This window comes from Schistocerca americana, chromosome 2 (assembly GCF_021461395.2).
Source record: "Schistocerca americana isolate TAMUIC-IGC-003095 chromosome 2, iqSchAmer2.1, whole genome shotgun sequence".
Taxonomy (NCBI): domain Eukaryota; kingdom Metazoa; phylum Arthropoda; class Insecta; order Orthoptera; family Acrididae; genus Schistocerca; species Schistocerca americana.
Window position 1 is genome coordinate 317,280,674 of NC_060120.1, and position 72,089 is coordinate 317,352,762.

Consider the following 72,089-nt stretch of genomic DNA (forward strand, 5'->3'; position numbering starts at 1 on the left):
GGAATGTTACATCAGCTCTAAAAGACATCCTGGAAAAGGGATTCCAGAATACCTTCCAGGCATGGAAACACCACCTCCAGAAGTGTATCGCCACAAGAGGGTGCTATTTTGAAAATTTTTCATTATTTATACGAATATATTTTAATAAATGATTTTTTTATGAATTTGGTCGCATTACTTATGGAACGCACCTTGTATAGTGAATACTTTTTTTTTAATTTCAATTATTTGTACCATTATATTGAGAACGAGATATAGAAACATTCTGGTGAGTGCCCAGAATTAAACCCACCCATCATCAGTAAAGGCAGCCTTTTGATTAGTTGGAGTGAAGTGGTGTTGCAGTGCCTCGGAGGCTACATTGTCGTAGGCCATAACGTGTGCCACGCAACTGAAATGAATACCATCGTTCACTCTCGGCAGCAGTTGGAACGAGGCAGGTACAAACTAAACGCAATATTTATATGGCCATAACAGCCCCTAGAAGAAAGGACAGGTGGACACTGAGATGTTTTTCTACTGGTTAGCAGAGCACACACTGCAGTCAAAATTGTGTGCGGCACCAGGACTCGATTCGAGGAGTGCTTTACTGATGACACTCTATTCTCCCGTACGAATCTAGGTAGCCGTCGTTCACCTTGCCATCTATGACTCGTGGTACACCAGTTTCTTCGGAAATACTTTCATCCTTGGCCCGAAAGCCAATGATCACGGCCTTTTGGGCGTCAGATAAATCGCTCCGTTTCCGCATTGCGACAACGGCTGCACTGTTTACCGCGTCATCCACGCCCCCCCCCCCCCTCAATTCCCATACAGCGCCCTGCTAGTACTGCCAACTGCCGTCTGTGAGTGGTTATTGCACGTTGACATCGAACGTAGGCGGTAGTCACATTAATGTGACTGGACAGTGTATATCCTCTTTCAGAGCAGCAGTCAGTAAATCCGAATTTTCTGGTGCGTTACTTTGGAGTCTTCTTTATTGAAGCAGCTCTGCTCTTTATTACCTCTTTTAGAACTCACATTTTTTTCCTATGTCAGATAAATAATGATGATGAAGTCCCATAGTCCTTGACACAGCGTAGGGGAACGATGCGGGAGACTCGCACCGCCGTACTAGGCAAGGTCCTAGTGGAGGTGGTTTGCCATTGCTGTGATGATGATGACGACGACACACCACCACCCAGCCATCACGAGGTAGGTGAAAATCCCTGACCCCGCCGGGAATCGAACCCGGGACCCCGTGCGCGGGAAGCGAGAACGCTACAGCGAGACCACGAGCTGCGGACTGTCAGATATTCCTGTGAAAAGCCTATTCTTAAACACTCTCATCTCACGAGATTTTAGCACGAGTGCGAAGGACTCACAGTTGTGCGCCCGAACTCCAACATCTTTACTGTCTTTATTGAAAAGAACTGGTATTAAAACTCTCAAAGTGGCTTTTCATCTATACTCGGATCAGTTTATGATAATTAATCGCTATAATTCCTTAGATACTGTGTCTAAAATCATACAATATCACCATTTTCATTATCGTCTGGGAGGGTTATCAATTATGTAATATCAAATGTTTTTTTATTCCAGTCTTTGATCACAATATGGATTCTTTAGACGATGACCGGTTTCAGTCCGTAATGACCATCCTCAGATCTTTTTTACACCATGTCCTAAAGTGATAAGGCCATAATGGCATCGTCAAAACATAAATATAATTATGTAATACTTGATACTTGTTTTTGGAGCACACAAGTAGATGCACGCATACGCTCTGGTACACGAGATGCGATCGTGAAAAATGAGCCACGGCGCCCAGATTTCATACATGTTCCAAAGTCATAAAGGTTTGGCAGTTAGACGTGCCGACGCACGTGGCCTCCACTTGCGGCTCATGTTCGCCCGACTGCGCAGCAAAGAGCAGCAAGTGGCGAGGCGCTTCGGTTCTCTTAGCGCCAGCCTTGGCCTGCTCGCACCTCCTAGGGTTACCTGACAGTAGAAAGTGGACGCCTTGGCGCCACGCCAGAATACCACTTCGCTTCTGAGAAACACATTTCTCTCCTAGCACTCTTTAAAAGAAATGAAGGAAGCTTAGGTTTACATTCCGTGTTATTAAGCGTTTCTAAAGTGTTCGAGACGGCTGCCGTTATTGACTGAGGCGACGGAGTCGACGATTTCGTGATGGGCACAGGCGAATGCGTTGTCTTCGAAACGGGTCTTGTTCAAAAACGCGAATAAAATAGGGTGTGTCACAAGGAAGCGTAATAGGCCCATTTAAATACACGGTCTAACTTGTTGGATAGACTGAACGCTGTTCACAGATCGTTAATTACAAATATCTCCACAGTCCCCCGATGTTAATCCCATCAAGAATTTGTGGGAATGCCAGAAAAAGCACCAGACAACTATTTTCAAATGATAGAACTACTCTTAGAACACAAAGATCATTTGTCCATGTACGTTAATGTCTTAGGTATTCTGTTCCAAAAAAATCAAGCGAAATTACGCTCAGAAAAGACACTCACACCAAGAATCAGTTGGCGTTTTTTGAAATTTGTGTGGATTGTAGAGATTTTTTTCTCTTGTTAAATTCCATTTAGCAGTGTCTTCTGATGATATAGATGGCTGTTCTGAAATCTCTAATGGTTTTGGACATTAAAATAAGTGAGAATGTCAAAAGGGAATTTATAAATAAATTAAATATTTGTATTGACTATTTTTCAAGATAATCACAATGAGAGTTGAGCTATTTACCGTAATGTTGTATCATATAGTTATTATTATTATCATTATTCGGCTGCTGTTTTACGGATGACCTGCAACGTAGAAGGCAATGCAGACCGTGTTTCATAGTTATTACTAAGATCCACAATTAATTAATATGCTTTCGTTCTGAAAGTGCTCTACAAAATGAAGAAAGAGGGGGAGGGGGAAGAAGTGAATAAGAATGAGGTTGAGATATGCGATAGAGAGAAAGGCATAGGGCTATCTAACAAACATAATAAAGAAGGGGCAAAAAGTTGTGATAATGCTTGGCGTTGTTGCTCAAAATTCCGTTATGGTTTTGTTTGCACCCCATGACGGACAGTTCACCAGTCGCATTTCGTTATTCGTATTCAGATCGCTGCAACATTCTCAGCACCCTCCTCCTTTATTCTGTCAGATGTTCACAGTAGTCTTGAGGCTTTTTCACTTCCTCTGCTAGTGGCGAACTACACGTAATGTCTCATCTTGGGATGCACATCAATATTGAATCGGTGATACTCTCTCGCAACTCGGGACTGGAGACTTCTGGTACATCCTGAGAAAATCAAGCGCTCTGTGCTAAATGCTGACGTCTTCATAATTTTTCTCCTTCGATGCTGGGTATACAGCGATGCAATGCAAGTTGACATAATCAAGATTCGTGTTCTGTTTCTCTCTGAAGATTCGCATATTTTTGTAACTCATTCTTGGAATATGTGTTTGATACTCTGTTTAGACGGCACATACTCGTTTGTCAGGTGTTATGTCATAGAAAGTTAAACCACTTGGACTGTGTCTACGATTAATCTGTGAGATTCGATCGAGGCTTTTTGTCGCTACAGATTCAGGTGTTCCAGTTTCTTCACAAATTCATTGGTTGTTACTGCATAGATAATTAGGGTCGATTCGTGCCCTGTAAACAGTTAGATTATCCCCTTCGAAAAAGGTAAGTGAATCATTTTTGCATGATCCATGTCTGCTACGATACCACATGATCTTCTTCCTGTACTGGTAATCTCCCACATGCGTTGCCATTCATCTACTATAATCCATATTTTTAGCCCTTTTCTGCCTGTGATTAATGTACCACTAATTTCTCTTAATTTTTCAAACTTGACTTTTCTGAGCCAATACTCTACACCCCTTCTCATTTTAAGTCGATCGGATACATTCCTCGTACCACTAAGATCCTATGGAGATTGTGTGGTAGGCATCAGAGATATCCTGATAAGGGCACCTCGCTGCATCCTATAGAGGATTTGAACAGCTCTCACGTGCTGAATTTCGGACGTTCACACATTGACTATAAATGTATGTATGACATTGTGATAAAGTTTAATGAGATTCAGTGGTAACTTGACACTTTTTGTTACAGTTTTGTTCATGAGCTGCGAGATTTTCTCAAAGAGTTTAGGGATATAGGTGTCGTACGTCCTTCCCTCGTTCAGATATCAACTTACCACTTTATTACTTATCGGAAATACATCCACTCTAGAAACAAGATTCCAAGCTTTTGATAGCTCTCCCACCAACTGCTTGCTAATAGTGTTGTTTGCGGCAATCTTTATATTTGCTTTCACGTCAGTGCTGAATAACGGAAAAAGCTGCATTTCACTTTTACTCTAAGCGAGCTCCAGAATTTCCATAAATTACTATGAGGATATCTGGCGTCTGCGTAGGCAAGGACCCCACCTACAATCGCACAGACCACTCCCAATTGTCGCTCCATCACTGCATCACAGTGACTTCATAACATAAAGGCCCCTGACGGCATTCTTTCTTTTATTTCTCGTTTGAGTGTCGTCTTTGGAGGCAGTGGCAGTAATCGGAGAACGAAGAAGGAAAGAAAAAAAAAACGTTTGGGTAACTTAAACTGTGTAAACTTTACGAACGAAGATCGAAGATGATCGAAAATTATGGTGAAGATCATCTTCACACCTGCACCATATTTGACTGATTTATAGCCTCGTTAATAGATTTGCTCTTCCTGAAACCATTCTGTGACTGACTACGTCCTAGTAGCTCTCTGTACACCATTAGCTATCGCTTACGTTCCACTGTTTTGCCCTGAGTGTTTATCAGGCAGATAGGTCTGTACGTTTTGACAGTATGATTTTAATGATAACCATCTCTCTTCCTTCTACATGGTTGGTATACTGGTCTGAATGAAAACTTTCCTTTTGCAGAAGGGAACTATTTGGATTTTTATTTCTTGAAACGGTTCCGACTGTAGACCGTTACGACTGGGAACTTTTCCTTCTATTTGTTTTATAATTTCTATGTGCACATCCTCTTGAGAACGCATTCGGGAGGACGAGGGCCCAAACCCACGTCCGGCCATCTTCATTTAGGTTTTCCGTGATTTCTGTAAACCGCTTCAGGCAAATGGCCCCTTTGAAAGGGCACGGCCGATTTCCTTCCCCACTCTTCGTTAATCCAAGCTTATGCTCCGTTCTCTAATGACCCCATTTTCGATGGGACGTTAAACATTAATCTCCTCCCCCTCCTTCCTCCTCTTGAGGAAATGGGAAAACTAGTGCAGTGTTGTTGCATGGTTCTCTTCTTAACGGTCCGTACAAACTGTTGTCTCTCTCCTGTCCGTAAATTTCCCCCCAGGTATTCGGGTGAGACTTCCAATTCTGCCTTCATGATGCTATTCTTTGTTCATGTGATCCATAGTACAATACTTGATGTTGCATTTCTGTTTAGTTGTTGATTAATATATCCGACCTATGAAATTTGACACTGTCAAACTGGAGTACACGGTCTATTTGAAATTTCGTCGCATTAACCAATGTCTTCATCGGCATTTAGTAGATATATTTCAGTTAATCGTTGCGACTCGAATGAGTCATCATGGAACTAAACATATAGAAAAGACAGAAATGAAAAATTGCTGTTAAATATGGTGGGCATGCTTATTTTTCTCTTTAGTTTGCATTTTTAATATCTTTATGAATATAACTGTTTATATTTAACAGCATTTTGCGTTTTTCTCTTTTCTGGATTTTTAGTTCTGATGATGACTCATTAAAGTCGAAACCGGTTAAGTGTAATATTTCTTTTCAATACCATCAAACATTCATGTATCTGTGCTAGTGTTTGAACCAGATCTGTAGAGTTTTTTCTTCGTATATCTTCGTCAGTTCTCTGTAATTTGAAAAAATTTTTAACGGTATAGGGAGGATCAAACTGTCAGTTCCCTATAAGTATTTCTACTCGGTTGTATATGTCCCACTTTACTTGGTGCTTCCTTTACGTGGTAAGACCAGCTTACGCCGGCGAAGCGTCCGCATTATCTACCGTAAGCCTCGGTCGTAAAAGCTCAACTTGTGCACACAGCTGGAGGCCTGCACGGTACAGCATTCCAAGCGTATCGTTTCAAAAAGCGCTCAGGAAGGAAATGGATAGATAGCAGCGCAAAACTTTGCGATTCTTTTGTGTATAAACAACTTACTACGGGTAGCGTCAGATAAGTGTGTGTGTGTGTGTTTTTTATTTTTTATTTTTAACGAAACACATAGCAGTACTTTGGAGCTGTGCGCTTATAACCCCGTGGTGTAGAAGTAGCGTCTTTGACCCATAATCAAATCGCCTTCGGTCCCGAGTTCGAAACGCGCCGCCGTTTAAATTTTAAAAGAACTTCTTACCAACGTTGTGGCCAGAATGGGTGCTCGTTGCAAAGCATGCACTGCCGTTCGTTGTGATCAAACACCCTGTTAGAACCATGTCCCATCTTTTGTAATGTTCAGAGGACCATCATAAATCTCGGTGACTTCAGTGTATTGCTTTTGAATAAAGCTGTCATTTCTGTTCGTATCTTTGCGTATTTCTTTCAGCTATCTTCTGTACTACACTGTGACAAATCTTTCTATGTATGATCCAAGTTTCATTGAGCTATGATACTTGGCAGTGACACATTTGCCAAAGCTACTTTCGCCATTAAGTTTTCACACCATTGTACTTACACCGAATGAGGTAGCGCAGTGATTCGCTTTCGGGAGGACGACGGTTCAAACACGCGTCCAGCCATCCTGATTTAGGTTTTCCGTGATTTCCCAAAATCAATTAAGGAAAATGCCGGGATGGTTCCTTCGAAAGGCCACGGCCGGTTTCCTCCCCATCCTTCCCGACACGAGCTTGCGCTTCATCTCTAATCACTTCGTTGTCGACGGGACGTTAAACACTATTCTAATCTGTAACCATTGTACTTAGAGGTGATAGTTTTGCAAAGTTGTACTTGCAAATGATGTATCCATTTTATGTCCCATTAAGATAACATTTATTTGATGCAACTTAACCGATGTACGGGGTGTTCAAGAAGTCTCTCCACAGTGCCGTATGATAGGTAGCCGCGCGTGCCGTATGCCGCAGTGAATATACGGAAATAAAACTCAGTGAAAAACAAGTTATTAATTTATTGAATATTCATTTTTACATACAAATTTTCACATTAAATGTTGAAGGTGTCCCTCTTGTTGTTGAATACACATTTCAATTCGTAACATTTCTGCTGTAACAGAAGCACTGAAAGTGGATATTGCAGTTTTCAATTCGTCGATGGATTTTGGACGGTTTTTATAGACAGTTGCTTTCGCTGCACCCCAGAAGAAAAAGTTTGGTGGTGTTAGGTCAGGCGATCGTGGAGGACAAAGTCCCTGTGAAATTATGCGATCACCAAAAACATCAGCAAGCCGTGACATTGAAGCGCGAGCTGTAAGCGCGGTTGCACCATCTTGTTGAAAATAACCGTTCAGTATTTCACTTAACACAAGTTCTCCTGTGAATGGGTACAGAATATCACTGCAGTATCGTTGTGCGTTTATTATTTCGCTGAAAGATATAGGACCCACAATCCGACGCCTAGAAATTACAATCCAAACTCCTATTTTCACAGAATGAAGTGGTTCTCATGAATACACAATGGATTTGCAGTACTCCACATACGAGAATTTTGCGAGTTCATGTACCTGGATAAATGAAACCACGCCTCATCAGTGAAAAACGTTTCACTAAGAATGTCCCTTCCATTTTGTTGAACGAAATTTTTGAACCATTGACAATAATGCAGTCCCTTGCTTTGTATGGGAAAAGTTCTAATTTTTTACTTACAGCTGTGTGGGCCGTTCCGACACTTAACATCGATTTTCTGGGCGAGTTTTCTTACTGACTTGTTCGGACTTATGGACATTTTATCGGAAATATCGAGTAGTTTATCCTCAGACAAAACGCTAAGACGACCACTTCTCGGTGTATCTGTCACTGAACCCGTACTTCGAAATTTGTTAATCAAATGTCGCACAGTATCGCGATGTGGAAGTGTTGTCTCCGGGAAAATTGAATTAAATGTTTGACGAACTAAAACTGTGTATTTACAGCCAGCTTTGAACACTTGTTTGATTAAAAACACACGTTCTTCAATGGTTAGCATTTTAACAGTGACAAAAACGATACAAACGAACAAAGGAACTAAAGTTAAACGTTCACGTCAACACGTAACGACACACACCAACGATACTACTGACGCTGGCTGAGATAAACGAAACAGTGCAATGTTGGGAGAGTCCACTTGAAGGGAAGTAACCGAGGCAGGCGAACAGTCATACGGCACTGCGGAGAGACTTCTTGAATACCCCGTAGAACACATATGTACTTAAACCAGTTTCCAGTAGCGAAATTTTTTCAATCTTGATGCGAAATATTCGTCCCAGTGAGATAGATCGAAGGGAAGCTCTAATTCAAAAGTCAAATCAGATCCATACGCTACTATCACTGAATCTGATGGTCGGCTTATGGCCGAAAAAGTATAATGCACGGACATTTGAAGGCCGTATATTCACCTAACGGATTTTGTATTACATATTTATAATGTTTCGATGATGAGGGAAATGATGTTTCTGAATTCTTGAAAAGATACGTTCGGTGGCAGTGGCACTATCGTTGGGCTCTCCCAAGGTTGAGTTATAAGCAATATAATGAACGTACTTTGTTTATAGCATTGGAACAACTGTATGAAACGCAGTCCAGTCGAGATATCTCAGGCGTCACCGAAAACAACAAATGGGCGAAAAAGAATTAGAGACTGGTCGAGTGTGTGTGTTAATTGGCTACAGGAGAGCTGGCCATTAGTTTCGCGACGTACAAGAAGTTAGTGCCTGTGCTGAGACGTAGCTGCGCGCGAACTAAACACCGTACTGGCTGACCTTGCCTCTCCTTCCGTTATCGCAGTCGTTACACCTTAAAAAACCGCTCTCGCAGCTCACTCGCTTAAACAAATTTATTGCAGCAAAAAAGGAACCAAAGCGTTACTGGCTGGACTCCTCACTGGAGAAGGCTGTTAAGATACGGTATTAATGTCCCTCGTAAACGTATATGTACTGTGAGTGCTAAAATACGCGACCAGGTACGCAAAATGGAACACAATGCTTGGAATATTAAAAAAGATATAACTAACATACGACAGCAAAAGAAACATTTCACTTTTCATAACAGTTAGATTGCTGTAACATGAATCTGAGAATACAAAAAGAGTAAAACAGAAATTACCTCGTTACACTATCTCTCTTACGAAGAGGTAAATAACGGAAGACAACGTTGGTAACGTATAAGAAGTCAGTTGGAGGGAGTAAACGACAAATTGGCAGAGGATTTTCTTTCTGGGAGAAGAAAATGAAGAGAGAAAGAACTGCTTTGTACAATAAGCAAATTATTTCGATAGCAAAATTTTTTTATACAAGCGTGTTTTATTATTACAATATAATATTTATCTACCGGTTGTTCGCCTGGTATTCCTCGTCGTAGTGGCGTCAACAAAACAGTGATAGGACAAAAATCGTCACAGTTCTCGCGTTATAGCTCTCAAGTTCTTGCCAGTTCACCAAAGTAGCGTTTCACATGATTTAGCTAACGAAAAACGAAGTTTCAAAACGAGAAACCCAAAATATCTCGACACGAATAAGTGCCGAATTTTCTTAAATGGTGCCGGCCGCGGTGTGCGAGCGGTTCTAGGCGCTTCAGTTCAGAATCGCGCAGCTGCTACGGTCGCAGGTTCAAATCCTGCCTCGGGCATGGATGTGTGTGATGTCCTTAGGTTAGTTAGCTTTATGTAGTTCTAAGTCTAGGGGACTGATGATCTCAGATGTTAAGTCCCAAAGTGCTCAGGGCCATTTGAACCATTTTTCTTAAATGAAGTGGAGGAGCGCACTCTAATCAATGATTCGATGAAAGGAAACGCAGATTTTGGCATGACAGACGTATAACTAAAAACAGACACTTAATATTCCTTTAATATAAAAGACAAAACTCGCATGGAAAGTACGAGGGCGTGCTGAAGAGTAATGCCTACGAATTTATTATGTGAAAATTTTTAAAGCTTTTTAAATAAAACCAACTTTCAGTTTTATTCTTCATGACTAAATACTTATTCCTAACATAGTCACACTGACGACAAACAAATTTCTCCCAACGAGAGACCAGTTTGTTGATCCCGTCACTGTAGAATGTTTGACTTTGACGGAGCCACAACCTCATCACTGTTTGCACCACATCACTGTCAAAGTGAAGTCCTCGAATGTGTTCTTTACGTTTTGGAAACAGATGAAAATCGGATGGGGCCAAGTTGGGGCTGTGTGGAGGATGATCGATGACAGTGAAACCAAATCGTTGGATTGCTGCAGATGCCGCAGCTCTTGTGTGTGATATTTCGAATTCGTGCTTCCAATTTTCTGAAGGTCTCGCAGTGCCTTGCAGTGTTTATGATGATGCTTTTAGGCATGAATTCCAAATGCACCTCACCTTGATCATCTAAGAACGTTATGTGCACGACTGCTGAATCCATTGTCTTGAATTTTTCTGACATCGGTGATCCTTTGTGGCGGAACTCCATCGCTGCTATCTTGTTTTTGGGGTCAAAATAGTCACCACAGCTTTTATCACCTGCCACAATGTTGTTAAGGAACCATTACCCTCACGCTCAAAAATCAAAAGAAATTGTTGACAGATGTCCAATCTTCTCCGCTTCATGCCACGAGTGAGCATTTGAGGTACCCACCGTGCACACAGTTTTCTGTTCCGCATTTCTACAGTGACGGCTTGTACACCCTCTCATGATATGCCACACTTACCTGAGAGCTGTGTGTGTTATCCGACGATTTTCTCTGATGAGTTCACGAACCCTATTCCGATGCGTCGGTTTCCGTGCGCGGACCACTCCGAGCTGTATCGCACACGTTGAGGTTATCACCACCATTCCTTCATTACGAACACGGAACAATCCAGCGTCGCCCATTACTGATGTCGATGCAATCATCACCGTATACAAAGCTTTCATTCTCTTAAGGATTTTCATTGGAGGAACGTTTTCTGCTGTTAGCAACTCGATTGCAGCATGCTGTTTCTCAGGCACCGACATATAAGGGGGCTAGGACGTCAAACGGGCCGACTTGGAGCAGGAGGGGCACCACAGGACATTTTAATTTCCACTGTCTGTACTTTTACAAATAAATTCATAAAACTTTGTCAGCATGACCAGGAAGGATTTAGAATTCACAGCAGTGGAACTTCGAAAATAATAACGAAATAATTTTTTTTACATGTGAAATTTCATCTTTTTTCACTTATTAATGGCAGCATTTGTTGCTATATGGACACTTTTCTTTATAAGTAAGAGAGATCCTTCGATGAATTTTGCACAGCATACAAACCATACTTAAAGGTGCATGAAACTCTAGAATTTTCGAAATCTATTAAAAACTGTGGTAAAAATTCAGGTAAATAACTATAAAATTTGTTTTTTCTAATCATGAAGTTTAAAATATAACAGCTCAATTCGTTTTTTCATAAATTAAATAAATTCTAGAGTTTCATACACCTGTAAGTATGGTATGTATGCTGTGCAAAATTCATCGAAGAATCTCTCTAACTTATGAAGAAAAGTGTACCTATAGCAACAAATGTTGCCATTAGTAAGTGAGAAAAATAATGAAATTTCACACGTAAAGAAATTTATTTTGTTATGTTTTCGAACTTCCACTGCAATGAGTGTAAATCCTGACTCCTTCCTGGTGATGCTGACAAAGTTTTATGAATTTATTTGTGAAAGTATAGACACTGGAAACTAAAATGTCCTGTGATGCCTCTCCTGCTCCAAGTCGGCCCGTTTGACATCTTACACCCCCCCCCCCCCTCCCCCCCTTAGCGTTACACACCGCTATGCTAAACGTTACAATTCGGAGCCCTCTAGCGGCAGAGGATTGCAGCTTGCGGCACCGAAACGGAAAAGTCGATCGAGTGGTATGCATGACCGATATCGAGAACAGACTAAAAAAAATTGTAGGCATTACTTTTCAGCACTCCCTCGTAAATATTACGTTGCAGCCAGAGGAAGTAGTTTGAATTTATATTAAAATTAATATACAGTACTTGTTGCGGAAACCGGATACACAAATTTGTTATTCGATAGCTATTTGCTATATATCTAAACTCTCTCAAAGAAGGGTTAAAACTGTATCAATATTTAGCAAGGCGGAGAAAATAAAATAAATCTGATTAGCTTGAAGAGAAAGATAGGTGGAAGATTTCGTGGTAAGTTTCAGTTCTGGCGCGACTTTTTAATACTTAGCATTTACGAAAAGAAATTATATGTAAAAATTGTCATATATTTCCTGTCAGGAGAACTGCTGAGCAAGGCAAAGACAGCTTCTGTGTAGTTACCTGTTCACATACTTGAGTTGGGCAGAGTGACGTGTCTGAGTGGTTCATTTCGCAGTGTGTTTTCCAGGAAGGACAATTGTCCATGTCCTGCACTGACATAGAGATTCAATAAATTAGGAAGATTTTAAATGAAACACATATTCAGTATTTCTGTTATCTTATTCTTTTAGATCTCGACCTTATCTATACGTGACTGAAACATACCATTTTAAGGTTGCTAGTTGTTATGTAGCGTAAGGTTTATGAGAAAAAAGTTAAGGGGAGACAAGGGCATGTATGGATGCTTACACATATTTTTCCTCGCTTCATTCACCAAAGGAATACAACAGCGAGTGGCCAGTGGTTGATCCTCTGTGTACGTAGACCGCGATAATATTTTTTTGGCCCTCGTACTTGGCTGCAATTTGTTTGGTACTGTGAGCCACATTCGCATAGAACGTTCTTTTAAAGCATGATATAAAATACGATTACTTACTAATTTAAATATGTTGGCATTTCATATATTTATAATCAAATAAAATTGTGAGACATTTTTTCCCTCCCGCAGTCCCGCTCTTCTTTATGACATATTTTGTTTCCTACTGTCGTGTGCGACACCACATCGGGACACATTTTCTGTCTCACGCAGTTCTACTCCAGTAAATATTTAAGATCCATCTAGTTTATAATACCTGATTAACTTCGGGTCATAATAGCTTTTCTTGTTGTCTGACAGAAAAAATTCCAGAAAACAACTTTCTCGCTTTCGGTTTGTACCAAATATCACGAAACTGGAATGGTGATGGGGCAAGAAGGAGTGTTCCAAAAGATTCATCGACTCGTTTCCAAACTAGTACAGATGTTCCCTCAACGAAGGGAATGTTTACAATGTAGATTTTTCTAGAAAGACGATGAAAACTTTCGCGGATTACTGTGCAGCTTTATCAAGTTTCTTCCTTTCCAAAGTGTTGTGGGGGATTGGGTGTGTAGCTGGGCTGGTATTAACTTTGTTTGCACTTCTTTTGTGCTCTTAGAGGGTGCTGCACCATACATTTGAACTACCATTAGTCTGTTTAGAAAACATGGGGAAATAAAATCTCTGAAAGAAGGAACACGACCTAAGTTTACAGCCCCTGCCTCCGCTGTCTATCTGTCTTGGATTTCTCGTGCACACCGCCTGAAGTTCATAAAATTCATGGAAGGGAGCTTTACTACACAACTGAAATGCGCCCTGCGCTTCACAGACTGTTTACTTTGTTTTGCGTGATACACACTGCGCGATTTACTGAAATTTTAAAACTACTGTTATTCAATGAACATTTTAAGATAGATTCAGGCAGTAGCATATGGAATCAATAAGACGATTAAGTACCACACTAGAAAGTTTGTGCATCTCTGCTACAAAATTTTAATTTTCGCCAAAAATTCAAGTTTATAAAGAATTATATGTTTATAAAGAATTACAAAGGTCGTTCAAAAAGTTTTGCACAGTCGTCTCTAATGTTTTTATTTTTTGCAGGAGAGGCATGAAATATTTTGTGAACGTACTTGGAACATTTTGCTATACGTTGGTGTATAAAAGTATTTTCTTTTATTTACAGGTGAGCCGTAATGGACCGTGAAGCAGACATCAGGTTGCGACAACGGTCGATGATGGAGTTCCTCTTCAAGACCGGCAATGGCTCTGCCACATCGATTCACAGGAAGTTGCTCCCTGTTTATGGGGAGGACACAGTGGATCGCAGCAGTATCCAGCGGTGGTTACAGAGATTTAAAGAAAGCGATTTCTCTCTACTGGACAATCCACGATGCGGTAGACCATTGACGGCAGTGAATGATGTGAATAAGGAGACCATTGATCAAATCATCCAAAATGACAGATCTGTGACGACGCAACAGCTTGCTGAAATGACTCATTTGTCATTGGGTAGTGTGGTATCACTGGTACAGTCACTAGGGTACAAAAAATCTGTGCACGTTGGGAAAATCAGGAAAATGGCTTGGAAAGTTGTTCCTCATCCTCCCTACAGTCCGGACTTGACTCCGTCTGATTTTTGCCACTTGTTCGTCTGAAGGCCCACGTGCGCGGTAAAACATTTGATAATGAGAAAGACCTTATTTCCTGTGTCAAGTGATGGTGTAAAAGTCAATCCCCAGAATTTTACCAAAGTGCATTTCATCATGGAAACAACGTTGGGGCAGATAGAGGCTACATTGAGTAGGCTTAATGTATAGCTAAATGTTCCAAGTATGTTCACAAAATATTTCATTCTCCTCCTACAAAAAAAGAAAAAAAATTAGAGACAACTGTGCAAAACTTTTTGAGCGCCCGTTGTATATTTATAAAGAATTTCTTAAAAGCCGCACTCAGTCGAGAAACTTTCTTCAATAGCACAAAATTAGTCAGTCTGACACTGCAACTGTACCGATCACAAATTCAGTCTTTGAGGTATAAAATAAATAAGAATCTTCAAAACCCATACAAGAGATGACTGTCTGGGATCGTAGGCCAACTACAGTTAATATAATTCCCATGCCTCGTATTGCAGTAGTAGCCCAGCTTCTGCTGCACCCTGTTTCTGATGCCGCAACAGTACACTCCACAATCGATAAGCGAACTTTTCTGACTCTTCTGTTTCGTTGAGCGATAGCGTTTACAGTTAAAATGACTGCTTCTCAGATCCGCATTTTATGTAAAAGCCTGCTTACGAATCTTGCTAATCAGCCAATGAGCCCATGAATAGTGAAAAGTACTTCTTCAGTTACACTACCAAAACAAAAATTAAAAAAAAAGTCGAGGACCCTGTTGCACATGTGAACATATAGGACGTGCATCCTGGAGGAGTCAGATATGTATATCGATCCACGCTTCCTGTTCCCGATTTTGCTGTCTGTAAGACACTTAGTTTCCTGTCCTTGCCCAGTTAATCAACAACAACGATTTGATCACAAGATTACAAACAAAGAAAGAAAAAGAAGGGAAGTATGGTCCGTTTCTCATGACTGAAAGTACGCAGAAAAAGGTATCTCAGCAAAGAACCGACACAGTTGCTTTATTCGTAATGCATACTCGCTGATTGTGGTACTCCCATCGCTAACGACCTCATCGTCGACGGTCTGCTAAACCCTATAATTTATTCCGTTTTTCCATCATCTTTCCATTATTCAATAAATTACCCAAATTAGGGAACTGTTTCTTTCGCTTGCATTACATTGTCAAAGATCTTCGATACCTTTTTATATACGAGGGTAAGTCAATTTATTATCCGCAAAGTAGTTATAAGCTGTTATTGTAACTAAATAGGAAACTTACAAGAACATCATTTTTCGACATAGTCTCCTTGCGTTTCAATGCACTTGCTCCATCGTTGTACAAGCGTTCTGATGGCCTCATAAAAGAATGTTCTCGGTTGAGCTGCGAGCTAGGAATGCACCGCTTCTTTCACAGCTTCGTCCGAGGCAAATCGACGCCCCTTAATGCCTGTTTGAGCGGACCAAACAAGTGATAGAAGAGGCAAGATCGGAACTTTATGGAGGATGATCTAGTACTTCAAATTTGAGTTTCTAGAGCATTTCAGCAGAGTGGGCAGCAGATGCAGACGGGCATTGTCGTGCAACAGTACAACACCTTTTGACAGCAATCCTCGGCGTTTGCTTCGAATTGCAGGCTTTATCCTGGCAGTAAGCATCTCACTGTGACGTACACTGTTTATTGTTGTGCCCCTTTCCCCATAATGTTCCAGTACTGGACCTTTTGCGTCCCAAAAAACCGTTAAGAATCAGTTTTTCTGCGGACGGCTGTACCTTGAACTTTTTCTTGTAGGGCGAATTTGGATGTTTCCATTCCATCCTCTGTCGTATACTCTTCGTCTCGTAATGATGGAGCCATGTTTCGTCACCAGTAATGATCCTGTCTAAGAAGTTGTCCCCTTCGTTACCATAGCGATCCAAATTATTTGCAGATGTCCAAGCGCGTTTGTTTATGCAACTGTGTGAGTTGTTTTGGGACCCATCTTGCGCAAACGTTATGAACCCCAAGTCTGTTGTGGTTGATTTCGTAGGCAGAACCGTGACTAATTTGCAGACGATGCGCCACTTCGTCAATAGTTAATCGTCTGTCTAAGAGAATCATTTCACATGAACGTTCAATGGTGTCTTCATTTGTGGTGGTAAACGGTCATCCGGCTCCTTCATCGTGCGTAACACTTGTGGGCCGTCACTGACTGGACGCCCGTCGGGCCATTGTTGCGGTGTCTATCGCTGTGCATATTGTTATACTGTACGTTATTGTGCAGTTTTATCCTATGTTGGGATTAAAAAACTTCGTTGTTTGCTTTATTCCGTGTTCTCTACCGTACTTATTACTGTAGATTCACTGTGTGTACAGTTGTCTGTTTTTGAACATGTCTGGATTCGAACGTAAACACGTACCTCTTTAACTAAATGAAAAATTAGCGGTGCTACAAAGACTGGATGAAGGAGATTCGCTCCAAAAAATTGCAAAGAAACTGAATGTAGGTGTTACGACAATTAAGGATTGGAGGAAGAATCGGAAAGACGTTGACTCCTGTACAGTTACGATTGATGGTGAAAACACTCTGAAGAATCGCAAAACATTAAAAAAGCCTAAACTTGCACTGCTTGATAACGCATTGTGGATGTGGTTTTGTCAAGAAAGAAGGAAAGGAACTCCAATATCCGGGCCAATTCTCAAAGAAAAAGCGATAGTTTTGCACAAAAAACTGGAAGCCGAAAGTAAATTTGCTGCCAGTGAAGGCTGGATTGATCCTTGGAAAACTCGTCAAAAATGTATCCCCGACTTTTTTTCCAAGTAATTTGTTTTCGTTTTTACTGTAAAAACAATGCATACAGTATAATCATTTCTTAGTTTATACATACAGTAGTTTATTTCTTTGTAAAAAAATACTTTTTATATACAGTGCTATAAACATTTTTTAGTTTACAGTATATATCGTTTATACGTTATTATGTACAGTACAGTGCTGTAATTTGTTTGTTGTAGACGTTTTTTAGTTGATATACTGTTTAATACTGTGTAAAAAACATCTTTTTATATTACTATAGACATCTTTTAGTTCTTAAATCGTTTATTTTTTGTACTAAATGTCTTTTTATATTTTTTGCGATAAATATTATATTTTTCGGATAATTCGACCTTTTTCTCGTTCCGACCATAGTCCCGGTCCCGAAGGGGACGGATTAGAGGGGTTCTACTGTAAATTGCGGATAATGATGCACTTACCCTCGTATATATACAAATAATTGCTACGCTCCAACATACATAAAAGCATTCCAGTACACCGTCAAAGGTATTATAAAAAGTCTCTTATAAAAGATATGACGCAGTTCTTTTTTAGTGTAATGTAGGCCTTATTGAAGTACTTGGCTAATTTATTCCGAGGTGCTTTTAAATATGGACGTCAATGATGCGTGTCTAACGATCTAGAAGTTGATGGATCGTTAAACAGAGGCAAACAATGAGAATAAAGTGGCGTGAGGCTATGTGGCTTCCTACAGTTTTTTTTTAATCATCAGTCTTTTTATTGTTTTGATGCAATGCTCCACGTTTTCTTGTGGTAATCCTTTCATCATTACGTAACTATTACAGTTATTTTATTTATTTATCGCATTTATATCATATGTAAAGTTTGCCATGTAGTGACTATACCAAAGCATCAAAGCTATTACTTAGCACATTTTCATAATGCTCTCTCTGTTTCATAACGCACTCCCTGTTGTTACATAAATTGCAGAATAATATATTACTGATATACTTCAAAATATGTTATAAATTGTTTATTTGAAATTAAGTTCAAACTGCATTTAATTTCTAATTACATTTTTTATCCTTAATGCACCAGCAGACTCACATGCTTACGTTCAGAGTAGACACAGCTGAATTGCCCCAATTGACAGCATCGTCCGTCACTGCTTCCTTGACGCCCAAAAAATCCTAATTTACGTTATCTAATGATACATAATGACAATTTATGATAATCTAATAATCATCGTAAAATACGTCTCATGATCTGATCTGTAGATTTTGTTTTAATGTCATTTAAAAATATAACACTGCAGAGGTAAATTACTTCTGTGTTCCGGTCGTTAAGGCAGAATTTTTTTATCGTGATATCAACGCAAGAAGCGTATAAACCATATAAAAGTATAAAGCAATCCTGTATGGGCGCTCCGTTCTCTACATCTCTTATGCTGTGCTTACTGATGTGATGCTACCTATAGTTATCTCTCACGCGAACTGGAAAAATTGCAATACAAAAGATCGTGACATCAGATCTTTTTCCTTTGACTTATGTGTAACTACTTTCACAGGACATTACTACAGTATTTCAACTATTCTGTTCGTATAAAGCCTATCCACTGTCTGCTCAAAAGCTCAGGAGACCTATTAGAGGACATTAATATGGGACCGAGCGAGTTGGCGCAGTGGTTAGCGTACTAGAGTCGCATTCGGGAAAACGACGATTCAAACCGCGTCCGGCCATCCTGATTTAGGTTTTCCGTGATTTCCCTAAATCGCTTCATACAAATGCCGGGATGGTTCCTTTGAATGGGCACGGCCGACTTCCTTCCCCATCCTTCCCTAATCCGATGGGACCGATGATCTCACTGTTTGGTCCTCTAATCAGCTAATCAGCTAACAATTAATATGGAGCGTGTCCATATTTCGCCTTTATGACGACTTGAACTCTGCTAGTAATCAGCGAGGTGTCCGGATGTCTGTGGAGGAATGGCGGTCCATTCATCCTCAAGATCCGAAACCAGAGTAGATAATGATGCTGGACGCCGCAGTATCGAGCGAAGACAACGTTCTAACTCATCCCATAGGTGTTGCTATGGATTCAGGTCGGGACTCTGGGCAGGCCAGTTCATTTGAGGAATGTTATTGTTCACAAATCATTCTCTCACATATGCTGCTTTACGACAGGACTGATACAGTTGTCTCCGAACTGTTCCTCTGTTGTATGCAGTACACGATGCTGTAAAATTTTTTCATATCTTTCGGCATTTAGTGTTTTCTTAAAGCGCAGTGAGAGAACCATACGCTAAACACGAAGAAGACACCGATACTGCAATAACACCTTCTCCGTACTTCACCATTGGCACAATACATACTAACAGGGAACGTTCTCCAGGCATTCGTAAAATACAAACCGTTCCACAGGACTGCCACAACGCACCACGTGATTTTCACTCCAAAACACTTATTTTCCATCATCCACAGTCAAATAGCGCGGCTGTTTCCGTCGCCTATCTTTGACTACAGAAATGGTGGCTTATGAGGAGCTTCTGACCATTTACACTATTCTTTTTAACTCACTACGCTCAGTCATGGTGCTAGCTGGACTGCTGGTAACACTGTGGAACTGATGAGTAACAAGATTCCTTCCGACGATTTTGCGCAATCGTTTTATAACTACCCTCTGCAGTGCTCGACGGTGCCTGTTCATCAGTGCATCAGGTCTGCCTGGTCTTGGCTTAACTGTTCTGGTTCCTTCCCGTTTCCTCTTTACAATTATATCCCCAGCATTAGACATGGGCAGGTATATAGTAGTTGGAATGTCCCTTATGGTTTTATTACTCAGATTACGTGCAGTGATTAGTCCACGTATGAAGTTGTAAGGTGGCTACAATTTCGCACCTTACAAGCACCCATCCACATACTTTGCCTTGACCTACAAACAAATTTAGGTATCATGTGATAGGTTGTACATCGTATATATGAATATATAAAGGATACTTACATTGTCATGTACGCCTTGTAAGTAATTGTTAACGTTTATTGCATGAAAGGTGACGGAGTGTTTTTATTATCATTCAAATGAAACGGCAGGCCAAACTCAAGCCTCAGACAGGTGTGTTGGTCCTGCTTAAACACAGGAGTAGCAAGACGGAAGTTGGGACATATGAGCGCTGGGGCGCAATAGAGTCGTGACCGGCCAGTGTGTAGCCAGACGGGAAGGATTATACTTCGGAACTACGAAAATCTTGGACGCAGCTGAGAGGAATGAGGCAGCGTCACCTTGGAAACCACGCAGGCTGGTTATTTCCAAGGATATTTACTCAGAAGCGTACCATTGTACGAGTATAGGTTTTTCCTTGCAAACTTTCCGCGCTGGACGACAAAAGACTAAAATATGGTTGGTCGGCTTTCGGAAGAATCTGTAGAGAGGAAGAATATTCCATGGTTTTGGGAATATTATTCGTTTTCGGAATTACGATGGTGGGGAGCGGAGCCTTGCTGGGAAGCCAGCAGTGGAGAGACGAGGTCTTCCGTTGTGAGCGCCTGTGTGTGACAGTCGCTCGATATCAGCTTTGTTGGTACAGGTGGACTTGCTGTCTTCGCTCTCAGGAGAGTTTATAGTTAGAACAGTTAGGCACTGTACTGATGCGAACCTATACGATTCTGGACTTCACCTCCAGGTTGGAAGTCGTCGTTGAGTACGTAATGTTCAGTAATTGAGAGCACTTCCTCTGCCTATACTTAAAACGTTGAGACGTTATCTGAACTCCGTCCTTGTGGCTGGGAGTTCGCGTTTCTCGTCTGTAGAACACAGAGAGGAGAAGACAGTATTAGAGTATATTAGCCAGAGGACCGCCTTCTGCTCTCCTAGTGTTTGAAAGAGTTTTTTTTGGCTGGAGCTCTTCCATCGACGCAGACGTGTACAAGAACCAGCACGCCGACGCACCAAACGCAGTACATATGGTGATATCGCAAATTGCTTCGGCTTGTTAGGGCTATAAAAGCTAAACAGCTATGATCGTGTTAGTTTATTTCCACTGACGTTCCACACCACCGTAGATCATCTTTGAAAGTAGTGTCTTCTAGTGTTTGGTATGTAAATGTCAGTCATTTCGCGTTACTGATATTAGACAGCGCAGTCAATAAGGGGAAGAGTTGGGCAATTGATTAGTAATTTTACTTAGGAAATGTAAACTTTGTAATGTAAAGTTTTTTTAAATCTACATTAAACATATAAGAAGGAACTTCGTTTATCATTTAGTAGGATTAGTTGCCTTCATCATTCATTGATGTTTAGATTGTAATTTATAGAATTAAGAGATCCTAAGATCTGCTTCAGTGGGCAGTCAGACAGGGCCAAATCTTCATTTAAGCGTTCATTATTTTCCGTTGCGCACATTCACTTTACAAAAAAATGGTTCAAATGACTCTGAGCACTATGGGACTTAACTTCTCAGGTCATCAGTCCCCTAGAACTTAGAACTACTTAAACCTAACTAACCTAAGGACATCACACACACCCATGCCCGAGGCAGGATTCGAACCTGCGACCGTAGCAGTCCCGCGGTTCCGGACTGCAGCGCCAGAACCGCTAGACCACCGCGGCCGGCGTGTGTGGCTTAACATCCTATGCAGTCATTGTGCCAACTGAACTTCAGTCGCCGGTCGGGGTGGTCGAGGGGTTCTAGGCGCTACAGTCTTAGTGTAGCTATGGTTGTTGCTTCGCCTTTCCACCTGAACCACGTCACAGCGTCGCGTTGGGCAGCTTTAGACGGGAACGAACGTTCCTGTTGGATTTGTTACTCAGGCGATATCCAATGACTAATCCACTTTCGAAGTCACTGATCTCTTCCGAGCGACCATTTATGCTGTCACTGCTTCTCTGCTGACAACACAATAACCCCCTCCTCCTCTTCCATCCCACCGACCCATTCTGCTTTCAGTGCTTCGCTACTAGCAACACAGTATTCCCGCCTCCTTTCGTATTGCTCACGTGACATGTAGTGGTGATTTCTGCATTCCATAGGGATGTCCGGATATTTCATATCACATTCTGCATATATTCACAGAATTACTCGATGTTCTCGTGTAATTATTACACCCAACATCTTCTAGTCGTATAATCGATTTTGCATATCCTATTCTTGGTCTCTCTCTACTATTTTTCCCTCTACTCCTCCTACCAGGACTAGGTTAACGATAAGCACACTGTTTGTCACAGCAGCTGTGCCACTAACGTGTCCATTCTTGTAGTACGGTTCTTCCATTGACTTATTTTCACCTGTTGTTGTTGTTGTGGTCTACACTCCAGAGACGGGTTTGATGCAGCTCTCCATGCTACTCTATCCTGTGCAAACTTCTTCATCTCCCAGTGCCTACTGCAATCTACATCCTTTTGAATCTGCTTAGTGTATTCATCTCTTGGTCTCCCTCTACAATTTTTGCTCTCCACGCTGCCCTCCAATACTAAATTGGTGATCCCTTGATGCCTTACAACATGTCCTACAAACCGATCCCTTCTTCTAGTAAAAGTTGTGCCACAAATTTGTCTTCTCCCCAATTCTATTCAGTACCTCCTCATTAGCTATATGATCAACCCATCTAATCTTCAATATTCTTCTGTAGCACCACATTTCGAAAGCTTCTATTCTCTTCTTGTCCAAACTATTTATAGTCCATGTTTAACTTCCATACATGGCTACACTCCATACAAATACTTTCAGAAACGACTTCCTGACACTTGAATCTAACCTCAATGTTAACAAATTTCTCTTCTTCAGAAACGCTTTCCTTGCCATTGCCAGTCTACATTTTATATCCTCTCTACTTCGACCATCATTAGTTATTTTGCTCCCCAAATAGCATGAATCATTTATTACTTTAAGTGTCTTATTTCCTAATCTAATTTCATCAGCATCACAAGAGTTAACTCAACTAGATTCCATTATCCTCGTTTCGCTTTTGTTGATGTTTATCCTCCTTTCAAGACACTGTCCATTCCATTCAACTGCTCTTCCAGGTGCTTTGCTGTCTCTGACAGAATTACAATGTCATCGGCGAACCTCAAAGTTTTTATTTCTTCTCCATGGACTTTAATTCCTACTCCAAATTTTTCTTTTGTTTCCTTTACTGCTTGCTCAATATACAGATTGAATAACATTGGGGTTAGGCTACCACCCTGTCTCACTCTCTTCCCAACCACTGCTTCCCTCTCGTGCCCCTCGACTCTTATAACTGCCATCTGGTTTTTGTACAAATTGTAAATAGCCTTGCGTCCCTTGTATTTTACCCCTGCCACCTTCAGAATTTGAAAGAGAGTATTCCAGTTAACGTTGTCAAAAGCTTTCTCTAAGTCTACAAATTCTAGAAACGCAGGTTTGCCTTTCCTTACTCTATCTTCTAAGATAAGTCGAAGGGTCAGTTTTGCCTCACGTGTTCCAATATTCCTACGAAATCCAACCTGATCTACCCGAGGTCGGCTTCTACCAGTTTTTCCATTCGCCTGTAAAGAATTCGCGTCAGTATTTTGCAGCCGTGACTTATTAAACTGATAGTTCGGTAATTTCCACATCTGTCAACACCTGCTTTCTTTGAGATTGGAATTATTATATTCTTCTTGAATTCTGAGGGTATTTCGCCTGTCTCATACATCTTGCTCACTAGGTGGTAGAGTTTTGTTAGGCCTGGCTCTCCCAAGGCTGTCAGTAGTTCTAATGGAATGTTGTCTACTCCCGGGACCTTGTTTCGACTTAGGTCTTGTCAAACTCTTCACGCAGTATCATATCTCCCATTTCATCTTCATCTACAAAATGGTTCAAATGGCTCTGAGCACTATGGGACTCAACTGCTGAGGTGATTAGTCCCCTAGAACTTAGAACTAGTTAAACCTAACTAACCTAAGGACATCACAAACATCCATGTCTGAGGCAAGATTCGAACCTGCGACCGTAGCGGTCTTGCGGTTCCAGACTGCAGCGCCTTTAACCGCACGGCCACTTCGGCCGGCTCTTCATCTACATTCTCTTTCATTTCCACAATATTGTCCTCAAGTACATCGCTTTTGTTTAGACCCTCTATATACTCCTTCCACCTTTCTGCTTTCCCTTCCTTGCTTAGAACTGGGTTTCCATCTGAGCTCTTGACATTCATACAGATGGTTCTCTTTTCTCCAAAGGTCTCTTTAATTTTCCTGTAGGCAGTATCTATCTTACCCCTAGTAATACATGCCTCTACATCCATACATTTGTCTTCTAGCCATCCCTGCTTAGCCATTTTGCACTTCCTGTCGATCTCATTTTTGAGACGTTTGTATTCCTTTTTGCCTGCATCATTTACTGCATTTTTATATTTTCTCCTTTCATCAATTAAATTATATATATCTTCTGTTACCCAAGGATTTCTACTAGCCCTCGTCTTTTTACCTACTTGATCCTCTACTGCCTTCACTATTTCAACTCTCAAAGCTACCCATTCTTCTACTGTATTTTTTCCCCCATTCTTGTGAGTCGTTCCCTAATGCTCTTTCTTAAACTCTCTGCAACCTCTGGTTCTGTCCGTTTATCCAGATCCCGTTGTTGTTCTCCTAAATTCCCACATTTTTGCAGTTTCTTCAGTTTTAATCTGCACTTCATGACCAACAGAGTGTGGTCAGAGTCCACATCTGCCCCTGGAAATGTCTTACAATTTAAAACCTGGTTCCTAAATTTCTGTCTTACCATTATATAATCTGTCTGAAACCTTCTAGTATCTCCAGGCCTCTACCATGTATACAAATTCTTTCATGATTCTTGAACCAAGTGTTAGCTACGATTAAGTTATGCTCTGTGCAAAATTCTACCAGGCGGCTTCCTCTTTCATTCCTTACCCCAATTCCATATTCACCTACTACGTTTCTTTCTCTTATTTTTCCTACTACCGATTTCCAGCCACCCATGACTATTAAATTTAAGTCTCCCTTCACTATCTGAATAATTTCTTTTATCTCATCATACATTTCATCAATCTCTTCGTCATCTGTGGAGCTAGTTGGCATATAAACTTGTACTACTGTGGTAGGCGTGGGCTTCGTATCTATCTTGGCTACAGTAATGCGTTCACTTTGCTGTTTGTAGTAGCTTACCCGCATTCCTATTTTTTTATTCACTATTAAGCCTACTCCTGCATTACCCCTATTTGATTTTGTATTTATAACCCTGTATTCACCTGACCAAAAGTCTTGTTCCTCCTGCCACCGAACTTCACTAATTCCCACTATATCCAACTTTAACCTATCCATTTCCCTTTTTAAATTTTCTAACCTACCTGCCCGATTAACGGATCTGACATTCCACGCTCCGATCCGTAGAACGCCAGTTTTCTTTCTCGTGATAACGACGTCCTCCTGAGTAGTCCCCGCCTGGAGATCCGAAAGGGGGCTATTTTATCTCGGGAATATTTTACCCAAGAGGACGCCGTCATCATTTAACCATACAGTAAAGCTGCATGCCCTCGGGAAAAATTAAGGCTGTAGTTTCCCCTTGCTTTCAGCCTTTGGCAGTACCAGCACAGCAAGGCCGTTTTGGTTAGTGTTACAAGGCCAGATCAGTCAATCATCCAGACTGTTGTCCCTGCAACTACTGAAAAGGCTGCTGCCCCTCTTCAGGAACCACACGTTTGTCTGGCCTCTCAACAGATACCCCTCCGTTGTGGTTGCACCTAGGGTACGGCTATCTGTATCGCTGAAGTACGCAAGCCTCCCCACCAACGGCAAGGTCCATGGTTCATGGGGGGGGGGGGGGAGGAGGGATTTTCACCTATTCTTTCCATAATTTCCTCGTTATGTACTTTGTTCACTTACATGCTTCAATAACATCACATAGCTGTCCGCCCCTGGTAGCTGATTTGTCGGCGCGATAGACTGTTAATCCATAGGCCCCGGGTTCGATTCCCGGCTGGGTCGGAGATTTTCTCCGCTCAGGGACTGGATGTTGTGTTGTCCTAATCATCATCATTTCATCCCCATCGACGCGCAAGTCGCCGAAGTGGCGTCAAATCGAAAGAATTGCACCAGGCGACCGGTCTACCCGACGGGAGGCCCTCGTCTCACGACATTATTATTATCACATTGCTTGCAGTCTCTTCTTCACCTGGTCCCGGCGAAGGTTCGAGTCCTCCCTCGGGCATGGGTGTGTGTGTTGGTCCTTAGGATAATTTAGGTTAAGTAGTGTGTAAGCTTAGGGACTGATGACCTTAGCAGTGAAGTCCCATAAGATTTCACAAACATTTGAACATATTTTCTTCTTCACCATATTTCCGATGATCCAGGCATAGATTTTTAGGAACTTCTTACTTAGTTCCATATAAATATCTGATATCAGTGGAGCTCTTTAATTATAAAAAGCTTTCTCCGCCTTCGTCATTCTACTTCTGATACTGTCTGCATTTGACTCATAATAAAGATTCCTTGGTAGATGTAACACGAATCGGGCGACGTGGCACCGTGATTAAGACACTGTTTTCGCCTTCAGTAGTGGAACGCAAATACCAGCTAGACATCGTATTTAGATTTTTTGTTTTTGCGCTGATTCATTTTAGGTAAAGGCAGTTTTTTTTTTTAAGCGCCACAGTATTTTTCTTTCTGTTATGCTTGTTCAAGTCTTCTGTTTGAGAAGCTTTCAGCATCACCGAGGAGCACTATTAACAGCGCTGTCTAATGCCCTACATCCAAATTACAGGGTATGGATAAAAATATGGAAACATCAAAACCCCATCACATTACCATGCCTAATACGGTGCAGGAAAACCGTCGGCATTGAAAATTTTTCCAACCGTCTCGGGATAGATAAATACAGGTCCTATATGCTTTTCAAAGAAATCTTATATCATTCTTGAGGCAGTATAGTGGCAAGTTCAGGTAACAGTTATGGAGGTGGACAGCGATTACGGCAGCCTCTATGGCCGAGCGGTTCTAGGCGCTTCAGTCCGGAACCGCGCTGCTGCTACGGTCGCAGGTTCGAATCCTGCCTCGGGCATGGCTGTGTGTGATCTCCTTAGGTTAGTTAGGTTTAAGTAGTTCTAAGTTCTAGGGGACTGATGACCTCAGATGTTAAGTCCCATAGAGATTAGACCCATTTGAACCATTTGACAGCGATCACGCATCCTTCTCTCCAAAGCAGACTACAAAGGCTCAATAATATTGAGATCTGGTGACTGTGGTGCCAGGGGAGATGCGGTAGGTCAATCTCATGCACACAGAACTGGTCCAGGATAATTCGAGTTTACAGGGGTATCGTCGTCTTCTAACACAGCATCACGATTGCGGAACAAACATTGTACCGTTTGATGGACCTGGTCAGCCACAGTTGTCATTTAATCCTTGTCAGTAATGTGATATTGCAGAGTAGCCATGGGACCCAACGGCATATCATGATATGGTTGCCCAAATCATTACCCGAAGGCCCCCCCCCCCCCCTTCCAAGTTTCACTCTTGAGACGTAAACTCGACCAGAAGTTGGAAACTGTGGGAAGCAAGACTCCTCCGACCAAATGACATTCTTCCATTGCTCCATAGCCCAGGTTTTGTGGCTCCGGTACCACATTATCCTGTTACAGGCATTGCATCACTGATGAGTGGTTTCTGAATTCCAGCTAGCGCTGCAAATCTCTGGTTATGGAGCTCCCTTGGAGTTGTTTTGGTGCTGACAGTGTTCGTGAGTGTGACACTAAGTTCTGCAGTGGCTTTGCATCCGTCGTCTTCTTAGTTTTCGTCACAATCCTTTTCAGTGACCGACTTCACGATCCTCAGCACACAATTTCGCTCGCGTTGTGACTTTGCGGATGATATGTTTCCGCTTTTGCTCCGACAAAGTACACTCACAACTACATAGGACACCATTGTAACCACGACTGATGCTCCCAATATATTGAGGACATTGCAGACGTTCCGTGCACGGCCAGATACAACAGCGCAACCCGCACGGTTGGATAGCATCTACATTTAAGTTCACGCATACGTTTCTCGCGGCTTTTCCAAAATTTCGTCCAACCCCTGTATATCCGTCCATGCTTGTTTGCGACGAACTTGTGTTCTGTCGCTAGTGTCATTAAAGCCTCCGATATAAGTTTATCCCTTGAAGTACTCGATTTATTACGCATACTTTGGAAAACAGTCTTAGGTATTTTAAGCTGTTTGTTGAAGTAGACAGATGGCCACCAAAATAGTGACTCAGCGGCGTAATGTTTGAAAGAAGGAAGTTGAGAGTCGAAGCGCCAATTCGGGTTGGAAAGGACGCTGGAGGAAATCAGCAGCGCCCTTGTTTATGGAGACAGTGCAGTATTCATCTCGAATGAGGTATGTAAACCGCGGTAAACCTAAATCGGGATGAGTGGATGAACTCTACTTCTCTCGAGTAGGAGTCCAAAGTCTTAACCTCTTTGCCACCTCACACTTTAAACTGCTAAAGGTGGATTTTCGAAATTTGTCTCACACCGAGTTTGATCGATCGGATTTATGTTTTGCTTATGCTTTCCAAACCACATAGAACCGCTGCCGCATAATTACCCTGCGCAAACCAAAAAATGGTTCAAATGGCTCTGAGCACTATGGGACATCTGTCATCAGTCACCTAGAACTTAGAACTACTTAAACCTAACTAACCTAAGGACATCACACACATCCATGTTCAAGGCAGGATTCGAACCTGCGACTGTAGCAGTCGCTCGGTTTCGGACTGAAGCGCCTAGAACCGCTCGGCCACAGAGGACGGCTGCGCAAAACAACAGCTGACTATCTTGTCACTAGTACATCTTTTCTTTAATTAGATTAAAACTGTGCTGAATTTGTGAGATCTTCGTGGTACTAAATCTCGTGATTATTTAGGCACAAGTGTGAAGGCGATTTGGAAACTGAGTGTGTTGTTGGGACTGAAACATTGGTTGGGTTGGAATTTTTTTCTGTCGCATGATTTAATTTAGTCGTGCTTAAAAATTTCAGTCACTTATGAACTTTGGGAACATGGAAACCTGCGTTGTTTTGTTTTGACTATGGAGACTGTTTATCGCTATATATCTAAGACCTATCAATATGTTTGAGATGAGATGCGTTGAACCGAACGTGTATGAAATGAAATGAAGGAGATGAAACGTGATGTCGTTTGCGGCCTACTTCTCTCATGTCCTAGGTTCTCAAGTGATAAGGCAATATGGAGACATCAGAGCTCAAAAATGGTTCAAATGGCTCTAAGCATTATGGGACTTAACATCTGAAGTCATCAGTCCCCTAGACTTGATAACTACTTAAACCTAACTAAGCTAAGGACATCACACACATCCATGCCCGAGGCTGGATTCGAACCTGCGACCGTAGGAGCAGTGCGGTACCGGACTGAAGCGCCTAGAACCGCTCTGCGACAGCGGCCGGCGAGATCAGAGCAATGGGGGCAATTTCTATCTATCACAAATTGTAAGCCGCCACCTTTCTCTCAGCTGATGGTGTAGTTGGAAATGCTTCCCTTAAATAAGACTGTTGATTTCTCTGGTTTGTCCAGCTCTGCACTGTCGTGACGTATTCGTCTCAACTGCGAAACAGTAATGTTCTCATCGTTCATTAACCCTTTCACCACGGGAGCCGTTACACGTCGGACTAACGAGAGCGTGCCCGCACTACAAGACGAAACAAAAGTTTGAAGCTGTCAAGTGTTACCAGTGCAGTCAAAGTTTAAATATCTCCCTTCTTTTATTTCTTCATATTCTGACGATGTGTAGTGAGTGAAATAATATACAAACTCATCATTATTTGAATAATCGCTTCCCGTCATATTTCTGTTAATTTTACTGGTATTTCTAGATTGTCGATTGGTAGTGAGATGAAATAATAAAATTATAGCTAGAACATGTCGTACAATACAGCAATTAAATGCATAAAATGACTCTGAATACCAACACTAATGCAAGAAAAGAAGTGACTCAACAGATCATAATAATACGCATAAGCATTTTTTTAATTTTTGAACAAAGGCTTGATCTTCCTTTTCATAACGCATTGGTAATAATATGCAGTAGCGTTTGATTCGTAAAACTAACTCTAGGTTTCACGCAAAAAGTGGCTCACGCAGACGATTCCGTACCACGTGAGGCCACTCCGTTCCGCTGGTGCAGTTCCCTTGTTGATGGAGTTCAGTGCAGCTGGGAAAGGAGAGATTGTTTTGAAGGACACCAGCGCTGGTTATTTCATGTGCTGTGGTCAACATGCTCTGTTTTTAGAGGTGACACGTCTCCATTATCCGCGCCAAGCGGAGCGAAGGAGCAGCGTGTGGCGACTGCATATAACCGTTTATGACCGACCTGTCACGTCCTTGCGATAGTCATCTGTCTGAAGCAAAACATTCGCTACTGCGAAAACGAGGGTAAAACTTTTCAGGGAACCAAAGAAACCGCTTTCCAGTTGCCTTGTTGTGCTGCTGCAGTACTCCTGGTTACCAGACTGTACACCACAGGTTTGGGTTGATCTGATACACTAGGGCATGTGAGAGTACTGGCAGCGAGTTAGTCATTTTGATATACCTTGAGTAATATACAAACCTGCCAACATGACCTGTCTTGGAATGCCAGATTCTGTCTGTCACAAGCCAGTATATTTTTTATTTTAATAATTGGCAACCAATGTTGTACAATCGCAATAAAGTCATGAGATGTTCAATTGATTCTTTTATCAGAACATATTACGCGTTTCGGGATTACACCCATCTTCAGACATCTGTTACAAAAAAGTACAAAACATAAGTGAACAGCACACTCAACACGTCTCAACGTTACAGAAAACGAGATCTGGTCATATGAGTTACATACCACAAATTTCAACTCCTTCCTAACCAACCAGGCGTACAGCCTTGACAACTCAAAGTGTCGATTAACATATGACTGCGACACAAGCAGTCTTGAAGCAGAGCGTATACTGACATTAAACAAGTCAAGTAGCAGCGAAGCGCCCTCCGTAGGGGGCGCTGCATGGTCATGTGCTCCATGCGTTCACATGTAATTTAATAATAATATACTCAGCATATAACATCTAACAGGGTGTAATTAGGACTAGCAATCGGAATAGTACTTTCGTACACGTTAGCACTAAAGAATATTTTTTAAAAATTTTGGAGTTTTTTTTTAATTTAAGAAGTTGTCTGGAATTAAAAAACAAAATGGGCCAAGTAGTTTATAAATTAATAATTTTACGAAATTACTTCTTTGCTTCTCTGGATATTCTGGAAAACTACTGCAGATGCACATCTGGGACAGGTTTCATTAGATTCACCAGATCAATAACAACAAAGTAAATGGAAATCGTGCTTTACTTTAACCTCGTACAGTTTTTTGATGGCTTCATATTACCAAAGTTGCTAAATTTCAGGCAAAATCTTTTATTAGCCGCAACTCCGTAGCAAAACGTTTGCGCACCTATGTTTCTATGAACTTTGTTTTAGTTTTACTTGTATAGTAACATATTAAAATATTTGCATATCTTCGTGAATCACTCTGTGTATAAAATGAAAATGACCAGGCAGTAATACCTATGGTAAAACGAACGTAACCAGCTGAAAGTTAGAAAACATACTCACTACTTTCGCTTTTGTGACAGTCTGCGATACTGTTTATAAAAAAGCAAACTTAATTATGTGGTAGTATACATTGTTATATGCCGTTGTAGGATAAGAGAAAAAGAGAATGATCTAGCAAGTGTCGTGCCTTTTCAGGCAATGTCGTAGCTTTTAGTGTGATACTGGACTTCGTCTCCTAAAAGTCTGACCCAATTGTGCTTTCCTGTTAGTGACTACTGCCGTCTCTGTTGCCTTTTCGCTCAAAACAACTTCTGTTATCTTGGCGTTGTAATTAATGACGTTGACTTGTTGCTCGTAACTTGTAATTATTAATAAATAATAGAAGTTCCCCTTTACAAACATAAAGAGCTAGTGGAGCATCCACAACTCCCCACCACCCGCCTCCAGTACACACACACGAGCAAGCACAAAAACACACACAGGAAGAGGAGCGACTGCATTGCTGCAAAAAGCAACAGATTGTAAAAATTTACGTGGTGCAATAAGAATTTGCGCCATGTTGCGCATTCGCTAGAGCAGGTTTGAGGTCGCTAGCACGAGGTGATACGGCGCAAAGACCTGCAGCTGGTCGCACAAGCTGTTCAACCAGACACCACCTGCCGATGCAAACCGCCGCAGTACTCCCTGGCACACTTCTACCACAGCTGTTAGCAAAGAAATGGCCAGGGGGAAAGGCGCACGGGTAGGATTGCTCGCGTACTGGAATGGGGTGTCTCCGTCGCCGGTAGAAGGCTAGGTGTTTCAAATCGCATGGTGTGTCAACACTGATTAATTACAGCGAGACATAACGCAACATTATCTCTGGCGCTGAACAGACAGACACAGAAAAAAAGAAACAATAAGTGCATAGCAGATCTGGTAACATATAAGTAATGATGGGGAGGATATATGATACTTCATAATTTTTCTCAGAGATTCGGAAGATGCTCAGGAACAATGATTGCTTAAATGCCTCTGTATGCGCTGTAATTTATCCAACATTCTAGTTGTGATCTCTACGGGAGCGATTTACAGGAGGCTTTAGCATATTCCTAGATTACCCACGTAAAAATGGTTCTTGAAACTTTGTAAGTAGGCTTTCTTGCGATAGTTGGTGCCTGTCTTCCAGCTTCTGCCAGTTCAGATTTTGTTTTTGTTGTGTTGAGATTCTCTGTCTATCTATGTTACTAAGCGACTATCCTGGAACCCGGAACCAGTAACAGATTTCCTATCTAACGGCTTCCAGGGGCACAGAAATTAGATTTTCAGTATTTTGCGTAATTATTAGGAGAATTTAAAATGCTGTCATAATACACACATATTATGAAGTGGATGTACATATGTATGTATGTTCCACATCTCCTCCTAAACAACTGGATTGATTTCAACCAGACATGGTACACATATCACTTCTTGTTTGGAAAGAATCACTGTGGCGATAAGTACCACATGTTTATCAAAGGGGCTGGGGTGGGGGTGAAGCAGAAGCCTAGCTCATAATTTAGTGATCGAGTATTTGAGAAAAAAAACTTTACACGTAATTTCAAACCTTTACGAAACTTTCTCTTGCTTATACTCCCCACAGAATAATCAACAAAAAAAATTAATCACTTACATTTTTGCTGTTCGTGCAGTAAAACTACAGCATGAAGCACGACATTTCACTTTATTTCCTTTACAACTAACTGTATTCACTACACATTTTGCAGACAGTATTCGCATATATTACTGAATGCACCAGCAAAATTATGTCATTGTCCGTACAATGTCCTGCAGATATGACATCATGAACATTGAGATTCGTGAAAAAGTGCGGCATCAAGCGTGACGTTTACATATATTACTTCTTTGCTACCAACTCCACTCGCAGCACATTTCGCAGACAGCATTTCCATATACCAATGAATGCTTAATCATATCACTGTACGACTCTTAGTTCTGGAAATGCGAGGACATAAATATTGAGCTGTGTGAAAATAACATTTGCTAGAGATACGTATGAAATATTTGTACAAATACGGGTGAGTTAAATATATGTGAAATATATCTGACATGAGCGTACGTGGGCAAAGCCGTCGGTGAAAGCTCATCCAAAAGCCCAGGAACGATTTCAATCAAATTTAAAGGAAACAGGAGGAGATAGATAGAGAGAGGAGCATAGAGGAGATGGAGTAAAAGAAGACTGAAATAAATACATGTCCGGGCACGTCGCGTACTCAGCTACTCTACTCATAAAGATATATAATCTTACGTTAAAGGTTTAATACGATGATAAGTCAAGTATTGAAGTTAGAAACTGACTTACCTGTCTTGAGACTGTATTCATCCAGTAACTGAGAATGAAAGGACTTGGCGCCTTTAACAAACCTTACACATGATTTCAAACCTTAAGAAACTTTTTCTCGCTTACTGCCCCCCCCCCCCCCCCCCACACACACACACAGAATGGTGAAAGGAAAAATATTTATTGCTTACAACATTTTCGCTGTTCATTATGTCATTATGTAAAATTTCAGCATCAGACATGGAGCTTTACTTTATTACTTCTTTACTACTGACTCTATTCGCAATACAGTTTGCAGACAGTACCCATATACATCACTGAATAACGTTATTTTACGACCCATAGTGCAGGAGATATGACGTTACAGACATTTATATGAGGGAAAAACTAGCTTCTGTTTAAAGTGGCACGCAGTAAAACTTCAACATCAGACATGACGTTTAAATTTACTACTTCCATTCTACTAATTCTAGTCGCAAACACTTTGCAGACAGAATCTTCATGTATCTCAGAATGTACGTGCAAAATTACAATTAGCATTGAACGACAAATATTTCAGGAGTTATGACGTCATAAGCATTGAGATGTGCGAAACTGTTGCTTTTGTTTAAAATGGAGTGCAAATTACTCGGACGATATTCATCCAGTGTTTCAAGAGAGACTTTAGCGACTTCCAACAAACTTTAAGCATAATTTCAAATCTTTTGTGAACTTTTGCTCGCTTACGAGCTTAACATCTGATATTAACACATTAATTCAGTTGTAAAGGAATCAGACGTTTGAAGCTATTTCATAAATGGGATTCGATTCTTTATAGAATCGGGGTTTACTGGTTTATGCCTGTACCACAATGGAGGAAACTTAGCTTTTCTTATATTATGATACCTGTGTCTACAACGCAGTCTGTTTGGTACATTAACAAACAAAAAACGTATAAGCGTTATTAAACCACCAAAATAACTGATCTCCGTTTCCTTTGTCAAACAACAGAAAATCTAATACTAGATGTGCACCACTAGGATTTATTCGGTTGCCGTAAGGCGGCAGACCTTCTCCTCCATATGACGCACCTCAGGTGATTGAGGAGCCTGGCGAACGCGGTCAGGAAAATATTTGAGAAAGAAAACGTCCAACGCTGTCATTCGCTGTAACAAATGCTTTATTTTATTAAGTTGTATTGGACTTGCTGTTACAAAATGTCATAAAAACTTTTGTTGTTATATCAAGCGTTAATATTTTAGAAATTTACAAGGAAATAAAAACTTTGAAGTTTGAAGTTTGCCAATGATATTGTAATTATGTCAGAGACAGCAAAGGACTTGGAAAGGGAGTTCAGCGGAATGGATAGTGTCTTGAAAGGAGAATTTAAGATTAAAATCAACAAAATCAAAAGATGGATAATGGAGTGTAGTGAAATTAAATCAGGTGATGCTGAGGGAATTAAATTAGGAAACGAGATGAGTTTTGCTATTTTGGCAGCAAAATAAATGATGATAACCGAAGTAGAGAGGATATAAAATGTAGACTGGCAATGGCGTTTCTGAAGAAGAGAAATTTGCTAACATCGAATATAGATTCAAGAGCCAGAAAGTCTTTTCTGAATGTATTTGTCTGGAGTGTAGCCATGTATGGAAGTGAAACATGGACGATAAACAATTTAGACAAGAAGAGAATAGAAGCTTTTGAAATGTGTTGTTACAGAAGAATGCTAAAGATTAGATGGGTAGATCACGGAACAAAAGAGGAGGCACTGAATGGAGTTGGGCAGACAAGAGATTTGTGACACAACTTGACTAAAAGAAGGGATCGGTTGATATGACACATTCTCAGACATCAAGGATCACGAATTTAATATTGGAAGGTAGTGTGGGGGGCAAAAATCGTAGGCGGAGACCAAGAGATGAATACGGTAAGCAGATTCAGACGGATTTAAATTGCAGTAATTAATCGGAGCTGAAGAATCTCGCACAGAATAGAGTAGATGGAGAGCTGCATACAACCAGTGTTTGGACTGAAGATTACAATAACAAGAACGTGTTTTTTGGGTTATGTATCTCATATATCAACACCAACATATAAAGAAGATAGTCCAGAAAACATACAATTTTTAGGCTTACACAATGTTTCAGTTGTCTTACAGTCTAATGCTAAACTAACAACAGACGTCTCAGGTTTTGACGTAACTGTAAAGACCCATTTATTAGTTTCTCTATGACGTTTCCAAAGTACATCAGACACTTCAGACTTGTCCAATGAAAATTCTTTGTACATAGTACAAAAAGCAATTATTAACTTTTGCAACAGTCTTTGTATGTCATAATATCATTTGTTAGCGTCTTTATCTTGCGTTATCTCTTCAATAAGTTAATTCATATTAATGATATACAACTAGATCACAAAAAAACGTCACCATTCGTGCTGTCCTTCTTGAATATGTCCGGTTGACCTATTTGGTTTGGGGACCCCACACACTCGAATAATAGTCTATGCCAGTGGTTCCCAACAGGTTGTTCGCGGACCCCCAGGGGTTCGTGAGCTATGTCAGAGGGGTTGCTATTAGAATAAAAAAATATTAAATATATTTCGTATGATAACAGATTTTTTGTTTTGGCCGCTTCCTGCATGAGCAGAGCTTTAACGAACGCTAACTTCTGCGTCTAGCGTCTTCCTAGAGCGTAAAGACATCGACAGTGAGCACGAGCAACTTCTTATTCATACGGAAGTAAGATGGCTTTCTCGAGGTAGGATCTTTTCAAGATTTTTTGAACTTACAGACGAGGTTCGCGTCTTCGTTCTTGACACAAAGTACGCTGATTTTCTCACTAACTTCTCTTGGCTTTGCTCAGTTGCGTACTTAGCTGATGTGTTTGAACACTTGAATGTGTTAAACTTCAGTTTACAAGGAAAAAATGTAGACATGTTCAAGGCTGAGGATAAGATTAGTGCTATGGTCAAAAAGTGTTAGATCTGGGCGTCAAGGATAGAAAACGAGTCACTGACTAACTTTTCTACTTTAAAACAATTCTTGGAGTCATCAGAGGAGAGTCGTATTTCCGTGAACCTGACCCTGACGACAGATGGATTTGAAATCACCTCAGCTGTGAAGAAATAGACAAAATCCAAGGCCTCACTGAAGAAGAGCAAGATCAGCTTGTGGAGCCTTCCAGCTGTGTTACGGTGATAAACATTTTCATCAGTGATAAAATTACAGACTTCTGGGCATCAGCACGCAAGGGCTACAAGAAACTTGGAGATAAGGCAATGAAAAAGATCCTTCCATTTGAAACCACATATCGGTGTGAGAAAGCGTTTTCTTCCATGTGTTTCATGAAAAACAAATATAAGAATCGGCTCGACATGCGGTCAAATTTCAGAGTTAAGGTTTCAAGTTTGGAACCTAATATTTCAGAAATAATGGACTCAAAGGTCAGATTGAACTCACCTCATTAAGAACTGAAAATTAAAACTAACTGTATACTGATGAAGTACTCTGTTGTAACTGTATTTTTTCAAATAAATAATACCTTGTATGAAATTAGTGTTTTCTTATTTTTCACACATGTCTTGAAAGACCAATACACTCAGTTTTAATTTTTTCCTGTCATTTTCAGTTCATACTCAATTTTTTTAAGGAGTTTGTTATACTAAACACCCAGATTTGAAGACAAAAACTGTGAGCAATAATCAAAAATTTAACAATAACAATGATGGCTAAATTGAAAAAGTTTTAAGCTCAATAGTTTTTCAGTAATGAATATGTCAATTTTTTTGTAAGTACCAAAAATAGAAAACGTATAAAAAGACTCTTAATTTGGCTTTTTTAGGTACTTGATACTGTGATATGACAAGGTACCAATCATGCTCGACGTGGGAGTCCTCGAGAAAATTTTGTTGGGAACCCCTGTTCTAGGCTATGTCACACGAGTCTTTGTAGGTCCGCAGCTCGTGGTCTTGCGGTAGCGTTCTCGCTGCCCGCGCACGGGGTCCCGACGGGGTCAGGGATTTTCCCTGCCTCGAGATGACTGGGTATTGTTGTGTCGTCTTCATCATCACCACCATTCATCCTCATTACGGTCGGAGGAAGGCAATGGACCTTGCCTAGTATGGCGGTGCGGGTCTCCCGCATCGTCCCCTACGCTCCTCGGAGTATCATCATCATCTTCTTTGTAGACTTACTGAATTTCCATGATAGCCTGCCCGTGAACCGATGTGTGCCATCAAATTTATCTACGATTGAAAGTAGGTAATTATTCTATACAAGGACAAGGTGAAAAATTCTCGACCTCGCAGTGAAATTCTGTTTTTCCACTCACGGCGTACAATTCCCGTTGGACTACGTAATAGCTATTTACGGCTGTTAGAACCTACTCATTAGATTCAAAACATTTTCAGCCATAAATTTCTTTAGATATCAAAATAACTGATAGTGACAGGGTTCCAAATTAGAGTAAATAGGGTAGATGTTGCAATAATTCGTGCTTAAATTCCTGTTTCTCTAGCATCTTTGAGGGCGGGTGCACTTGTCTGATAAAGGCTAATTTTGCTACACAAGACTTTCTTCAGGTTTGTCTACCTCAACTGATCCAGAAGACTTGCGTAGTATTCATATATTAATCAACAAAAAGGCGGATGAAGTAAACTTCGTCTTTTTCGGTACAAGGCCATCATCTTGTCGTTGGCTGCTGTTTCATTTCTGACGTGGTGCGGTGTAAGCACGTCTCATCTGTAGTAACAAAACGGCCTCCACTCTGAGTTGGATTCTTTCTAAAATTGTCAAAGGATTGCTGAGAAATTTACTTTCACATTTGCTTTTGGCCAACATTCAACAAATGCGTCATCTGTCTCACACTATGCTGTCACGTAATTAATTCTGCTTGTAAATGTTCCACATTGTTTGTAGTGACATACTCGTACATATGATGTCAATCATTCTATGCAACTTTAATCTGCGAATGTCCAGTATCACATTGTGCACTTTGTCAGCCTTTTCAGTTATAATTGCAGTTCAGGGATGTCCTGCAAGTTGTTCATCTTAAGACGAAGTACGGCCACGTTGAACTGAGCTTCCCATTTGTTAACTGTTGGATATGACGGAGAAGGCTTCGTCTAAATCTTTACCAGCTTTAGGTAAACTTACGATGGCGAAGAAGCATTCAAACCAATATCTGCTATGTAAACACGGTGTTATAGTTAACTCATCTGAATAAAATACACACACTACACGACCACTTCAAAAGTCCTGTAAACAAATCCTCAGTTCAGTTATCCTCTTGGTTTATCTTATTGTGAACAGGTACTTTCATAAATCTAAATTCCATTACTCATAATACTATCTCCGTGACAGATACTTCACGTTTCCCTACAGTTTTCACTTTAAGGTTGTTCTACGACAGATCAAACAGCAGTTTTGATTACTAGACAAGAGATTCGCTGAAGAATAGGATAATCACCTGATAACTGATAATAAAGGGCAGTTCACATGACCAGATGCAAACGTATTAGGAGAGCTGTGTGACCCAGTGCAAACATGTTCCCAATATTGTTAATGCATCAGAGTTTTCGTCAACAAGTATTGTTAACTCTAATGAAAAAGCTGGTGGCGCTGTCTCCCTAGAATGTATAAAACGTAACATTTGTATTTAATTAGATAGGGAGCTAGCGACGTGATGCAGTGGTTAAGATTCGGTATTAATGTTCGAGAGGAGCGGAGTTTAAACCCCATTCCGCCAGCCTGTTTTAGGTCTTCCTTAGGTTTCCTACATCAGGGCAAGCGAAAGCCGAGAGTCGCTCCTTAGCAAAGACACAGTCGATTTGCTTTAATATCGTTATGCTGCTGAGCTAGTGTTCCGCCTCTATTTGATAGCTCTGATCACCCTTCTTGCAGTCAAAGTGTCAGACTTTTTTACCTATCCTGTAATAACCTGAGAGATTAGAACTGTCGTAATTAGCTGCCGTGCCTTCGATACACAATCGTATTTGTTGTTTAGTAATTATTCCAATCAGTAACGCGATAGAAGGGCAACTTAGAGGGCACAACTTAATAAAGATAATCATTTCCAATATGATATTTACGCAGCATCGTATATTTTTTGTGTGACTTGTTTAATTAATCACGATGGTTCATGATTCAGCAGGTTCCAGCATTGACTTCATTATTATTTAATGAATCAATTTCCGTCTTCTCCTTAGTATCAGGATTACGCCTAAGAAATCTACTTCATGCACAGCTCCATCTAAGATTGTCACAACATTGTCAGTTTTACCGGTACGTTGCTTGTGTCATTCGTTTAAAAGACTTTGTAGGATGCATCATAAGTTTTACTACATTCATAACCGTAGGTGCAATCGATCGTAATGAAATGTAAGTCCTTTCTTTGCCATCACACATAGGCATGAGAAACTCATTTCCTGTGAATCCCTAGATGAACATTTCTCGAATATTTGGGTCTTGATTACATTAGGGAAGATTAGACTTATTCTGTATTAAAGCATGCTCCGACTCGCACTCACTGCTCTGCACTAGCCATGGTCTCGTTGGGGGTTGGCACACCGTTGTTTTGCTCTGGTCTTTGAGCTGACCTGTCCAGTCAGTTATGGTGGGATCTACAGTTTAACTTGAACTTCGAACGGTGGCGCAGTTTGACATTCTTCGCGCATACCAATGAGTGTCAGAGGTGAAAGAAGCGGTAAGTCAGGAAAAACATCTTAGGACCGGATGAGGAGTACGATGTTCATGTGTGGAAGTCCTCACGAATGTCTGATGGACATATTATATTATTAACGTTTATTGAAAACGTAAAAGATAATAAATACAGATGTCGAGTGTATAACCTGCTAATATAAAACAGGAACTCTATTCTGTGATTTAAAAACTTGAGAGCATTGTTGTAGCTAACTGTTGGCCGCTTAACCAGTATATATATAAACTGTATCATAGAGGCATCACAGATCCCTTAAACACCTTTCTGCAAGAAGGATAACGGAAGAAATCCACAAAACTCCTATCCGATCTCATTGATGTCAGTCTGTTGTAGAATCCTAGAACATATTTTGAGCTCAAACATAATGACCTATCTTGAACAAAATGACTTATGCCAGGCCGACCAGCTTGGATTCCGAAAACATCGATCTTGCGATACCCAACTTGCGCATTTCTCGCGTGCCATTTTAAAGCCATGGACCAAGGAAGTAGATAGGGAACAAAATTACGGTTATGTGTGGGGTATCAAACAAAATTTTTGACTAGATTGAGAATTTCTGGTAGGCAGGTTGCAGCATGTTATCTAGGATGGAGAGTCAGCGACAGAAGTAGAAGTAATTTCAAATGCGCCGCAGGGATTTGTATTGTTTATTTTGTATATTAATGACCTGGCACGCAGTATTAATAGCAACATCAGACTTCTGCAGATGATACTGTTATCTGTAATGAAGTACTGTTTGAAAAAAAAAATATATACATTCAGTCAGATTTCGTTAAGGTTGCAAACTGATACAAAGATTGCCAGCTTGCTTCAAATGTGCGGAAATGTAAAATTATGCACTCTACAAAAAGGAATAAATCAGTGGTATCCTCTGACTACACTATCAGCTATTCACAATTAGAATCAGTGAATTCATAAAAATAGCTGGCTATAACAATTTGCAGGGATATGAAATGGAATGATCACATAGGCCCACACGTAAGTACGCCAGGTAACAGACTTCGGTTCTTTGGCATATTACTGGGTAAATTGAAGAGATTTCTTACGAAACACTTGTGTGACCCATCCTAAATTATTAATCAAGTGTAACCAGGCCATAAACCACGCTAGTGCGATCTCTCCTGATCCGGAAGTATCTGGTTCCAATACCAGAGTGGGAGAAAGGATCATAAGCGAGGTTTGGCCGGAAAGTGGAATAAAGAGGGCGTGGTTCATTTGTTGGATGCGTGACAAACTTCACGGCTCTTAGTTACACTCCACACTTCTCCGTAATGTTTTGTTGATGGTTTTAATGGTGAACCGTCCGTCCTACTTGGCCCCCTTCAAGAGGATGTCCTAAAGTCCAACAGTCTCAATTTTCGAAGGAAATTAACCAGCATGTTTTGAAATTGGCTAATGAGCAAAAACCTCGTGATGATCTTGTCAGAAATTCCATACCATTTCCTTTTTTATATTGTAAGTTGAATGTTGCACTCCTTCTTCAATTCCAGCTCTAAACATATTAGAAATTTTGTTTCTGAACTTTCCTCTGTTACTGACTTTAATGTATAACAGAGTAGCCTCCTTATTGATATAGATCGTTTACAACTCAGATAATTCATTTTACAACTTTGTGTACTGTACACAGTTTTACGTGTCATATCGACTGGAGCTCACAGCAGTGTGTCAGACAAGTTCTAAACCACGAACACTTCAAGATGGAGTGACAAATGTCCAAATGACGCTATGTATGTTCCAGGGACGATTAATCAGATAAATCAGCAGCCCATTTAAAACATGATTTGTGATGCAAACATCTCAAAAAAATACAAAACATGTGGGTGGGATTTATCTCTCTGGGAACGTACCAGGGAGTTGTTTGTGGGCGAGCATTATCTTTCTACGCACCCATCTGGCTGAGAAAATAATTATTGACACCGCTGCACATCTTATTCGGACAAGCAGCAGTTGGCGGTTATTTCAGACAACTCATCATCATGTGTGACAGAATAGGTACTCTCAAGCTAATTATCTTTAGACCTGTGTTTCATGTGAGGTTATTTTGCGGACATCGGAACTCCACGCGTACATATCTGTGCTCTGCTCTGCAGATTGTTCACACTAGCCGTCTGGCCCAGTCTCTCCTGCAGCAGTTTCCGATTACGTCGACTACTAGGTGTTCAGAAACAATATTAATATCGTTGCTAAGTCTGGTGTATGACAGGAACTCTGAAAGAAGTCCATGGTGACAAACATATTTATGTTTTTGCAATGATTGTTTTTCCTGGTGTCCAAAGCCGACTGGCTGCTCCAGAAAGCTCAGGATAGTCAAACATGCTTTGTAATACAAGTCGATCAGCTCTCAGTGGTCCAACAGACATCAGTGGTCCTTCGTTACAGCGACTTCTTTCTTATAGAATAGTTTATTTTCCAGTTGGAAAGGCACCGTACAAAATTATCTATTAGTCAATGGCTATACCGTGCATGGTGGAGAGTACATCGAACTGGTAGTTAGAGAATTTGTGCTGTATTCCATTATTCTTATGGAACGAAGACGAAATTGTGGCATATATGCTTCAGCAAGCACGCTTATGGCTATGGACGATAAGCGCAATAGACGATAGATGGAAGTTATGTGTTGCTTTCTCGAATACTGTTCGCTACATTCATCATAAACTTCGCCTTTCTCCAAAAGATTCCCAGTTACCTTTCCTCAGTATTACTCTTACACTTTCACATGGCCTGAAATAATCTCTGAATTCGTTCGATATCTGCGGTGATGCCTACTTAGTAAAAACTCCAAGTCCTGGAACAGTACTAGTATCTTCTAAACGATTCTCTTGACAGATGAACCGAACTTCGCCAAATTCGTCCCAGCTAGTTTAAATCTTTTTCTCGCCTTCTCTGATACTGATTGCAGGTGTTCATGCCATTTCATACCGCTCCTTAGTATTAGCTAATTTTTTTAAACACTATGAGGGCTTCAAAAAGTTTATTATAAATGTATATGTTTTTGGGATTATATTTCATTAGTCCACATTTAAAGAAAGTTGCTATTAATGACACCCAGTGATAAGTACCGTCTTGAATCATTCTGAATTTCCTTGCGATCATGCAGTGACGATACCGTCCTGTAGACAACAGCATCGTATCCGAACAATCTGAGTGCGATGCCGACCATATCTGATAAATTGCTTTGTACACAGCGACCATTAGCCGTCCTATTACGTTCCGTTCAGGTACTCCTGGCATTACTTTTGTACCTTTTGAATATCCGCCTTCCTGTAAATAAGTACTGAGATGCAGCAGTCAGAAATTCTTCGACCAATTAGAAACTTGTGAAACTCCTCCTTATGAGCAGATCTAAGTCGAAATGTTGATGTTCGTCATCAGTGTTAAAATCCGCTACACTATATATTACTACAAAGGAAAACACAACCCAGTTTCAAGACCTGTGTTCCATCTTCAGGTGCATCTTCTGTGAAAGTTAGCACCAGCACAGACGTTCGCTAATTTGCCACGCAAATTAAAAGATATGTAGTATTTTGCCACGTCCTTGCTAGGCGACATTTGACACGCGTTTCTCTTGACGGTACATTCACAATTGTTAATATTTCTTTTGAGTGATAAAACCCGCTACAGTTGTAAAAATTATATCGAGAGTTGTGGATAACCCGTCAAGAGAAACGTGCGTGAAATCTACATCTACATCTACATGGATACTCTGCAAGTCACATTTAAGTTCCGGGTGGAGGGTTCTACGACCTACCTTCACAATAATTCTGTGTTATTCCTATCCCGTACAGCGCGCGGTAAAAACAAACATCTATATACTTCTGTTCGAGCTCTGATTTCTCTTATTTTATGATGATGATCGTTTCTCCCAACGTAGGTCAGCGTCAATAAAATATTTTCGCGTTCGAAGGAGAAAATTGTTGATTGAAATTTCGTGAGAAGGTTCTGCCGCAACGAAAAACACCTCTGTTTTAATGATGTCCACCCAAAATACTGTATCATTTCAGTGACACTCTCTTCCCTATTTCGCGATAATACAAAACGTGCTACCCTTCTTTGAACTTTCTCGATATATTCCGTCAGTCCTACCTGGAAAGGATCCCACACCGTGCAGCAGTATTCTAAAAGAGGACGGGAAAGCATAGTGTAGGCAGTCTCTTTAGTAGATCTATTACATTTTCTAAAAGTCCTGCCAATAAAACGAGGTCTTTGATTAGCCTTCCCCGCAACATTTTCTGTGTGTTCCTTCCAATTCAAGTTGTTCCTAATTGTAATTCCTAGGTATTTAGTTGAATTTACAGCCATTATATTTGACTGATTTATCGTGTAACCAAAGTTTAACGAAATCCTTTTAGCACTGATGTGGATGACATCACACTTTTCGTTATTTAGGGTCAATTGCCAATCTTTGCACCATTCAGATATCTTTTCTAGATCGTTTTGCAATTTGTTTTGATCTTCTGATGACTTTACTACTCGATAAACAACAGCATCAGCTGAAAACAACCTAAGACGGCTGCGCAGATTGTCTCCTAAATCGTTTATATAGATAAGGAACAGCAAAGGGCCTATAACACTACCTGGGGAACGCCAGAAGTCACATCTGTTTTACTCTGACTTTCCGTCGACTACTACAAAAAAATGGTTCAAATGGCTCTGAGCACTATGGGACTCAACTGCTGTGGTCATAAGTCCCCTAGAACTTAGAACTACTTAAACCTAACTAACCTAAGGACATCACACACATCCATGTCCGAGGCAGGATTCGAACCTGCGACCGTAGCGGTCGTGCGGTTCTAGACTGTAGCGCCTTTAACCGCTCGGCCACTCCGGCCGGCCGACTATTACAAACTGTGACCGCTCTGACAGGATATCACGAATCCAGTGACATAACTGAGACGCTATTCAATAAGCATGCAGTTTCACCACAAGCCACTTGTGTGGTACAGTGCCAAAAGCCTTCTGGAAATCTAGAAATATGGAATCAACTTGAAATCCCTTGCCAATAGCACTCAACACTTCATGTGAGAAAAGAGCTAGTTGTGTTTCACAAGACCGAAGTTTTCTAAATCCGTGTTGACTGTGTGTCACTAGACCGTTCAAATGGTTCAAATGGCTCTGACAAGGGGAGGCCGCCAATTGTGAAATTCAGATTCGATTCATACTGCGCATAAAGAAAGCTCATGGCCAGAGGTGTAATGTGGCAAAGCACCAAGATGCACTTCTCAGCCGTTGTCGAGAAAATCGACAGTTGAAAGAAACTGTTGTGGTGAAATACTCTCTACCATTAATAATTTTCTACAGCGTCGTGGCGCAGCGGTAAGTGCTCGGGTTCGTAAGCCGAAGGTCGCCGGATCGAATCTCGCGCCAAGCGACCTTTTATTTTTTTTAGTATTTGTTTTTTGTAATTCAAATGTATAAATATATATATATATATATATATATATATATATATATATATATATATATATATATATATATATATATAATTCCCGGCAAGCAGTTGCAACAATTATGCATATAATAAGTTGTTGAAAGTCGTTTGTCGTGGAAAAACTGGCGATTTCGAACATCATTATGTATTCCGCAAACAAAGTTGTATTTCACAAATGTTATTAATTGTCTTCATAATGTTAACCACGTATAGTTAACGGAAGACGTAGAAACGATATTCCGAAACGAATACGTATAGCGTAAGTCAAACGTTCGAATTAGAATAGAGACCCCACGAACACAAATTTGCTGTGGCAGGTATGAAATATAAACTCCGTTACTCGCTCGTTACACTTGAAGGACAGATGTTGAATGGGCCAAAACGAGCCACCGCATAACAGCGTAGTTGCCTGCTAACTTCGAAAGAAGGTAGATGCGGTCCCTAGCGCAACTTACAACTGGACGGGACGGGAGAGCTTTGGTACACCCTGTTAAAAAAACGGAAAAATGGAGGGGGTACAACTGGAGAGCGATCCGCCTTCACCAATATGCATAAGCAATTCATTAATAATTTATATATATATATATATATATATATATATATATATATATATATATATATATATTTGAATTATAAAAAACTAATAATAAAAAAGAAGTTGCATGGCGCGAGATTCGATCCGGCGACCTTCGGATTACGAACCCGAGCGCTTACCGCTGCGCCACGACGCTGTAGAAAATCATCAATCGTAGACAGTATTTCACCGTAACGGTTTCTTTTAACTGTCGATTTTCTCGACAACGGCTGAGAAGTGCATCTTGGTGCTTTGCTACATTACACCTCTGGCCATGAGCTTTTATTATGCGCAGTATGAATCGAATCTGAATTTCACAATTGGTGGCCTCCCCTTGTGAGCACTATGGGACTTAACATCTTAGGTCATCAGTCCCCTAGAACTTAGAACTACTTATACCTAACTAACCTAAGGACATCACACACATCCATGCCCGAGGCAGGATTCGAACCTGCGACCGTAGCGGTCGCGCGGTTCCAGACTGAAGCGCCTAGAACCGCTCGGCCGGCACACTAGACCGTTCGCTTCTAGGTAATACGTAATGTTCGAACACAACATATGTTTCAAAGTTCTGCTGGATATCGACGTTAATAATATGGGCCTGTAATTTAGTGGATTTCTACTACTCCTTTCTTGAATATTGGTGTGACCTGTGCAACTTTCCAGTCTTTGGGTGGGCATCTTTCGTCGAGCGAACAATTGTGTATGATTGTTAAGTATGGAGCTATTGTATCGGCATACTCTTGAAGGAACCTAACTGGTATACAGTCTGGACCGGAAGACTTGTTTCTCAAGCGATTTAAGTTGCTTCACTACTCCGAGGATATTACTTCTACGTTACTGCCAACTGTTCTTGATTCGAATTCTGGAATATTTACTTCGTCTTCTTTAGTGAAGGAATTTCGAAATGCTGTGTTTAGTAACTCCGCTTTGGCAGCAGTGTCGTCTATAGTATTTCCATTACTATCGCGCAGAGAAAGTACTGCTTATGTCTTGCCGCTAGCATACTTCACATACGACCAGAATCTCTTTGGATTTTCTAGGTTTTGAGACAGTTTCGTTGTGGAAACTATTGTAAGCATATCGCAGTGGAGTCCGCGCTAAATTTCGAGCTTTCGTAAGAGATCGCGTCCGTTTAAATTTGGCATGTTTTTTTCTTTGTTTCTGCAACTGTGTTCTGACACGTTTTGTGTACCAAGGAGGATCGGCTCCATCGTCTTTTAATTTATTTGTGAAATGACGTCTGACAAGGACGTGGGACATATTATGCACATTATAATTTGCGTCGCAAATAAGTGAACGTTTGTGCTGGTGCCAACTTTAATAAAAGGTTCGTCTGAACATGGGACACAGGCCCTGAAACCGAGTTGTGCTATTCCTTTTTAGAAGTAAATAATTTTTACAGTTGAAACGGACTTTTATCATTGATGATTTTTCAAATATTTCTGTTATTTCAAGATATCGTGTGTGAAGAAAGTGAGCTACGTTCTCCGCACCTGCTACTACCGCGAATGACCTTTCGTTGAGCTATCGCGTGATTCTTTGTTTGGCAGGACTCTGGTGGGACAACATGCGGGCGGGCCACGCACGGACAGGACGTGGCGACGCGACTCGCTGACCTCCATCCCGCCCGTCCTACACAAGGATGTCTGGTGAGTCACGTCCTCTCTTCACTCTGTGCTTTGCCATCAGAGATACTACGCCCGTCAATCATAAGTATACACTGGACAAAAAATTGGTGACGTCCAGAGGCGTCACTAACACAGTATAAAACCACCTTTAACGTAGATAAACGGACTCATTTCGACCGGAAAGAGTTTCTTCAGATATATAATAGCCAGGTGAAGGCAATCATTGGTGATTCTTTTCCACAGATAACCCAAACTGCATGGAAGTTGATAGTTACTTTTCACCTTCTTCCAAATAAATTGGCGGAAAAATATCCCAACACCAAAAAAATGAGAAATATGAGGTAATGAAATTTCGGGAATACATTTGTTGCATAGGGTGCAGTCAATTGCAGGTGGTTGCTCACTTCGGTACCAATGATGTGTGTCACTTTGGATCAGAAGAGATTCTGTCTGGTTTCGAGCGGCTAACAGAGGTGGTAAAGACTGACAGTCTTGCTTGTAAGATGAAAGCGGAGCTGACCATTTGCAGCATAGTCGACAGGACCGATTGCGTACCTCTGGTACAGGGCCGAGTGGAGGGTCTGAATCAGAGGCTCAGACGGTTCTGCGAACGTGTAGGCTGCAGATTCCTCGACTTGCGCCAAAGGTTTCGGCTTCCGTTGAATGGGTCAGGTGTCCACTATACGCAGGAGGCGGCTACACGGCTAGCAGGGACTGTGTGGCGTGGACTGAGCGGTTTTTTTTTAGGTTAGAGGGTCTCGGGAAAACAAAATAAGGGCTTCAGTCACAAAGGGTGCAGGCCGAACACAGAAAGAACGTAGATACAGGAACCATCGGTATAACAGTTGTAAATTGTCGTAGCTGTGTTGGGAAAGTACCAGAGCTCCAAGCGCTAACAATTTGGAAATTTGTGGGATGGTCTTATGGGACCAAACTGCTGAGATCATTGGTCCCTAAGCTTACGGACTACTTAATCTAATTTAAACTAACTTACACTAAGAACAACAAACACACACCTGTTCGAGGGAAGACTCGAACCTCCGACGGGGGGAGCCATGCGGACCGTGATAAGGCGCCCTAGTCCGCGTGGCTACACCGCGCGGCAGCGCTAATAGAGAGCACTGATGCTCAAATCGTTAAAGGCACTGAAAGCTGGCTAAAGCCGGAGCTAAGCTCAGCCTAAATTTTTGCGAAGGACGTAACGGTGTTCCGAAAGGATAGGCTAAACACGGTTGGCGGTGGCGTGTTTGTTGCTGTTAGAAGTAGTTTACTTGTCGCGAAATTGAAGTAGATACTTCCTGTGAGTTAGTATGGGCAGAGTTCATTGTTGGCAACCGGAATAAAATAATAACTAGATCCTTTTACTGACCTCCCAATTCAGATGATACAGTTGCTGAAAAGTTCAAAGAAAAGTTGAGTTTCATTTCAAACACGTACCCGACTCGTACGATTATTGTTGGTGGCGACTTTAATTTACCCTCGATATGTTGGTGAAAATACGTGTTTAATTCCGGAGATAGGTATAAAACATCATCCGTAGTTGTGCAAAACGCATTCTCTGAAAATTATTTCGAGCAGTTAGTTCATGAGCCCACGCAAATAGTAAACGGTTGTGAAAACACACTTGACCTCCTAGCAACAAATAATCCTGAGTTAATAACGAGCATGAAAACCCATACAGGGATTAGTGAACACAGGGTTGTCGTAGCGAGACTGAATATTGCAACCCCCAAATCCTCCAAAAATAAACTATGTACCTATTGAAAAAAGCAGATAAAAATTCACTTGACGCCTTCCTGAGAGACAATCTCCACTTCTTCCACATTAATAATATAAGAGTATACCAGATGTGGCTTGAATTCAAAGAAATAGTACCGGCAGCAATTGAGAGATTTATACCAAATAAATTAACAAACGACGGAGCTGATCCTCTTTGGTACACAAAGCGTGTCAGAACACTGTTGCAGAAACAACGAAACAAACATGCCAAATTTAAACAGACGCATAATCCCCAAGACTGGCAGCTTTTACAGGAGCTCGAAATTTAGCGCGAACTTCTATACGATATGCTTACAACAGTATCCACAACGAAACTTTGTCTCGAAACATGGCAGAAAATCCAAAGAGATTCTGATCGTATGTGAAGTATGTTAGCGGCAAGAAACAATCAATGCTTTCTCTGCGCGATAGCAATGGAGATACCATCGAAGACAGTGCTGCCAAAACAAAGTTTCTAAACACAGCCTTCCGACATGCCTTCACAAAAGAAGACGAACTAAATATTCCAGAATTCGAATCAAGAACAGCTGCCAACATGACTAACGTAGAAGTGAATATCCTCGGAGTAGTAGGAAATTATTTTTAAAAATTTGTGGTAAGGTCTTATGGGACCAAACTGCGAAGGTCATCGGTCTCTAAGTTTACACACTACTTAATCTAATTTAAACTAACTTAGGCTAAGGACGACACACAAACCCATGCCCGAGGAAGGACTCGAGCCTCCGACTGGGGGTAGCCGCGCGGACCGTGACAAGACTCCTGAGACCACGCGGCTACCCCGCGCGGCCCTCGGAGTAGTGAAGCAACTTAAATCACTTAATAAAAGCAAATCTTCTGGTCCAGACTGTACACCAACTAAGTTCCTTTCAGAGTATGCTGATGCGTTAGCTCCATACTTAACAATCATATGCAACCGTTCGCTTAACGAAAGATCCGTACCCAAAGACTGGAAAGTTGTACAGGTCACACCAATAGAAAGGTAGTAGGAGTAATCCACCTAGCTACAGACCCATATTTTTAACATCGATATTCAGCAGGATTTTGGAACATATATTGTGTTCGAACATTATGAATTACCTCGAAGAAAACGGTATATTGACACACAGTCAACATGGGTTTAGAAAACATCGTTCTTGTGAAACACAACTAGCTCTTTATTCGCATGGCTGAAGTGTTGAGTGCTATTGACAATGGATTTCAGATCTCTTCGTATTTCTGGGTTTCCGGAAGGCTTTTGACACTGTATCACACAAGCGGCTTGTAGTGAAATTGCGTGCTCATGGAATATCGTCTCAGTTACGTGACTGGATTTGTTAGCCCTGTCAGAGAGGTCACAATTCGTAGTAATTGCCGGAAAGTCATCGAGTGAAACAGAAGTGATTTCTGGCGTTCCCTAAGGCAGTGTTATAGGCCCTTTGCTGTTCCTTATCTACCTAAACGATATGGGAGACAATCTGAGCAGCCGTCTTCGGTTGTTTGCAGATGACACTGTCGTTTATCGATTATTAAGGTCATCAGAAGATCAAAATGAATTGCAAAATGATTTAGAAAATATATCTGAATGGAGCGAAAATTGGTATTTGACCTTAAATAACGAAAAGTGTGAGGTCATCCACTTGAGTGCTAAAAGGAATTCGTTAAACTTCGGTTACACGATAATTGGAAGGAACTCATAGAAAATGTTGTGGGGAAGGGTAACCAAAGACTGCGTTTTATTGGCAGGACACTTAGAAAATGTAACAGATCTACTAATGAGACTGCCTACACTACGCTTGGCCGTCCTCTTTTAGAATACTGCTGCGGGGTGTGGGATCCTTACCAGACAGGACTGACGTAGGACATCGAAAAAGTTCAAAGAAGGGCAGCACCTTTTGTATTATCGCGAAATAGGGGAGAGAGTGTCACTGAAATGGTACAGTATTTGGTGTGGACATCATTAAAACAAAGGTGTTTTTTGTTGCGACGGAACCTTCTCACGAAATTTCAATCAACAATTTTCCCTCAGAACGCGAAAATATTTTACTGACGCTGACCTACGTAGGGAGAAACGATAACCATAATAAAATAAAAGAAATCAGAGCTCGAACAGAAATATATAGATGTTTGTTTTTTCCACGCGCTGTACGGGATTGGATTAATAGAGAATTATTGTGAAGGTAGTTCGATGAACTCTCCGCCAGGAACTTAAATGTGATTTGCAGAGTATCCATGTATATGTAGATGTAACATATCTGACGTTAATGTAAGCGCGTTATAAGCCACTGAAAATGTGAAATGCTCGTAAATTAATAACCGGTGTAACCACCAGAATGTTCAATGCAAGCATCCAAACGTGCATGCATTGTCTTGTACAGGAGCCGGATGTCAGTTTTTGGGATGGAGTTCCATGCCAGTTCCACTTGGTCGGTCAATATGGGGACGGTTAACGCTGGTTGTGGATGACGCTGGAGTCGTCGTCCGATGATGTCCCATACGTGCTTGACTGGAGACAGACCTGGTGATCGATCGGGCCAAGGTCATATGGCGACACTCTGTAGAACATATTGGGTTTCAACAGCTAATGTGGGCGAGCGTTACCACTCCGTCTACAGGCCACAAGTGGCCCATCGAGACCATCCGACCGCTGTGTCATCCTCCGAGGAGGATGCGGATAGGAGGGGCATGGGGTCAGCACACCGCTCTCCCGGTCGTTATGGTGGTATTCTTGACCGAAGCCGCTACTATTCGGTCGAGTAGCTCCTCAATTGGCATCACGAGGCTGAGTGCACCCCGAAAAATGGCAACAGCGCATGGCGGCCTGGAGGGTCACCTATCCAAGTGCCGACCACGCCCGACAGCGCTTATCTTCGGTGATCTCACAGGAACCGGTGTATCCACTGCGGCTAGGCCGTTGCCGGGCGAGCGTTACCGTGTTAGAAGACACCCCTTGGAATGATGTTCATGAATGGCAGCACAACAGGTCGAATCACCACATTGACGTAAAAATCTGACGTCAGGGTGCGTGGGATGACCACGAGGGTGCTCTTGCTGTCATGCAAAATCTCACGCAGATCACCAAGTGTACGTTCTGTGTGTCTAGCCTGCAGACAGGGTGGTTGTAGGCCCTCAACTGGCCTCAACTGCCATAACCAACACACGGCCATCATTGATACCGAGGCGGAGCCAGCTTTCATCAGAAAACATAACATACCTCCCGCCTGCCTTCCAACGAGTAGCAATGAGGTCGCAAATGGCGGCGGTTTGGGGATCAGTGGAATGCGCGCTGCAGGGCGTTTGTCTCCAAGTTGTCCTTGAAGTAACCGATCTGTAAGAGTTCTTTGTGTCACTGCGGTGCCAACTGCTGCTCCAATTGCTGATGTAGTATAGTACGCCAGAGCCATACACAGAACACGATGGTCGTCCCTCTCGGTAGCGCCACGTGGCCGTCTGGAGCCCGGTCTTCTTGGGACTGTACATTCTCATGATCACCACTTCCAGCAGTCATGTACAGTAGCTACATTCCTGCCAAGTCTTTCCGTAATACCGCAGAAGAAATTACACTTCTCGTAGCCCTATTACACGACCTCGTTAAAACTCAGTGAGGTGCTGATAATGGCGCCTTTGTCGCCTTAAAGGCATTCTTGAATAATATCAACTCACCACGTCCAACCTCAAAGGTAACTAACACTCATGACCGTTACAGCGTGTATTTAAAGCGAGCCTGTTTTTCATCCTGATAGTGGTGCTACTGGCGCCACTCTTATGAGACTCGTGCGAAATCCGAATAGCCGTCACCTTTCAGAAGTAGAAACACGCCTGTCAGCTTTAGTTTATGTTGCGTAACACCTTGATGTTGCGATTTTTTTCGTCTACATCTACATCTACATCCATACTCCACAAGCCACCTGAAGGTGTGTGGCAGAGGGTACCTTGAGTACCTCTATCGATTCTCCCTTCTATTCCAGTCTTGTATTGTTCGTGGAAAGAAGGATTGTCGGTATGCCTCTGTGTGGGCTCTAATCTCTCTGATTTTATCCTCATGGTCTCTTCGCGAGATATACGTAGGAGGGAGCAATATACTGCTTGACTCTTCGGTGAAGGTATGTTCTCGAAATTTTAACAAAAGCCCGTACCGAGCTACTGAGTGTCTCTCCTGCAGAATCTTCCACTAGAGTTTATCATCTCCGTAACGCTTTCGCGATTACTAAATGATCCTGTAACGAAGCGCGCTGCTCTCCGTTGGATCTTCTCTATCTCTTCTATCAACCCTATCTGGTACATATCCCACACTGCTGGGCAGTATTCAAGCAGCGGGCAAACAAGCGTACTGTAACCTACTTCCTTTGTTTTCGGATTGCATTTCCTTAGGATTCTTCCAATGAATTTCAGTCTGGCATCTGCTTTACTGACGATCAACTTTATATGATCATTCCATTTTAAATCACTCCTAATGCATACTCCCAGATAATTTATGGCATTAACTGCTTCCAGTTGCTGACCTGCTATATTGTAGCTAAATGATAAGGGATCTTTCTTTCTATGTATTCGCAGCACATTACACTTGTCTACATTGAGATTCAATTGCCATTCCCTGCACCATGCGTCAATTCGCTGCAGATCCTCCTGCATTTCAGTACAATTTTCCATTGTTACAACCTCTCGATATACCACAGCATCATCCGCAAAAAGCCTCAGTGAACTTCCGATGTCATCCATAAGGTCATTTATGTATATTGTGAATAGCAACGGTCCTACGACACTCTTCTGCGGCAGACCTGAAATCACTCTTACTTTGGATTGTAGTTCCACAGAATTTCTGTGGAATTAATATCGGATGATTTAGCGACCCATTCGATGATCTATAGGGTGCCTATGTTTCCTGAAACCAGGAACACACGTGTGCAGCCCTGTGAACACGGCTGTTGCCATCTTCTAAGACGGAAGTGCTCGTAGCATTGTCATCAAGAAGATGTGGAAGAAATGACCACACTTGGTCACCGAAAATATTCAAATAAATTTACCAGTTAATAATCACGGTAAGCTGAATACTGTGTCAAGTCATGGTACGAAAAACACGCCCGAAACATCACAGAACCACCTTCGGGCTAAACTGCACGCTCTACAAGGTGGATTTTAAACTTCTCATTGTGCGTTCGGTGCACTCGACGCCTTGCATCATTTGAAAAGAGGCAAAATCGCGACTTGTCAGACGACACTATACGCTTCCAATCAATCATTGATCAGTGTTTATATCGTTTGGCCCACTGAAGACGTGCAGTTTATGTCTCGCTGCGAGCAATGGCCTATCGCGAGGTGCCAGGCACCAAATAGCCGTTGTATGCAGTTTCCTTCATAATGTTCGATTGGAAAGGAGTTGAGATGGACCAGCATTCACTGGCAGCAACAGTTACGGTTGAGTTTGCAACGGAATTTTGTTGACAAGTCGTGACGTTCGCCTCCAGTCCCTGACAGATATATGTTCATACGACCACTGTTCCTACGCTGTGTTACATGGTTCCAAACGGTCAACCATTCCTTGTAGTCACGCTGGATAGTCCACTTTGATCGAACAACTTTATTCACACTATGTAATAAGGCAATGTGATTCTACCTTGAGCAAACACAGTTTGTCTTGTTTCACTACCCAAACGTGTTTCGGAGAAGTTTCTCCATTTCAAGTGGGTTTTATTTATTATCTGTTGAACAATATAAAAAGAATTTCTGCATTATGGTATTTACCATTTTTTGCGATTATAGTATTTACATCACTGTAAGAATTGAAGAAACATTAGCACGAAGTATAAAGACATACCTTATTATTACATGTGCTGTTCACATTTATGATTAGTATTTGCAGTACAGCTACATTTATTGCCTTCCAGTATGTCGTCTGCAGTTAACAAGCATTTATAATTGTTTTGTTTCTCAAATTATCACATTTTAAGGCCTAATGTGATATTATCGGTTTTTTTCCTTTCTGTAGTAGTACTGTCGTTGTATTATGTTGATTTGTAAACAAAGATTCGCTATTTTACTCTATGAATAGCATTTTTTTTTGCTACAGTATTATTTTTTTAAAAATAACTATTGAAATAAATACTGATTGCTATTAGGCTTAATGAAATGCTGATAATCACAACCAGCATATATTCCAACACTTTTTTCGAAAAATAGTAGTTTAACCTATGCAAATGTTAGTCAAACAGGAAAATAGCGAGCCTTTGTTTGCAAAAAAAAACAACTAATACAACGACAGTACAGCTACAGAAAGGAGACTGGTACGGTCGCAGGTTCGAATCCTGCCTCGGGCATGGATGTGTGTGATGTCCTTAGGTTAGTTAGGTTTAAGTAGTTCTAAGTTCTAGGGGACTGATGACCATAGCAGTTGAGTCCCATAGTGCTCAGAGCCATTTGAACCATTTGAACAGAAAGGAAAAAGACCGTTAATATCGTAATGGGCCTTAAAAAGGTGAGAATTTACGTAAGAAAACAATGATAATTGCTTGTCAATTGCTGATGACATACTGGAAGGCAACAACTGTAGCTGCGCTGCAAATACGAAACAGACTTGTGAACACCAATATGTAATAATAAGATATATATTTATTCTTCATGTTATTGTTTCTGTCAATACTTATAGTGGTGTAAGTACTTTAATCTCAAAAAATGGTAATCATCATAATACAGAAATTCTTTGTATATTGTTCAACAGATAATAAATAAAACGCACTGAAGATGGAGAAACTTCTCCGAATAATGTACGGGCAGTAAAACAAGAAAAATTGTTTGCTCAGTGCAGAACCACATTTCCTTCTTACATATTAGGAAGCAAACGCGGCCAAGGAAAGAGTTTCAACCACGAAATAATTATTCATTCACACTGTCATTGTGGGCATGTCAAAACACGACAGTTCGTTCCTACGATTCTGTCACGTCTCCACCTCGACGCATCTTGCGCTGTTTCCATACACACGCCTGGCAAACACACATCATTTCACTGCCATGCGGTGGACGGAGACACCACTTCCCGGTACCAGTTCTACAATATTTACAGCGCTACGAAGCGAACAGTATAGTCTTTTAAGAGATGAGTGATGCGTTGTCTGTCCGCCTCTGTAGCTCAGTGGTCAACACGTGTGGCTGCTGCGCCATTGTGGGCGTGTCAAAACACGACAGTTCGTTCCTACGATTCTGTCACGTCTCCACCTCGACGCATCTTGCGCTGTTTCCACACACACGCCTGGCAAACACACATCATTTCACTGCCATGCGGTGGACGGAGACACCACTTCCCGGTACCAGTTCTACAATATTTACAGCGCTACGAAGCGAACAGTATAGTCTTTTAAGAGATGAGTGATGCGTTGTCTGTCCGCCTCTGTAGCTCAGTGGTCAACACGTGTGGCTGCTGCGCAAAGGATCCGCATTCAATTGCCAGTACTATCAGGGATTTTTCCGCGGTGGGAGGTTTGGTACGGGGTGTCTCAGCTTTGTGACGCCGATTGAGGAACTGCTCGAATGAAAAGTAGCGGCATCAAGGGCAAGGAAGCCGAAAAGGCCGGGAGAGTGGTGTTCTGATCCGACGCCCCTCCATACCACATCCAGTGACAACATTGGCAGAGGATGACACGAAGGTCAGTCGGCCCCGACTGGCGCGTCATGGCCTAAATGCGGAACTTTGTTTTTTGAATACATTGCTTCGAAAACTAATACGTTCTTTGTGTGTGTAGATCTATGGGAATGACTTTTTATGTGAATTGGAAACGTTTAAAAGAAACAGCATGCACATAAAGATGACGTTTTCCAATGTGAATTTCATCTCGTATTTAATTTTCGTAGTTTTACAGCAAAATTAACAAAATTGATTGAAAGGTAGTGAACCTGGAGGGAACAATAAGAATGGAAGACCAAGACATTAGTTTTCGGAATAAGAAAAGTGTGAACTGGGGTTTCTTTCTTTCTGTTTTACTTTTCACCCTGTACATCGAAGAAGTAACCAAGGAATGAAAAAAATATATCAGTAGAAGGATTTAAATTCATTGTGAAGGATATCAGTAGTAAGATTCTCTTTTGATATTGCTATCTTCTGTGAAAATGAGGAAGAATTACGGACCTGTCGAATGGAATGGACGGTGTTCTGACAACAGTATACAGATTTAGGAAGACAAAAACATTGAGGAGCACCAGAAATTAGATTAGCAACAAACTTAACATAAAATTTGAGTACTGCGTAGTAGAAGTGAAGGAATTCTGTTAGTTTGCAAGCAGAATAACGTATGGTGGAAGTAGCAAGAAAGACGTGATAAGCAGCCTAGCACGAGCAAAGATAGTAGTCCTCACCAGAAGAAGTGTACTAGTACCAAACATAGGCCTTTATTTGCTGAAGAAATTTTTGAGAGGGTACGTCTAGAGTACTCGTACAGCTTTGTGTGAAAGTGTATCGTGGATTATGCGATAACCGAGAGAGAACAAAATCGTGGCCTTTGAAATGTCGTATTACAAGAGAATGTCGGAAAACATGAACTGATCAGGCAAGGAATGAGGAAGTTGTAGTTTCGTAGATTTTCCCGGTGTAAAGAATGTTGATGCTCTTCTCCTGTACACAACAGGATTTCATCATTCTGACGACACGATTTTTCGAAGGTCCAACTGGCCGCCACCTTCAGATGAGATTGCAGATGCACGATCACGCAGGAACTGAGGGAACATCACGTTTTTCTCTTTACTGTCATTTCATCCACGTTGCCACATGTGGGTGGGATGTAAGCGGTACAATACTCTGCTCTTCGGCCAAGAGATTTAAAAGAGATTTATAATGAGAAATAGAAAATAAATTTGGAGCTGTTTCCTTTTTAAATTAAAAATACATAACAAAGTTAGAACACGAAAATATATACATTTTAAGAACACATCGCAGGAAGGTAAAATTCCTCTGATAAAAAAAAATGAAGCACCGCACTTTCACTTAAAATCTGAAGGACCTGCTATTGGGTGATAATTGTTGCCGGAGAGAGTAGCCTGTGTTCCATAGGGTAGAGAGGTGTGGATAGAAAGATAGAGCTCCGTTAGATAGGAAAACTATGGAGATGGGAGTGAAGGTGGATAAATACAGTCGGTGGGAAAGACAGAGGGTGAGGAGTAGTGTGTTGTGTGGGTAGGGCAGTGGTTGCAAGAAGAATGGGTTGGGGGTTGATGGAGAGGGAAAGGGAGAGAGAAGCCCTGATGTGGAATGGGATTAGACGGGGGAGATTTAATGTTGGTAGGAGGGATAAACATTGGGGCGGATCTCGTTGTCTGGGAGAGGGAGAAGTTTGAAGTTGCGTTGCGAGGGAAAATCACATACGGCGGCTCCTTTTATAACCTGGGAACAGGGCGCGGCGCGTGCGCGAGAAGCGGAATGGCTGCCCTCTGCGAAGCGAAGGACTGTAGCGCCGCCGCCGGTAGAAACTAGCAAAAGCGATGGATCACAAATTAAGATGCAAACGGTCGAAAACCAGACCGCTGTTGTTGTATATCTAATGAATAGGGTTCCACAGCTTGCTTATAGGGAAAACTTTGTCTCTGTTAATAATGTCATCGGATAATCGTTATTTCGATGGATTCCATAAGTACACTGTCCCAGTAAAGGGAGGTCGGAGCAATAATTTGCGTCTCTTTAGATGGTATATTGTGTCCTTCATTGAGACAATACTGAGGTAGGCAGATTTTTCAGGATCCTCAGAAAATACGATTTTAAAAATGTCCTTTTGCCTTTGGCAAAGACTAGCGTCCTTCTGTTAAAGATGATTTGGGATTGAGGAAGCCTGGAGCACATAAAATTAGCTGTCTTTGCGGAAAGGCTTCTATTGGACAGAGTACTCGAATGGTTCAAAACCGACCTGTGGAACATCACACACGTTTGCTCCAGCTTGAACACTGTCTCAATGAAGGGCATAATACGCTGAAGAGCCAAAGAAACTGGTACACCTGCCTAACATCGTGTAGGGCCCCCGCGAGCACGCAGAAGTGCCGCAGCACGACGTGGTGTGGACTCGACTATTGTCTGACGTAGTGCTGAAGGGAATTAACACAGTCTATCCTGCAGGGGTGTCCATAAATCCGTAAGAGTACGCGGGGGTTGAGATCTCTTCTGAACAACACGTTGCAAGGCATCCCAGATATGCTCAATAATGTTCATGTCTGGGGAGTTCGGTGGCCAGCGGAAGTGCTCAAACACAGAAGAGTGTTCCTGGAGCCACTCTGTAACAATTATGGACGTGCGGGGTGTCGAATTGCTCTGCTGGAAACGCCCAAGTCCGTCGGAATGCACATTGGACATGCAGGTGATCAGACAGGATGCTTACGTAGGTGTCATCTGTCAGAGTCGTATCTACGCGTATCAGGGGCCCCACATTACTCCAAGTGCACAAGCTCCACACCATTACAGAACCTCCACCAGCTTGAACAGTCCCCTGCTGACATGCAGGGTCCATGGATTTATGAGGTTGTCCCCATACGCGTACACGTCCATCCGCTCGATGCAGTTTGAAACGAGACTCGTCCGACCAGGCAATGTGTTTCCAATCATCAACAATCCTCGCCCAGGCGAGGCGTAAAGCTTCGTGTCTTGCAGTCATCAAGGGTACACAATTGGGCCTTTCGGTGCTGGAAGCCCACATCGACGATGTTCGTTGAATGGTTCGCACGCTGAGCCTTGTTGATGGCACAGCATTGAAATCTGTGCAGCAATTTGCGGAAGGGTTGCACTGCTGTATTGCTGAATGATTCTCTTCAGTCGTCGTTAGTCCCATTCTTGCAGGATCTTTTTACGGCCGCAGCGATGTCGGAGATTTGATGTTTTACCGGATTCCTGATATTCACGGTACACTCGTGAAACGATCGTACTGGAAAATCCCCACTTCATCGTTATTTCGATGGATTCCATAAGTACACTGTCCCAGTAAAGGGAGGTCGGAGCTCGGATGTGCTGTGTCCTATCGCTCGCGCGCCGACTATAACACCACATTCAAACTCACTTAAATCTTGATAATCTGTCAGAGTAGCAGCAGTAACCGATCTAACAACTGCGCCAGACACTTGTATGTCCGCCCCCGGTAGCTGAGTGGCATTGTTCGGCGCTAGCGGCCGTGCGAAGCGGGGGTCCGATACTTCCGCCTGTGTGGCGTGTGCGAGTGTTCGTTTACTTGTGGACTTTGTCTGCGCGCGGGCTAGTAACACCGATCATGGCGAACAAGTACAGGAAAACTACATTACGATTCAATTTCTGCAAACACTACGAACGACCAAAGGCTTTAGCAGTGGAACGATTCATTCAAGAGGAAGTCAAGATACCGCCAAACGATATTGTCGTAATTCACCTGTCCATCATTAGTCCCACGGTGTATGTTAAGATGGTAAATGACGCGGCGTGTGAGAGAATTCTACAATCGACAAAAGCAGGTCTCCGATTTTGCCACAGTGACGGGAATGTTGGCACGGTAACTGTAGAACATGCTGGTCTGGGTGTACGGACAATACGTGTTTTTGAGCTGCCATTTGAGCTCCCGGCTGAAGAAGTTATCGAGGCTTTTAAGCCATACGGCACGGTACATGGTCACACGGCAGAACGCTGGACACAATTCGCCACGTACCCCGTTCTTAACGGAGTGCGACAGATCACTATTGATCTTCAGAAGCATGTACCGTCCTATCTGACAATTGGTGGTTGTCGGGCGGTGGTGATTTACGATGGTCAACCACGTACATGTTCTGGCTGTGGCCAGGAGGGACACTTCAGGTTGAACTGTATGCAACGGTGGATTACGCAACTGCCTTCAGATGTGCGGGAGCCGTCGCCGGCGATGACAGTACTACCGAGCACCTATGCCAAAGCCCTCACTGCGTCCGCTGATGACCGAAAGGACACAGCCTCGGTGGAAGATCAAGATGGCACTCGCCGAAACCTTGTCGCAGACGTCGGGATGACAGAGGATGCTGCTCCATCGAGCATACAATCTACGGCGACAACATCAGATGAGACCGAGCTCCCGCCAAGCACACCGATAGTACACGAAGCAGTTCCAGCCGCTACGGATGCTGTTCCGTCTGGAACGCACTCTGAGACGACAACATCAGTTTCGACCGACCTCCCGCCAAGTACAACGATGGGACTCGAAACACTTCCACTTCCTACGGATGCTTTTCTGTCGGGCAGCCGTGATTCCCTACAATCTGAGGACACGGAAGGAAGATCACGCAAATAACGTTCCCCGAAAAGGAGGAAACGGCGTCGTCGCACGACATCTCCTAGGGATGACTCCCCTTAACCCGACGACGATGTGCCTGTGGACCAAGACGACACAACGGCCTCTACGAAACAGGATGAGGCAATGGAAACTGTTCGATCAGACCCGCAGCGGTCTGTCACATTGACGGTACCGGGACGTGGTGATGCTGAAGAGGAATCACAGCCACTTGGCTCTCCAGACGCAGATGCTGTGGCTATGGACACGAATATATCACTGCTTGAAAAGATGTGGTATGACGATATTGAGGAGGCGCCGGACGTCATACAGAGGCAGCCGGCACTCACGAAGACGGCCTAATAATTGCTGAAGGTGAAGGGAGAGGGGCGAGAGAACGTCTTCTAACTCAGCCCCCAGCGCCGATGCAGGGAGATGTTGTTGCGCCTCGACAGAGTGGGATTCAATGCCATGCGAACCGTATTGCGACATTAAATATAAATGACGTGCGCTCACCGGCCAAAATACACCTACTGAAGGAAACGATTTGGGCATCAGATGTGGATATTGCTTTGCTGCCGGAAGTCCACATAGCTGCATTCCCATACATCGCAGGCTACCAATCCTATTCGTCACATGGAGATGACAATGGGAGTGGCGTGGCAGTTTACGTGCGAGATGGCTTCCCAGTGGAAAACGTGTGTAATCTTCCGTCGGCCAGGGGAATGGCTTTCACGACGTTTGGGACACGCATCATCAATCTTTATGCACCGTCGGGAAATAATCGGTGGCGGGAAAGGGCGCGATTTTATGCAGAAGACATTGCCCCACTATTCCATGGACGTTATGAATGTGTAATAATTGATGGAGATTTCAACTGTGTTCCCAGCCAGAAAGACCAATGGCCGCAAGCAAACATCAGCCAGGAGTTGCGAATCGTTGTCAACGACCTTGTACTTAGTGACACGTGGGAATTATGACATGGAGATGCATCGGGATACACCTATGTGACAAGTCATTCGGCGAGCAGATTAGATCGCATTTATATCTCACGGGCTCATGCAAATGATGTCCAGGACGCGGAAAGATGGCAATTGGCATTTTCCGATCACAGCGCTTACATCCGTACGGTGCTTCTTCCCCGTAGAGAGGTGTGGAACAGTAAGGCCCCGTGGAAACTAAACATTCAACATCTAGGCCTACATGATCCTGAATGCCGTCAACGGATCCTTGAGACATGGACGATGTGCGAGCGAAGGGTTGGAAGGTATGCGACGATGCTTGATTGGTGGCTGACTTGTGCTAAACCGGCGCTTCGCCCTACGCAGAACATATAACAGGGAGATGGCAGAATGGCGCCGCCGTACGACCGACGTTTATTTTGCAGCACTGCGCGACCTGGATGATGGTCCGCCGGAACAGGACATCTAGATCGAACGCAAAAGCATAAAAGCTAAACTAGTGGCTTTAGCTCGGAAACATCTTCAGGGAATCATGGTGCGCGCCAGATGTCACGATACGATAAGGCACGAGATTCCTTCCATGCACCACGTCGTGAATGAACGAAAGCATCGACGACGCGTTTTGGTACGGGAATTAATTACCCGCGAAGACCGAAGAGTGACACGTCAAGCGGACATTGTCTCTGCATTCGTCGACCATTACCAACACATCTATCGGGAAGAAGTAGCCCCTGTCGATGACCTCGACCGTATAGCCACACACGTCTCCCGTACACTGACGGTGGAAGCCGCGAGAACCTTACTGTAAGCCATTAGCTGTGAGGAAGTACATGATGCGATCGCACAAGGTGCGTTGAATCGGTCCCCAGGCATTGATGGGCTTCCTGCTGAATTTTATCGAGAATTTCGCAACGAAATGGCACCGCGATGGACGGAAATGTACAACGAGATGTTAAATTCCGATGCGCCTATTCCACCGGCTTTTATGGAAGGCCTCTTGGTGCCAGTACATAACCCGAAGCCAGGAATTACGGTCACACATTATCACCCCATCACCCTGCTTAATGCCGACTATAAGATCTTTGCACGGTTGCTAGCGTCCCGATGTCGTATGTTAATTCGTAGCGTTCTCTCTCCAGAACTGACGACACCGGGTGGATCGGTGAATGTGCAAACAGCTACTGGCGAATGCCGTGATGTGATAGCGCTGGCGGAGGAGTGCCGGCTTAAAGCGGCGATGGTGGCGGTTGATTTTGACAGTGCTTTTGATAAGGTGCGCCACAACTATCTGTACGCTGTACTGGAACAAATGGGATTTCCAGACCGTTTTACTGGTCTCATTAGAAGGATTTATGGGGGCGCGCAATCCTTGGTACAGGTTAATGGGCGTATAGCAGGGCCCATTCAAATTCGACTATCCATTCGCCAGGGCTGCCCTCTTTCGATGCTGCTGTTCGCGATAGCGTTGGAAACATTAACTGGGAGGCTAACAAATTCTCTTTCTGGGATGGAACTATGGGGCTACACCTTCAAATGTCGTGCCTTGGACTGTTGTTGGACCACAGTGTGACGGCGGGTAGTGCAGTGAACATGAACAAATCGGCGGCAATGCCGGTTGGACGGGACCTAACACCGGAAGAAATCAGTCCGTCTCCTTATGTGCAACGATTCCGCTATCTCGGCGTAGACTTTACCTCATCTGCGGCAGTTAACTACCGATGTATTTTGCAGACAACACGTACCATGTTCCGACAACATCTCCTACGGCACCTTGATTCTTTGCAGTGAGTCGAGTATCTGAACACTTATGTGGTTTCTCGAATGGTGCATATTTCGCAGATCCTGCCCCTATTACTCACGCACGGACGTCGACTTCAATCAGCACTAGGCTATTTTGTGATGATTGGATCGCCCCTCAAGGTGCGATACGCCACGCTCACGCTCCCTGCGGACAAGGGGGAACTCGGACTTACGTATGTTTACTGTCGAGCGACGGCGCTCCTTCTAGCCACGATGTACAAACAATGGCGTAGCGAGCGTGATTCCCTTACATCCCGCCTACTGGATCTCCTGGTTCCAGCGTCCCTCACACCTCCGGTGGCGGTGGGCAACATTACGCCACATTTTGCGCATGTATCAACATTTATCGTGGAACTTAGTTATATAAGAGACGAGCTTCCGCGCACGAGACCGCCATGCGCGAAGGATTTTTATATTTGGCTGCTACGACGGATAAGTCATAATTTCATTGAACTCAAACACCCCAGGTTGCATTGGCCGAAGATTTGGAGACATGTGCACCAAAAATTCCTCCCTACCTTTGTTCGGGCACTGTGGTTCTCTGTCGCCTGTGGCAAGTTCAACACCAACCAACGGCTCCATGCAATTGGACTAGTGAACACTCCACTATGCCCGAAATGTCTCCAAGTGGATGACGACCATCACCGCTTAACTTGTATCGCGGTGGAGGACGTCTGGCTCCTAGGAAGACAGATGGTAGCTTGCTACCTCCGTGTGACCCCGCAACATATTACACCTGCTTCCTTCTTACATCCGGAGAGTGACTACTTTCTGGCGACTAAATCACAGTCGATCATCTGGGTCAAAGGTTGGACGAACGCGTACCTGTATGGGGATCCTGCCAAGTCGCGACTTGACTTTTGGTATTTCTTGCAGCAAGCCCACAATGAGGTTCATAGATGGTCATACTATCGGAAAACCTTTGCCAACTATCTTCAGGCAGTCTTCCTCGAGCCCCCACGCAGTTGGGATGTGCCGGGTGCAGTCGGTGTGCACATTTGACAGCTGATAATGAACCTCTCGCTTCTCTCACCACTCAATATGTAATGCACGTACTATACCATGAAATTATCTACATGTTCCTTTTAAACGAGTGATCTTTATTGAAAATAAATAAATAAATAAAAAAGACAACATCCCTGTTCCTTTAAATTTGTGATTTGTTTTACAATGTTGTTGTTGTTTTTTTATTTTATTTTTGCAGAGGATGCATTTCATTTAGTGTTTGTGAACTGCCTAATTTTGTATCCAAACAGAATACCACTAAATAAAAAAAAAAGTGGTCAGCGCGACAGACTGTCAATCCTAATGGCCCGGGTTCGATTCCCGGCTGGGTGGCAGATTTTCTCCGCTCAGGGACTGGGTGTTGTGTTGTCCTAATCATCATCATTTCATCCCCATCGACGCGCAAGTCGCCGAAGTGGCGTCAAATCGAAAGACTTACACCAGGTGAGCGGTCTACCTGACGGGAGGCCCTCGTCACACGCCATTATAATTATTATTATTACTTGTTGTATTACATAGGCATTGCCGACCGCAGTGCCGTATTCTGGCTGTGTTTACAAGGTGCTATCCAAAATTTTCGGGACTGTAGCTGCCATCTGTTGAAAACCTTACCTTTGAACTAATGGTCACCATCACCCTCGAAGTAGTTCCCATCCGCACGTACACACCGGTCCCAGCGCTTCTGCCACTGGTCAAACGTTTTCTGGAACTCCTGTTTTTTGAGGCTGTTTATCACTGCCAGCGATGCTTCTTGAATCCTCTCTAGAGTGTCAAACCGACGGCCTCTCAATTTGAGTTTCAGTTTTGGGAGTAGCGCGAAGTCGCAAAGTGCCAAATCTGGCGATTACGGTGGGTGGGGTACAACCGCCATGTTGTCTTTTGCCAAAAAAGTCCTGGTGAGCAAGGACGTGTGACAGGACGCATTGTCGTGATGCAGCAGTCAGTTCCCTTGACGCCAAAGTTCGGGCCGTCGTCGGTGCACGTTTTCACAGAGCCGTCGCAAAACGTTGCAGCATTACACGGAATTCACTGTTTGGTTGGGTGGAACAAATACTTCGAGCACAATTCCCTTTGTATCAAAGAAAACGATGTTAATGCTCTTCACTTTGCTCTTCACCTGTCTTGGAGAGCCCGGGCTCTTCCATTGAGTCGATTGTTGCTTTGTCTCTGGGTCATAACTGTAAATCCAGCTCTCGTCGCTGGTGATAACCCGTTACAAGAAGGTTGGATCATCAGATGAGGTCTGATGAAGGTCCGTGCACACTTCAACATGCTGTGCCTTCTGATCGGCAGTCAAGATCACTGGCACAAATCTTGTGACGACATGATGCATGCCCAATTCATCAGTCAACATTCGTTGACATGTCCCATAACCAATACCCACTTCATCCGCAAGGTCTTGAGTAGATCGACGTCGATCCGTACGAACCAATTGTTGAAGTTTGGCAACGATGTGTGGCCTTGTGTGGCTATCGGGCCTTCCAGTGTGAGCATCATCTTCGACGTCCGTACGGCCGGCCCTGAACCGAGCATGCCACTCAAATACATGCGTACGGCTCATGCTCTGTCCCCCAAACACTTGTTAAATCATTGCAACGGTCTCCGTAGCTTTTTTCCCGAGATTCGCACATAATTTGATACACACGCGCTTTTCTGGTCGCGGATCCATCGTAAAATCTGCTCCACTCCAAGTTTAAACGCAGCCAAAACCTCTCAGACAAACAGAAGCTGAACGATGTCAAAGTTAGCGTAAGGAGGGCTATGCGTGAAGCGTTCATTGAATTCGAAAGTAAAATCCTATGTACCGACTTGACAGAAAATCCTAGGAAGTTCTGGTCTTACGTTAAATCAGTAAGTGGCTCGAAACAGCATATCCAGACACTACGGGATGATGATGGCATTGAAACAGAGGATGACACGCGTAAAGCTGAAATACTAAACACCTTTTTCCAAAGCTGTTTCACAGAGGAAGACCGCACTGCAGTTCCTTCTCTAAATCCTCGCACAAACGAAAAAATGGCTGACATCGAAATAAGTGTCCAAGGAATAGAAAAGCAACTGGAATCACTCAATAGAGGAAAGTCCACTGGACCTGACGGGATACCAATTCGATTCTACACAGAGTACGCGAAAGAACTTGCCCCCCTTCTAACAGCCGTGTACCGCAAGTCTCTAGAGGAACGGAGGGTTCCAAATGATTGGAAAAGAGCACAGACAGTCCCAGTCTTCAAGAAGGGTCGTCGAGCAGATGCGCAAAACTATAGACCTATATCTCTTACGTCGATCTCTTGTAGAATTTTAGAACATGTTTTTTGCTCGCGTATCATGTCATTTCTGGAAACCCAGAATCTACTATGTAGGAATCAACATGGATTCCGGAAACAGCGATCGTGTGAGACCCAACTCGCCTTATTTGTTCATGAGACCCAGAAAATATTAGATACAGGCTCCCAGGTAGATGCTATTTTTCTTGACTTCCGGAAGGCGTTCGATACAGTTCCGCACTGTTGCCTGATAAACAAAGTAAGAGCCTACGGAATATCAGACCAGCTGTGTGGCTGGATTGAAGAGTTTTTAGCAAACAGAACACAGCATGTTGTTATCAATGGAGAGGCGTCTACAGACGTTAAAGTAACCTCTGGCGTGCCACAGGGGAGTGTTATGGGACCATTGCTTTTCACAATATATATAAATGACTTAGTAGATAGTGTCGGAAGTTCCATGCGGCTTTTCGCGGATGATGCTGTAGTATACAGAGAAGTTGCTGCATTAGAAAATTGTAGCGAAATACAGGAAGATCTGCAGCGGATAGGCACTTGGTGCAGGGAGTGGCAACTGACCCTTAACATAGACAAACGTAATGTATTGCGAATACATAGAAAGAAGGATCCTTTATTGTATGATTATATGATAGCGGAACAAACACTGGTAGCAGTTACTTCTGTAAAATATCTGGGAGTATGCGTACGGAACGATTTGAAGTGGAATGATCATATAAAATTAATTGCTGGTAAGGCGGGTACCAGGTTGAGATTCATTGGGAGAGTGCTTAGAAAATGTAGTCCATCAACAAAGGAGGTGGCTTACAAAACACTCGTTCGACCTATACTTGAGTATTGCTCATCAGTGTGGGATCCGTACCAGGTCGGGTTGACGCAGGAGATAGAAAAGATCCAAAGAAGAGCGGCGCGTTTCGTCACCGGGTTATTTGGTAACCGTGATAGCGTTACGGAGATGTTTAATAAACTCAAGTGGCAGACTCTGCAAGGGAGGCGCTCTGCATCGCGGTGTAGCTTGCTGTCCAGGTTTCGAGAGGGTGCGTTTCTGGATGAGGTATCGAATATATTGCTTCCCCCTACTTATACCTCCCGAGGAGATCACGAATGTAAAATTAGAGAGATTAGAGCGCGCACGGAGGCTTTCAGACAGTCGTTCTTCCCGCGAACCATACGCGACTGGAACAGGAAAGGGAGGTAATGACAGTGGCACGTAAAGTGCCCTCCGCCACACACCGTTGGGTGGCTTGCGGAGTATCAATGTAGATGTAGATGTAGTATTACGGAAAGCACTGTGGACATGCAACACGTCCTCCCAGCTGCATGCCACACCGCACACTGACTCATCAGATATGCAGCTCTCGCCACCTACTTTCCAGATGGCAACACCAGTCCCTAAAATTTTCGATTCCACCTCGTACATGTGTCTGTATTTGAATACGCATACCTATACCAGCTTAATTGCGCTTCAGTATACGTCGTTTAAAGATACGCAAATTATGGCTCCGGCTTCCCGTTACTGGAATTGTGTTCTTAAGAAGTCCATCGAAATTCTGCTATCCAATGTCATTATTAATAGAGGTAAAGGTCTTCCTTTCAGATAAAAAACAACAACGCTGTGGTTTTCGAGCGGCTATATCTTATTTAGTTTGCGATCATCGCTTTTGTTAGTTTCTACTGCTGGCGGCGCTACATTTCTTCGCTTCACAGAGGGCAGCCCTTCCGCTTATCGCGCACGCACGGCGGCCTTTTTTCCGGGGTATAAAGGAGGCGCCATATCTGAGGATACTACAGTCCCGGCGTGATTGTGCCTCTGTAATCTCACTTTAAGATGGCCCTCAGTTAGACCGTCGAAATAGCTTGCCGTTAGGTCGATGAAATTCGGCTATGAATAGCACGAACAGTGAGGGGGTTCTCCGTAGAATAGGCGAATAAACGAATGTAACTCAATACTAAATAGAGGTAGGAACCACATAATGTGTCAAGACAACAAGGGATAGCTTCCATTCTATTAGAGGGAGCGGTAAAGAGCAAAACAGTAGGGGAAGATATGGACTGGAAGATATACAACTAATAATTGAGGTTTTTGGGTGTTAGTGCTACTGTGAGACGAGGAGAATGACACGGAAGAGGAAATAGAGGCCGGCCGCACCAAACAAATAGGAAGACTGTTGATGTGAAAACACAAAAAGATGGCTTACCCGTCTCAGCGCCTGCGCTTTCGAACACTTTAACTCTGCAGCAAGCATTAACTATTTTATTGTTGTTATCATTCATAAAACCTGAGAACTTGCGTATAATTCCTAATCGATAGAACGAAGTGTGCTGCGGGTTTCGCCAGAAGCAAAGCAAACGAAATTATGTTCTCAGTGTAGAAATGGTTCAAATGGCTCTGAGCACTATGGGACTTAACATCTGAGGTCATCAGTCCGCTAGAACTTAGAACTACTTAAACCTAAATAACCTAAGGGCATCACACACATCCATGCCTGAGGCGTCTCAGTGTAGAGCATGTCCCACTTATTTTAGCGACCCCTTACATTGCACTAAACATTCAAGAAGTCACTACGCTGTCTTCCGCCAGTTACAACACACAAAGACTCAATGTGGACGCTGTTCTCTTTCATCTACAGAGGGATGTAAGTAAGTACGATTTGAGAGCAACTGATAAGAATGATCATATTACCCACGTGCAAGATCCTAACGAAATTTTTCATATGAAAGGACAGGGAGCGTACTAAATGTGAGGATCTGAAACTGAAAACCACGCGAAAGAATTAGGTAAAGGAACGCGCAGCAAGATAAATGAGAGTGGCCGAAATAGAAAGGATATGAAATGCAGGCTGTCAACACAAAAAAAGCGTATATAAACAAGAGAAATTTTGAACAGCGAATGTAGGCTGAGGTGACAAAAGACATGGGACAGCGATAAACACATATACAGATGGTTGTAGTACCGTGTACACAAGGTATAAAAGGGCAGTCCATTGGAGCTGTCATTTGTACTCAGGTGCTTCATGTGAAAACGTATCCAACGTGATTATGGCCGCACACCAGCAATTAAGTCTTTGAACGCGGACTGGTAGTTGGAGCTAGACGCATGGGCCATTTCATTTTGGAAATAGTTAGGGAATTCAATATTCCGAGATCCACAGTGTCAAGATTGCGCCGAGAATACCAAATGTCAGGCACTACCTGTAAGCACGGACAACGCAGTGGCCGACGGCCTTCACTTAAAGGTCAGAGTAGCAGAGTTTGTATAGAGTTGTCAGTGCTAACAGACAAGCAACACTGCGTGGAATAACCGCAGAAATCAATGTGGGACGTACGAAGAAAGTATCCGTTAGCAGAGTGCGGCGAAATTTAGCGTTAATGGGCTATGGCAGCAGACGACCAACGCGAGTGCCTTTACTAACTGCACGACATCGCCTATGGCGCCTCTACTCGGCGTGACCATATCGATTGGACCCTGCATCTACATCTACATCTACATGATTACTCTGCAATTCACACTTAAGTGATTGGCAGAGGGTTCATCGAACCACAATCATACTATCTCCCTACCATTCCACTCCCGAACAGCGCGCGGGAAAAACGTGCACATAAACCTTTCTGTTCGAGCTCTGATTTCTCTTATTTTATTTTGATGATCATTCCTACCTATGTAGGTTGG